The sequence below is a fragment of the Pinus tabuliformis genome, chromosome 2_2, assembly GCF_031772625.1.
Source record: "Pinus tabuliformis cultivar Carrire ecotype Pingquan chromosome 2_2, CPIR1, whole genome shotgun sequence".
Taxonomy (NCBI): domain Eukaryota; kingdom Viridiplantae; phylum Streptophyta; class Pinopsida; order Pinales; family Pinaceae; genus Pinus; species Pinus tabuliformis.
The window spans coordinates 1,010,797,186-1,010,869,274 of record NC_142300.1 but is presented as its reverse complement, the minus strand read 5'-3'; the positions used below and the strand labels follow the sequence as shown (position 1 = coordinate 1,010,869,274).

The window sequence follows — 72,089 nt, the reverse complement described above, 5'->3', positions numbered from 1 at the left end:
AAGGATATGAGGTAAAAGGGAAGGAGAAACTAGTGTGCAGGTTGAAGAAGAGCTTGTATGGCTTAAAACAGGCTCCAATGAAGTGGTATCTAAAGTTTGACAAGTTTATGTCTGAACAAGGTTATACTAGATGTCACTCTAATCATTGTGTTTATCTGAAAAAGAAAAATGATGGCAGCTATATTATATTGTTATTGTATGTAGATGAAATGCTTGTTGCAGGGTCTAACATGTAGGAAATAAATGTGCTCAAAAGAAAATTCGAAAATTCATTTGCAATGAAGGATTTGGGAGCTGCAAAACAAATCCTTGGTATGAGAATAACTAGAGACAGGAAAAATCACAAATTAACATTGTCTCAGAATGAGTACATACAAAAGGTGTTGAAAAGATTTAATATGCACAATGAAAAACTAGTTAGTACACCTTTTGCTAGCCATTTCAAACTTAGTAAGGAAATGTGCCCAAAGACCCAAGAAGACATGGATTATATGTCTAAAGTTCCATATGCATCAGCAGTTGGAATCCTAATGTATGCAATGGTCTGCACAAGGCCTAATATTGCACATGCAGTGGGAGTTCTAAGCAGGTACATGAACAATCCAAGAAAAGAACATTGGATGGCAGTGAAATGGATTCTCAGATATTTGAAAGGTACCACAAATCAAGCATTATGCTTTGGTGGTTCAAACATTTCTCTATAGGGATATGTTGAAGCAGACATGGCAGGTGACATAGATAATAGGAGGAGCACTACAGGATATGTATTTACTGTAGGTGGAACAACTGTCAGTTGGGTTTCAAAAAACCAAAGTGTTGTTGCATTTTCAACAACAAAAGTAGATTATGTTGCTGCTACAGAGGCTAGTAAAGAAATGATTTGGTTACAAAGGTTTATGGGTGAATTGGGCAAGGAGCATGATATGGGCACGTTATACAGTGATATCCAAAGTGCCATTCATCTTGCAAAGAACTCAACATTTAATTCTAGGACTAAACACATACAACTCAAGTACCATTTCATACGATTAGTGTTGGAAGATGGAGAGTTGAAGCTGGAAAAGATACACACTAGCCAGAATCCTACAGATATGCTAACAAAAGTTGTAACCGGGGAGAAACTGAGAATATGCTCAGTTTCAATTGGTCTTCAAGGATGACGATGAAGATGAGAAACAGCTAGGTCCAAAGAGGAGTCATTGTCCAGCAAATGAAGCAGCGATGGAGTTGCTACAATCATTCTCCAGGTGGGAGATTGTTTGGTGTGGAGCATGATTGTTCAGAGGTCTTTGTTTCAACTAGATGTATACCCCAGGAAGTTTGTACAACCCTCCACGCGGGGGTTCTTGGGGGGGGCGATCCTCCCCGGCTTGGGGGTCCAGGGCCCAGCAGTACCCCAACAGGGGTTTCAGGGGTAGCGCCCCCGAAGCTAAAAACAGATGTAAATTTTCCTTGTAAAAGTATAGTAATTTCTAGTCAATCTAGGCCATTCATTAGGTGGATGATCTGACAGTAGAACTTATGTTTATTTTAGGGTTTTTTGCCCTAGAAGGCAACCCCTCTCTTTGTATTACGACATTGTATTTGAGGTTGTGTAATAGATGTGTATTCTCTGAGCGAGAAACAGAGAGGTGAGACCGTGAGAGAAAATAGAGGATATTACAGCGAATCTGATGTAGGTAGTGTCTCTTCATTTTGCTGGATAATAGAATGGAAGGACTGGCTGTTCGGGGTGGACGTAGCCCAAACTAGGTGAACCACATATATCTGTGTCTCTCTTGTTTCATGCGATTTCTGTGTTTATATTTGTGCAATATTTTATGTGTTCCATTGCTCCGTAATATATAATTTTCTAACAGGATCACATCCCATTAAACATAAATCATCTCAAGGATGAATTCTATGCTTAAATTTAGAAGAAAAACATTTACATTATATGAAAGGAATGAAATAAAGCATCTATCTTGGATGAATTCAGCACATATAATCTTCATTCAAATAATGAAAAAAAGAAAATGTTTCATGAATAACTTAGAGGAAAACACATAAACACTGAAAGAAGAACACCACCAGTAGCTAATGACGCAAGAATCCTTGAGAAAAGATCTTTGTACTTCTATATTTATCACTTGTATTGAAACTCCACAGTTTACAACATCAAAGGAAAACCAATCTCTCTTTTACTCCACCATCAACCACACTTTCTTACACTTTAAAACTTGAATATATACAAATACTACTCTAAGAGCCAATCCCTAACATTTTGGATCCTAATCTTATCTTCATACTAAAAGTAAATTAAATATGGAACTAATTGCATGATCTCTCGAATTGTTTGAATGTTGCTGATGAAATATCCTTGGATTTTGGGGATATCTGTCATCTTGAGTTTTGGGATTTGAATACTAATAATTCTTGATTTAATGCTTGGAATTTGGATCTGTAACTGCCACTTCTTATCGATCTATACTAGCACCTTTTGTTGATTTCTTATATAGAAAGGTTGGATATGATCTTTAACTTGTTAGTTATGTTCTCTACCAACTAGTATATGCCTTAAAATTTGGTCTTGATCATGATGATTACCTTTAATCTTGATATGCTTACATTTGAAACCTCTACATAGATTTATCATTTATAAGTTCTGATCTTAAGAGTTCATTCTTCTTAGATTTCTACTGATGATGCTCAAGATTGGTCTCAAGTTTTGATTTAGAATAGAATGCATCAAATTCAAAATCCTCTTCATGAGAAGCAACTATGTTGATACTTTATAAATTTTATCAGCCTCAAAAGTTTGTAACCTATTCACAATTTTCTTCTCTCTTCATCAGTTGCAGCATCTCTTCATGTTGTACCATATTCATCCTCCAAGCATGGAACCACTGGATCTCTTGCAAATTCAAGAATTTCATGACCCTTGAAATTGAAATTTGCCACCATTTTCAATGCAAGTTGTACTAGAGGAAAACCACTAACATCCAAAACTTGATGAGGATGATGACAGCCTTAGCAATAAATATACAATCAAGCATGTGACAAGAGACCAATATACAATTAAGCAACCAATCTTGTATTGTTCACAGTAAAGGAACTTGACTAGAAGTTATCTGATCAAGGACTTCCATCTTTACATTTGCCAAATAAAATCCTTGATAGGTTGGTTTCCATTCCAACTTTCCCAATGGTGTCAAGATTGGCTCACAAAAGCTTTCAGAGTCTACAAAATGAATCAATGGTTCCTACTATATTTGAAATCCTCTCTTGGAGATTTGGAAGTCGTCTGACACCAATAAGTGCCGCTCTATGGGCACCTATGATCTCTTCTTACTCCTTTGAACCATGCAAGTTGGTGTTCAATTCTTAAAAAAAAGAACATAAAATACTCTAGGAAGTAAATGAAGTGTCATTACACAACCTCTAGGACCAGCTCCAACAATCACAGCTTTCCCAAGGCTTCCCTAAATCTCAAAGACAACTACCAAAGAAGAAAATACCGAAGCAACTGTCGAATATAAAAAATTTCCAAACAATAACTGCAATAAAGAATTACTGGATGCAATCTTTGAAATAGGTAACTGCTATGAGAGGACCTGCCAAAAATATCTGACAATTTTCATTGGTGTTTACACTTGGGTGATTAGAAATTTATGTATTTTGATATCTTGCATTTACCATGCTAACTTCATAACTCAACATTCGGAGATCCTTTGATATTTCGGATTAGGGTTTCATCACAATATTTGGCACTTCTTTTTAATTAGCATGCTAAATTCCATAGTGAATAAATATTCCTCCTCATAAGTATGATATTGAGAAATAGTTGGTCTCTACTTTTGATTTGGACACCTAGATCATAGATCTGGAGTCATGTGCTTGGATCTTGGATTATATCTAGTGGGAAATATCCTCCATCTATCAGGAAATCAACCCTTTTCACCTCAACACTAGGGTTTGACCCTATTTTGTTTGGCGCATTTTTTTTTATATATTTGCATATTGAGACTTATCCCACACATATTATGGGAAATAATTCATTAGTTTTTATATACACCAGTGTATATATAATACATCGACGACTTGAGCACAATGCGCTCCTCCCTTGTGAACTCCTCAGTGGCTTCTCCTTCGCTTGGCTTTGGCTATAAAAGCAAAATTTGTATATCAAGCTTTTAAATACTTGCTCCAAAACCTAAAAACCTCAACTATGAAGAACAATGAACATAATCCCAAAATCTTGGCCAAATTGCAATATTTTACAAAAAATTATCTAGTGTCAACAACCCTATCACATTACAAAATACAAATTATGAAAAGGGAAATAAAATATTGAGAATTTAAAGAGTAAAGGTTCATGATAAAAGGGTTATTGATCAAGAAGAAATGGATGTTGAAGTGTCTAGGTTTGGTGCTACAAGGCTCATCAAATTGCATCAATCTACTAGTGATGTGCTTGCACATTATATTATACAATAAGAAGCAGAAAACTTGAGACTGAGAGCAAGAATCAAATAGCTAGAATATGCCCTAAATATGGGTCCTTTTTTAATGACTCCACTAGAAATACACACACCACCATTGGAAATTTATACCCCTAGTACACCCCATAAAATTGATAAACTCATCAACCTCCTTAATGCAATGAAATCATATATTACCAGTAATATATCTGAAGGATTGCAAATTATTGAATATGCATGGCAAGAAGATTCATATCTACGACGTTTAGTCCAAAGAATTAAGTCATTTTTTGAGGGGGTTAAAACTGATCTCAAGGGAGACATGGAATTTGTAGATAATGACTTAGTTGTTTTTAGTCAGAAACTTGAATTACTACGAAGAGTACTCTACCTTAATTTTACAACTACAAGAAGAATCTAGGGAAATTGAGGAGGCTATATTCAATGAACATGTCAAATGGGATATTATTATCCCTCTGATGAAATATTTCATTAGAGTCAATTTAAAGGAATTCCTTCAATAAATCATGAGTACGAAAGACTACTAGCATACAAACAATCACAGTCTATGCTTTCGCATATTGTAAATGTTTTTAAATCTTGGGAACATTCGTTTTTTTGTTTATAGTATTTAGTTATTCAAGTTTCTTGGATATCTTATCATGAACTAACATAATTATTGGATGCAGTTTCTTGTTTTTTGTTCCATGTACCTTTTTGACATTACAGTTCATAGGAGCCCAATCTCAGTCCCCATTTGGGCGAATGTATTTATTTTTGTGATTTAAATATCAAGATTTGGATAAGTGCTTTACATGACAAATATTATTCTTTGTACCATGACTTTGCATTCAATCCTCATTCCAATTCTAATTACTATATTTTCAAATGTTGAGTTTGTTTACTAATTCTATAAAGAATTCTGAGATAATGTTAGATGAGATGTTGTATAGGTCTGAATTTTATGACGTTTTGCAAAAACATTAATTGAACATAAGTTTTCGAGAATTTTCTTTGAGATATTATATATTACCTAATGTTTTGTAATTAATAATAAAGAAAATTATGATTCATGGGAAGCCAATACGAGTCCCCATTACAATGAATGCATTTACTCTTGTGATTTAAGTATCAAGAAAAATTATGTAAAGAATTCTAAGATAATATTTTAGATGAGATGTTGTATAGGTCATAATTTTGTGACGTTGTGCAAAAACATTAATTTAACATATGTTTTCGATAATTTTCTTTGGGATTTTATATGTTACCTAATGTTCTATAATTGATCATAACGAAAACATATTTTTAACTATTTTGTTCTAATACTAAGACTATTTACCAATTTTGTGAAGAATTCTCATATAATGTTTTGCATATGAACTTGTATAGCTCTGGATTTTGTAGCATTGTCCAAAAACATTAAGTGAACATAAGTTTACAATCATATGCTTTTGATACTTTATATTGTAACTAATGTTCTATAATTGATCACAATGATAATGAATGTTCAATAACAATTTTGGATCTCAGATATTTGTTCCATTTGTAGTATTTATTTTAATCATAGCTATGGTGATTGACATTTAAATATGAATATACTTCTTATTGTTGTAAATATGTTGGTTATTGTTCAAGTATTCTCAAGCAAAAATAGTGATTACTTAGTTCCAGTTTTGAGTCAGTTTACTAGTTTTGTGAAGAACTATGAGACAATGTTTTTGCATAAGTTTTCGACGATATATTTTGGGCTTTTATATTATATCTAATGTTCTTTTATATCTACAGAATGATTACTCTATTCTAATTTTGAATCTTTTCACCATTCTTGTGAAGGGTTTTGAGATAATGTATTGCATAAGTTTTCAAGGATATGCTTTGAGCTTTTGTAAAAAAATTAATGCTATGTTATCAATCAAATTTATATTATTTTTGTAAATAAGTAATAAATCTCAATTTAAACTAAATTTACTAGTTTCAGATCTATGTTTGTGTTGCATGCATCAATTAGGTGTAAGTATAAATTCCTCTATGCTTGTGCAATTACATAAGGGGTCAAATGATAGTTATTCCCTTAAGTCGGTAGATGCTTTATTTGTGTACATTTTTTATTTTCACATAGACTTTATCTTGTCACATGACTTTCATCCATATAGTAATTGGCTTCACAGATTCTTATGCAGAACTACTCTTTCCCTACTCACTACTATGTATCCGCACACATTTTCCTCTCCATACACTTTTTCAGAACACCTATATCCATCGAAATCTAATCTAAGTTGAAATAGTATGTTTTGCAGTTACACTAAATAATTGTACTTTAATAGAGGTTTCTTCATGTTAAACCAATTACCATTTTATTTTTTGATAATGGAATAAGTTTTCAAAAATATACTTTTTTTATTATTATTTGCATTTTAATGGTACAATTTATATGTTTCCTTGTCAAAGTTCAAAGTTCAAAGGTTTTAAGTGTGAGGAATAAAAGATGTGTGGAAGAAGGGTATGTGCAAGAGAGGCTTTATGCCCCACTTCCACATTTCTATACACATTACCCCTTCGCACACTTCTTCATAAACTGGGATCAGTGGTATGAGAGTGACTTGTTTTTTCGCTTTATTTTCTGTGCATGCCCCCAAAGTGGAAATTGTTGATTTGCATAGCTTGGGAGGTACTCCCACAACCCCTGGGGTACTAGGTTTTTGAGGAGTTGACCCACAAAATCAGCTTTGTGGGCAATGTACCCAAGTAGTGGGCTTTACACCCAAAGTTGTGGGAAAAGACACAAGTGGAATATTACTTGTTTATTCATTGTTTGCATGAGGACACACATAATGGACCAAAGAGGACCTAAGGCGATGATGAGGTGTCTTTATCAAATGAAATAAATCTATTTTCTTGAGTTAGTTGGGTTTTTCCAAAGAAATTCAAGTCAACATGGGCTTGAGTGATGCCCCTTGGGGGTTAAAGGTTACTCCCACAGTCACGATACTAAGAAGAGAGACAATTTTATTTTATCCAACCATCCAAGAGAATTTTGATCAAGAGAAGAAGACAAATTGATGTAGCCATGGACATAGGGATCCTAGGTGGAGTTGAAGAGGAGGACGATTTAGGTATCCTTTCTTGTGAGTAGTTCTAGGTCGAGTAGGAGAGTTGTTGATCGAGTTCTTAAGGAATAATTTTGGGCTAGTTTTCACTCATTTTCTATGGTGGAGACTGTGACTAGACCGAATTATTACATGCTGGAGAAATAGGGTTGACTCCTTTGTGATGGGTAGGAAAGAAGGTCACGTTTAGGCCAAGTTCATCCCAAGAGAAGAGAGGTGATCTTAGTGGATAATGAAGGGAGTAATCATAGCTAAATGAGTTTGTAATATACTTGAGATGACAACATTTGACCAATTTGTAGTGGATTGTCATAGGGTCGAGAATCTTAGCATGAAAGTTGTTAAAGCCTAGATTTGCCTCAGGCTGAAAAGGCAAGGTTCTAGGTCCACATCAAACCACGCTCAGCTCTCTCCGGGTCAATCTCAGTGAAAGATAATCGATGGGGCTTGAGATGACTAAAATAACAAACTAATTTTAGGCTAGGTATGAAGTGCAAAGATTTGATTTGAGTTTTTTGGGAGTTTTGTTAGAAAAAGAGAAAGGCAAATTTGGGTCCGGGAATGAGGCCATATTTTTACAGAGTTCAGGTAGGGGCAAGATAGGAAGTAGTTTTGATGCTTTGGATTGAATGAATGGGTGGATCAGATTGGTGAGGAGCCAAGGAGGGAAAGAGGGTCTCAAGGGTCCTCCTCAAATAGATGAAAACATGAAAAATTAAACAAAATTACAAGGCAGAGCAGAGCAGTCCAATGAATTCTACCTCAATCACTCATTTGCTTAATTTCAGAAGAAAAGAGAAGGGAAAATGATACACATAAACATCAGTGAACTTACAATTACTTAGAGAAAAAAACCATCAAAACACAGAGCCACATGGATCCCAATAAGTGCTGCAAAACCCTGGTCTTTCCTTTCCCAAACTTGCAGAAATGAAATGTATAATAGGGTGCCAAGCAATCCCAAGTATCCAACCATGAAAATGACTTAGAAATTACATAATATAGATAAGCCAAACCCATTCCCTTGCCTCTAGGGGTCGAGCTCATCATTCTAGGAGCTATTTCAACCAATTCTAAATAAGGAACTGAAATCTAGGCAATCAAAAAGCTTGCCTCTATATGCTAGGAAACTGATTCATTCATTTAATTTTCACTTTTTAGTGAATGAATCCTCTAGAACAAGTAAAAATGTGCCAATATTACATCATAATCATCAAGTTACATCAAGATAGATCAATAATTACATCAAAAAGTAAAACTAGTCAAAACTAGGCGAATTTCTGACCTGCTGAGTGAAAAATAGGCAAAAATCCTCTATGCGACGTGACCAGAATCTCTATGCGTAGCACAACTTTGGAGCTGAATTTGAGGCCCTTCCTGAAGTCCAAAATGAGTTCATGATAGATAGTTGGAAAGCCCTGCCTGTCTACTTTCCAACCCAAGTGGAATTTCTGGATTTGGATGTCATTTGCCCCTCCAAAACTTCAATCTCCCAAGACTGGTTCCTGTGTGTGCAAAAGGTGGCAGAAAGGCCATTTTCAAGGTGTTTTTGACCCTTTAGGTCACCCAGAACTTGATGAAATCCTTAGGTAATTCATGAGCATGCATAAATTTTCATAAAAAATCCAAAAATGTAAAGTTTCCCTCCATAAGATCTCTCAAACGAAAGCGCGCGCAAGGTGGCGCTACGCGTTGGGCAGGGAAATCTGTTTTGAAGCCAAAAAAATTCAAAATTGACAAAATGTTCTCCAAATTCCTTGAAATTTGGACTGAAGGTCTCTCATCAAGTATCATGCTCAACCAAAGAGGCTTTGGCCAAGATTCGGAGTCTATCCTACCTTTTGCGCCTCCTCAGTACCCTCCTGGTGCATGCAGTTTAGTGGTGGAATAACTGTCTTGTTCATATGATGTGTCTGTGTCCGCCGCCTCCATGGTGCTGTAATATGTATAACAGGTGTTTGTTTTTAAAATGAGAAATAGGTGCTTTGTTTCCTCTACCAAATGGAAGTGAGGGATTGTGAGGAATATGGGACAGTAGGAAAGTGGGCTGTCAAGTGAGATTAAAATGAAATAACCAACACTTGACTATGTTTAGGGATGTGGGGTTTGGGAATTTGCTACAAATGATATGGGAGAGGGAGAATGATTAGGGAATAGTAGGTTTAAAGATAGGGAAAATGGGAAACAGGGATATGGGTAGTTTGGGATCATAAGGGAATAGGGGTTGGAAATGATAGTATGATTATAGGGAAACAGGGGATAAATGATTTTGGCACCAAAATCACATTTCAAAACTTAACTTCAAGGCCGTTTTCATAAGAAGATAGGGTTTGAATTTCAACATTCAAATTCTCCAAGTCAAATTCCAAAACCACACCAAACAATATTCAAGAGCAATTGTAGGGTCAATTGGACTTACTCGAGGCAAATTGGCGCGAAGACAAATGATAAAACTGGCTGTTGGCTCTATGCGCCACGCACAAACCCAGTGCGCCGCGCCTCCTAGATGCACCGTGACAGTGTAATTTAACACCGTGGAATTTCGCCCAATGCATCGTGTGGCCTATGTGCACCGCGCCTTCCTCCAATGCGCCGCGCAGCTGGTTTTGACACACAGTTTGGCTTCAAAACTTCATTTTTTCACTTCCTTGTTTTATCTTGGCTTTTTCTGATGTCTTTGGCGTGCATATGGATCATCGAATGTGAAAATAACTCATGTGTACAAAGGACTTTGATTCTTTCTTTTGACAAACCCATTTCTGCACTATTTTTAACTTTGACACTTTACACCTTTAATACATACTCTGTTCTTTGTTTCCACTGATTTTTGAGCTGATGATGAATCTTGTCAACTTTTGCAGGGGTGGTGGCATTAGATTTCGGAAAAAAATGACCAGAGGCTGCATTTGAACATTTTCAACCGAAAAACCTTGAAAATATACATGGCAATTATTTCAAAAGACGGAAAGACGACTTTTTCTTCAAAATGGGGTTTTGAAGAAAAGTCATGATCAATCAGTATGACAATGAAATTTTTGAAATGAAAACTTATTTTGAAACTCCCTCTGGCCTGCTGGCATTATTGGACACTTTGAAGACACAATTTGTGAAACTCTAGACCTAGTGGCTGAAATGACTCTATTGATCTAGTCATCAAACATGACTGTAAATGACCTTAAAATTGATTCGACAAATAGGCCTAAACCAGCAGGATAAGGCATGAGGGGAATGAGTAGAAAGGCCCTTCCATTAGATCATGGCATGCCCCTAGCTGAATGCAACGGAGTGAATCGAGTGAGACACCTAAAAATGAAATGCAAAAAGAGTTTGGTCTCTGACGGAGGGATATAAATACCGACTCTAACATTGGCTCCAATGGGGATGGTAGCTCCCTGGAGGTGCCAAGAATGGTAGATCTCTGGGAGAGCAGACAGTGCCTTTAGCCATTGGGCAATGGAGTCAAAACACGAAAACTGACATTATGCAGACTGACTCTGACTCAAGACTAAAACTGAAAACCATAATAAGACCACACATGACTACAACATAACTAACAAATCTACTCTAAGTGTTCTTTTCACCACTCGATCAAGTGAAATGGAACAGCCAATGCAACCATGTAAGCATCCTGGCTGCTATTTGAATTCTCCGCAAGTGCTCGCTTAGGAACAACAAGAGAGAAATGTTGAAAGGCAACTCCCATGAAAACTTGGGATCAAGTTGACTGCTGATAAACTTACAAAGCATGAATGGACTGGATGACTTCAAGAATACTGCGAAAGGATCTTCATAAACATTGCTATTGATTTCCATTAACACATTACTACTCTGGTCCAAGTTATCTTCATATCTGGATATTAAGATTTTCCTCACATCTGTGCTATCTTTCTTTGGTGACAGTAGCAGGCTGTCAAAAGGGTCCTGAATTTCATGAATAACCAAACTCTGTTGCTGATTCTAAACAGAACACAGGTCTCCTTTATCAATCTCCTCGTATGACTACAAACCTTGGTATGGGCTATGCAATGAACAATCTGTTAAACAAGACAATGAAGGTGACTTTTGGATAAGATTATTATGAACATCCTTTTCTGGCACATCGTTAGCCAATGGGAAAGAACTTTTACATCAAACATCATCCAACACACGAGCAATAGGATCATCAAAAATTTGAGAAGACTGTTTCGATGTATCCATTAAAACTGTATGACATCCTACTGGTTGTTCATCTTTTTCTTTAGAGATATTACGAAGATCCTGCCTTATAAACTGAAATGTTTCGAAACAAAAGGGTACAAAATCCTCTTGCATCATTAAATCATGGATTTCAGCTGCCACACCTTCATCTATAATCTAACCTTCATTCTCAACATTAAAACTGAGAGATTGTTGATTTCCTACAGGCTGCTCATTCAAAGATCTACCGTGCAATTTACCCTTCAAAAACTGAAATGATTCAAAACAGAAATGTAGGGAGTCATCCTATATCGTTTGATCATATGTGCCAACTTCCATGTCTTCATGTGCAACTTTACAATCAATGGCATTTGGGGGCTAGAAATCTTAATAAGAGAAGTCTTGAACAAGGTTTTCATTGCCCTCAAGATGGTCCAAATCAAGACTTGTTGACAGTTGATTTCTGATTGCATGGAAGTTGCCTCTGATGAACTGAAACAAAGCAAAATAAAAGGGAAAAGATCCTTCACTTACTTCAAAATTTGCTGCACTTTCCTCATCATTTTCATAGCTGATATGCATCGGTTGATCACTGTACTCGAACTGCTAAAAGTGGACTTCTTCCTCCCACAAACTAGCTGCTGATTTGTCTGCAAGATTAGCTTCTATTTGGAGAACATAATCATCATCATCATACTGATCAAACTGAGGCAAATCATCAGTATAAAACACATCATCAAGCATACATGTCATATCAATTGATCTCTCTTCTCCAAGATGATCTACAAAACAATCATAATCAGATCTATGACAACTAGGATAAGAAAGAAGATGTTTTGGATTAGTGACTTGTTCTTCTTCAATCAGCGAGCCATGGGCTTGAACATCATAATCATTACTTGCGGTGATCTTTTGCATCATCTCTTCTACTGCACTTACCAAAATGTCAAGCTTTACTTCTAGAGATGTCGATTTCTTCGGATCTATGTTTTTCATCTCTTCTTCCTTCAACTTTGCCCTTCGAATCAGCAAATGAGCCTCTACATTTACTGCACTATTTTGCATCTCTTCAAGTGTTGCAATATTCCTTTCTCTCAGCTGAAACTCCATTTCCAGATCAAAGGAAGCTGGATAGTGCAAGAGAGCGGATCTAGGAGGAGGCCTTATATCAACTAGCATCGAATAATAAACTTGGTTAAATCTGGCAGAAAACTGTTGTACTATCTCCCCTGGCAGTCTTTTCAGTTGGTTATACTCTTCTATAATCAAGAAAAGGTTCTGTCTGATCATCCACCTTTTGAGGAAAGCTTTGACGAACTGCTGGAAATCTGAGATGCTCGCATCAGGCAGGGTTTTGAACCAACTCTTGAATTTTCCTTGCAAAGAAAGAGCAAAAAGCCTAATACTGACATCTTCTTCATCAACTTCAAAAAGGTCTAGAAAAGTCTCAACATTCTGCACATGTTTCTCAGCGTTGAAATTCTTACATTCACTGTCAAATCTCAGCAAATATAGGTAATAATTTGCAGGGAAAGCATGGAGAAGGTAAAAGAAGAGGATTATACCTATCCAGGACTATAAAAGGTGTAGGAGTATCTATAAGAGCTACGGGATCAATTTTGTTTTCTTTAGGCTCATCACGCTGAAGAGAGTCATCATGAGATGTGGGAAAAGTAAGGAGGCCAGGATCAAAGGGAAACTCAGTATTTACACTTTTTGAATAGATCGAGTGAAGATTTTGATCACCTTTATCATACAACAAATTCTGAAAAACTTTCAGGACAGCTTCAAGAACAGCAAAGAAGTAATTTACAAGAAAGTAGAGTAGATCTTGAATACCATTCCACTTTGGATACCCGAACTTTGTGTAAGATCCTTCCATTTTCTCAGTGAAAGAGTTAGTCCTCCAGTGGAGTCTTTACAGGAGTCACCAGGTGAATGATTTCAGCCTTCTTATGTCTGATCGTTGTCCACCATCAACCATCAGATCTGAACTTGATACATGTACTGGGGTGATCGTTTAGATCAGATGTTCAGCTTATAAGACTAGACCGGAGATTGACTGAAGCAACTTTTATCTACTTGCGCTAATGCAAAGCAAAAGCATTTCGAAGGCTACCTGGCTGACTTCAGGCTCCGTCTGTAGTCTACAAAGCCAAACAATGAAAATAAACTTTCTTCCCCAGTATGGTCGCCACTATGTTAGAGCCTAGATTTGCCTCAGGCTGAAAAGGCAAGGTTCTAGGTCCACATCAAACCACGCTCAGCCTCGTAGTCAGCCCTACGAGGACAGGAGAGGGCTCTCTCTGGGTCAATCTTAGTGAAAGATAATCAATGGGGCTTTAGATGACTGAAATAACAAACTAATTTTAGGCTAGGTATGAAGTGCAAAGATTTGATTTGAGTTTTTTGGGAGTTTTGTTGGAAAAAGGGAAAGGCAAATTTGGGTCCGGGGATGAGGCCAGATTTTTGCAGAGTTCGGGTAGGGAAAAGATAGGCAGTAGTTTTGATGCTTTGGATTGAATGAATGGGTGGATCAGACTGGTGAGGAGCCAAGGAGGGCAAGAGGGTCTCAAGAGTCCTCCTTAAACAGATGAAAACATGAAAAATTAAACAAAATTACAAGGCAGAGCAAAGCAGTCCAATGAATTCTACCTCAATCACTCATTTGCTTAATTTCAAAAGAAAAGAGAAGGGAAAATGATACACATAAACATAAGTGAACTTAAAATTACTTAGAGAAAAAAACCATCAAAACACAGAGCCACATGGATCCCAATAAGTGTTGCAAAACCCTGGTCTTTCCTTTACCAAACTTGCAGAAATGAAATGTATAATAGGGTGTCAAGCAATCCCAAGTATCCAACCATGAAAATGACTTAGAAATTACATAATATAGACAAGCCAAACCCATTCCCTTGCCTCTAGGGGTCGAGCTCATCATTCTAGGAGCTATTTCAACCAATTCTAAATAAGGAACTGAAATCTAGGCAATCAAAAAACTTGCCTATATATGCTAGGAAACTGATTCATTCATTTAATTTTCACTTTTTAGTGAATGAATCCTCTAGAACAAGTAAAAATGTGCCAATATTACATCATAGTCATCAAGTTACATCAAGATAGATCAATAATTACATCAAAAAGTAAAACTAGTCAAAACTAGGCGAATTTCTGACCTTCCGAGTGAAAAATAGACAAAAATCCTCTATGCGACGCGACCAGAATCTCTATGCGTAGCACAACTTTGGAGCTGAATTTGAGGCCCTTCCTGAAGTCCAAATTGAGATCACGATAGCTAGTTAGAAATCCCTGCCTGTCTACTTTCCAACCCAAGTGGAATTTCTGGATTTGGATGTCATTTGCCCCTCCAAAACTTCAATCTCCCAAGACTGGTTCCTGTGTGTGCAAAAGGTGGCAAAAAGGCCATTTTCAAGGTGTTTTTGACCCTTTAGGTCACCCAGAACTTCATGAAATCCTTAGGTAATTCATGAGCATGCATAAATTTTCATAAGAAATCCAAAAATGTAAAGTTTCCCTCCATAAGATCTCTCAAACGAAAGCGCGCGCAAGGTGGCGCTACGCGTTGGGCAGGAAAATCTGTTTTGAAGCCAAAAAATCAAAATTGACAAAATTTTCTCCAAATTCCTTGAAATTTGGACTGAAGGTCTCTCATCAAGTATCATGCTCAACCAAAGAGGCTTCGGCCAAGATTCGGAGTCTATCCTGCCTTTTGCGCCTCCTCAGTACCCTCCTGGTGCATGCAGTTCAGTGGCAGAATAACTGTCTTGTTCATATGATGTGTCTGTGTTTGCCGCCTCCATGGTGCTGCAATATGTATAACAGGTGTATGTTTTGAAAATGAGAAATAGGTGCTTTGTTTCCTCTGCCAAAGGGAAATGAGGGATTGTGAGGAATATGGGACAGTAGGAAAGTGGGCTATCAAGTGAGATTAAAGTGAAATAACCAACACTTGACAATGTTTAGGGATGTGGGGTTTGGGAATTTGCTACAAATGATATGGGAGAGGGAGAATGATTAGGGAATAGTAGGTTTAAAGATAGGGAAAGTGGGAAATAGGGATATGGGTAGTTTGAGATCATAACGGAATAGGGGTTGGAAATGATAGTATGATTATAGGGAAACAGGGGATAAATGATTTTGGCACCAAAATCACATTTCAAAACTTAACTTCAAGGCTGCTTTCATAAGAAGATAGGGTTTTAATTTCAATATTCAAATTCTCCAAGTCAAATTCCAAAACCACACCAAACAGTATTCAAGAGCAATTGCAGGGTCAATCGGACTTACTCAAGGCAAATTGGCGCGAAGACAAATGATAAAACTAGTTGTTGGCTCTATGCACCACACACAAACCCAGTGTGCCACGCCTCTTGGATGCGTCGCGACAGTGTAATTTAACACTGTGGAATTTCGCCCAATGCGCCGCGCGGCCTATGTGCACCGTGCCTTCCTCCAATGCACCGCACATTTGGTTTTGACACACAATTTGGCTTCAAAACTTCAATTTTTCACTTCCTTGTTTTATCTTGGCTTTTGTTGATGTCTTTGGTGTGCATATGGATCATCGAATGTGAAAATAACTCATGTGTACAAAGGACTTTGATTCTTTCTTTTGAGAAACCCATTTCTGCACTATTTTTAACTTTGACACTTTACACCTTTAATACATACTCTGTTCTTTGTTTCCACTGATTTTTGAGTTGATGATGAATCTTGTCAGCTTTTGCACGGGTGGTGGCATTGGATTTCAGAAAAAAAATTACCAGAGGTTGCATTTGAACATTTTCAACTGAAAATCCTTGAAAATATACATGGCAATTATTTCAAAAGATGAAAAGACGAATTTTTATTCAAAACAGGGTTTTGAAGAAAAGTCATGATCAATCAGTATGACAATGAAATTTTCAAAATGAAAACTTATTTTGAAACTCCCTCTGGCCTGCTGGCATCATTGGACACTTTGAAGACACAATTTGTGAAACCCTAGACCTACTAACTGAAATGACTCTGCTGATCTAGTCATCAAACAGGACTCTAAATGACCTTAAAATTGATTCGACAAGCATGCCTAAACCAGCAGGATAAGGCATGAGGGGAATGAGTAACAAGGCCCTTTCGTCAGATCATGGCATGCCCCTAGTGGAATGCAATGGAGTGAATCAAGCGAGACACCTAAAAATGAAATGCAAAAAGAGTTTGGTCTCTGACGGAGGGATATAAATACCGACTCTTACAAAAGTGTCCAAAACCAAGCTATGGTGACTTGTTTCCTTATGTTCATTGGTTTCTAGGTGATGGTGTGTTAGAATTTCTTCATAGGTGTTGAAAAACAACATTTGAAATCCCTAAGAATAGATTTTTATAACGGGTTAAAGGATTGTTAGAGGGATGATTGGTGTTCCCTAAGGATTGATCTTTTGGAGTAGCAACAAAATGTTCAAGAGTATTGTTTATGTGATGCCCTAGTTCAGACTTTTGGAGAAACAAATAGGTATGTAAATGGGAATCCTTGAATCCTTATGTCTTGTCTTCTTTGGAGAAGCAGAGACATAGGAAGAGAGTGGATTTGAAGACCCTAAGAGTTGTCTATATTGGATGGATAAGAGAGAAGTTAGAGGGAAAATTGTCAAAGCTATGTTTATTCGCTCTTGGAGTAGTAGGAGGATTGAAAGAGGCAGATCAGTGAGCTGGAGATGCAAGCATTCTAGATTTCTAGAAGTCTTTTGAGTAGTAAAAGAGGTGCAAAGGACCTACCAAAAGTGTTCAAGGTACGTGGACTGAAAGGGTTGTGGAAGTGTTATTTTAGTAAGTCAAGTGTACCTTGTTCAGGGTATATTTGTATTCATAAGTTGTTGACTCCAAGCCCTAGTTGTTATTGTATCAGGGTTAACTATAAGGGCCATTATCCCTAGTAAGGGAGCCCTATGTTTATTGCATTAAAATTTTTAATGTAACAAGTTTTGGGTTAAAAATTGCCTTATGTACTAAGTTGATTCACTCTTGTACAATTTTCAATGTGTAAAGTGCTTGTGTTGTGGTATTTCAGTGTGTTTGTGATCATAATCTTAGACATAAACTTGACTCTAAAGTGTCAAGGAAAAATCAACATCAATTCCCATGGTATTTGGAATACGCCAAATGACCCATAAACTTAAACAATATTCTGCGGTATGAACTCACATTTATTAAAAATTTAATTAAGTCTTAATTGACACATAATCAAGGCATCGTTCAAGTGCTCAATATCATTTATTCTGACGAATTGTGTTATCATCATTGTAATATTTCATTGTGTGGAGTGCAGAAGAAGATGATATATAATATTGTTGAGTGTTTACCTTGGTTCCATTTAATCAAACTGCTTAATATGAATTTCATTGTGTATAATGCGAAGGTGCAACTTGTGGAAATGATTATGCGTCGATGTAAAGAAATTATGACATTAACTCACGAGTAATCTTTGCAGAGAGACAAACACGTCTAGGATTGATTGAATTTTGAATCTATGGATTCTAAGGATGGTGAAATGCATTTAGTGTTAGACAAACTACATGAAAATTGCTACACCAAAGTACAAATTAACTCAACAATAGGAACATTGAGGTACAAAATTACAAATTAGCATCATGTATGATGGTAGAAGCTTTCATTATTCAATGGACGACATTGCATACAAAACACAATGAAATCTTCCTATGTACCTCTACACTTCACACAATGAAATTAACTCAATTAAAAATAAAACATTAAAACATATAACTTAAGTTCCCACAAATTTAAGTCTCCACAAAATTAATACATCAAATTCATTCTAAGGTGCAGGCGAAGCTTTCATTATGTGAGGTGAAAAGGTGCAGATGTGTGGAAGAAGCACAATGAAAGCTTCCTTTGCACCTCTACACTTCGAGGAAATATATTATGTATTACTTGTGAAATATATTTTATAGAATCCTAACAAAAGTTAACAAATATGTGTAAATATCAACATGGAATATAAAATATGGATATTTTTCAATAGATGTATAGGGATTCATTTATCCGATTTCTTTGCAAATGGTCTTTAATTGCTATATGTACATCGGGAAAAACAGATAACAATATCATGGATTATGTTCATCCATGGCAAAAGTATTTTAATATTTCTAAAAGATGTAGTCAAAATATAGTTAAGCTAGAGTGTTTTAGTTGACATGGTTAAGGAGGTGCAAAGGAAGCTTACATTGTAAGGAGTGAGAAAGAAGCACAATGCAAATGGACATTCTAGGTCACTGAAAATAAATCATGTTATTGACTTTTGAGTAATATTTGCAGAGAACCAGATAGGTCTAGGATTGGGTTCCTTAATGTGATAATATCTGCGAGATAACCCGTCTACACTTTTTAAGTCAAAAAGTTAATTTTGAACCTACGGATTCTAGGGTTGGTGAAAGCCACTCAGCATTAGACAAACTACATGAAAAATTTTGGACCAAAGTAAAAACTAACCAAGCAATAGGAACATTGACATACAAAATTTCAAATTAGGATCATGTATGATGGAAGAAGCTTTCATTGTGCAGAGTACATGAGTGTGAAGGAAGCATAATGAAATATTCCTCTACATTAACATCTTACACACAATGAAATTAACTCAATACTAAACATATAACATATTTCGAGCTTTAAAGGATTAAAACATATATCATATTTCGACATTTATGGTAAAAAAATGCCTCACCATTAGCAAATGTAAGACGTTTCAACATTTTTTTAATGAATTAGTGAATCGACAGGTAGTTAGGAACGGTAAATGTTGCCACATACAAAAGGTTTTATTTTATCAAATAGATCCAAATAACATCGACATAGTAGTGGGTACCAGCGCAACCATCCACTCAATTCGTACTAGAGATAGTTGCCCACGTCTCCGCATAATATTTCTTTACGGTTATTCTTGCACGTCTGTCAACTAAGAGTGATCATTGACAACTTGTAAGCTAGATGTCATTATCATAGAGAATTTTCATTTAATTTATTTTGTAAATTTTTTACACTTAGATTACATATATCGATGATATGAAACCATGAGAAAAGTGTGAAGTGAAAGGAGGAGATAGTTTTGGAATTTCGAGATTTATTTCCACTACTTCCCATAAGCGTCTGCTTTGGGATCTTGAATTGATTTTTATTGAGAGTGTCATGTATAATTTATGTCACATGCTAAATAATAATAGGTGGTGATTATTTAGTGTATCAATAAATATGCAATTAACTGACATTGAAAACATTATTGATTGAGAGAATATTTTTAAAGTACAAAGAAGAAATGGCTAGAAAAGGATGGAAAGAAGTTATTTTCACCGATATGATTAGCTCACTATCCCTTGTTGATGACAACTTTCAGTGGTTGGATGTGTATGCACAATATGTAAACCCATAAATGGAAGAGAAGAATAACAATAAGATTTAGTCTAGCGGATTGGTAAGTGCTGCATGTGTTCCAAAAGTCCTTGATTTCAAAGAAATCATTTATTTGTGCACAAAAATTTTCATTCAAACACAAGAACAATTATGTTAGCAGAAAAGAAGACCCCAATTCCTCTCACTCCCAAGGCATTCAGATAGATATTCAAAATACCAAAACTAGATATGTGCTTAAAATTTTCAAAAGAAAATAGTTTTCTGGAGTCATAAGTAGATGGTATGAACATTATTCGAGAATTTATTTCCCGGACTTCCCACATTCCTTCTGATCTTTTTGTTCTAAATATTTCTTTGTTTAGGAATCCATTTAAAGACTTTTGTTAACTTTGTTCCCATATCGTAGGCCGAGAAACTAAATCCAATGTGCCAAAATCTATTCTCTATCTGGTCTATTACTCATAATAAAAGGATTGTTTATTCAACTAGGTTGACCTTATTTTATATGAATTAGCTTTTTAGTTAGTCAATTTTTCCAAGAGCAATAGATTCTTTATGATAGTGCCCCTGATTACAACCCTTGTCTTGAGCCATGTCTTTGATTACTTACCCTGTAAACCTAGTTTCAATTCCAACAAAGAACTGATGCAGTTCTACTATACCATACAATGGACGTAGGAAGTTGCTTTGAATTTTTGTCTAATCCAAGATGTCTTTGTAAAGTGTATTAATTACATGATAACTCGACAAGAGCCCCATTGAATATATACACAAGCCTCAATTCTCTTAATGGGTACATGAAGAGAGAGAAAATAATACGATTATTTGAATTTATGGGTTTAAAATTAAACCATTGTTGTTGCCAAAAATTATTATAGATAGGTATTTTTTTGTCGAAGTCTACGAGCAATATTGTCATTGGGTACTTATATTTAAATAGAAAAAAGAAAAGAAAAAACAATTTATTTCCTTGCCATTTATTGTTGGACAAGTCACTATGAAGAATGTGGCTCATGTTGTAGAGCTTGTAGAGTCATTCAATTTTTTTAACTTAAGAGAAGTTGAAGCCCATCGAGGCTTTGATCTAGAAGGCCTATCTACCAAACACCTAGGTGTTATTAGATATAGGAACTTATTTACAATAGTTATAGAGGAAGGTGAGAAGAGTTCCAGTGCTCCAAGAAAAAGATGGAGAATTGATGATGGATACTGAAGAAATCACTGAAGAAGCCAACACCAGAACATAAACAAAATACAAGAAAAGAGGCAAAAATCCTACTTAGCAATCTACACCTTGCACATCCAGTATTGGTTCGACTTCATCCTCCAGTCAAATAAAGAGAAAGGATACTACAAGTGCAAAATTGGTTCACAGTTAGTTATCAGGTGGCGAGGATGATAAAGAACCTCCTTGGATATTCATTATAGAAAGAACACACATGGTTGGATCTGCTAAATCCTAAAGTCCCCTAAAAACAAGAAGCATTGAACAAGTTAACGAATGTGGAACTTTACAATGCTATGCTACCACATTGGCTAGTACTGGTTTAGCATAAAATCAGAAAACAATGGAGCAAATTGTTAAAGAAGACACTATTTTCGATGACTGCGTTGTCATTTTGCAATAAGAAAACTATAAAAAGGGCAATAAAAAATTGAGAATCGAAAAATTAAAGGTACATAATACAAATGCTGATGTGTTTAGGGTTGCAGCCACCAAAATTATGAAATTACATCAAACTACCAGTAACACACTTGAAGATTCTATTAGCCAACAAGAAGCAGAGAACCTGATACCGAAAGAAAGAATAAAAGAGATAGAAGAAGATGATCTAAATCTAGGTCCTTTTCTAATGACTCCATTGGTAATACGAGCACCACCATCAGCAATTTATACTCCCAACATATCTCATGGATCTAATAAAGCTTTAAAACTCCTTAATGCAGTGAAACCTTATATTATTAAACATGCATGGCAAGAAGATGTTAGAATCAATGGAAACCATGATACTACTGAGAGGGCAGTGAATCAATAGTGTGGCCGAATTATATAATTTTCATAAACTATACTTTTCCATCACTTTTGCAAATTATTGATGGATCAAAAACACACCATAACATCACCGTCAAGCACATGACCAACATATACATAGGACACCAATCTTCAATTTATCACAAGATTCAACTTGATTACAACATTTCCCACAAGCTACTACTTGTAAGTTTATTAGCTACTACTGAAAGGAAATTCTATCCTTGCTTGTTTATCAGTATTCATTGAAAGGGACTGCTACCCCTACTCATTTATCGGACTTCACTAAAAGGAATTGTTTCCCCTACGTGTTTATCCACCTCTATTGAAAGGGACTCTTTCCCCTGCTCGTTTATCAACTACCACTAAAAGGAGTTGCTACCCCTAATCTGCAAGCTACCGCTTACTGGCCCTCTTCATTAATCTTTCATCCATATTCAAACTAGAACCAATAGACCTCTTACCTCATTAACAAATAAATTTACTCATTGCAACCGCTCACCATAACCACCATACACCTTCAAAAATCTCTAATTACTGATAAAACACCATGAAAATCACCTTCAACAATTCCTCATTACTTAATAATCACCAAACTATATGCACGAACACCAATCACCAATTCATCATTCACCTCTCAGATATCAAATCTGAAATGTGAATCACCCTTGATGCACAATGCATCTAGTTGCACTAAATAACTCTCATCCACACACAATTATGTTGTTCGAATTATGCTTTTAAATAATTCTTGACTGATATTTTTGGATTGAAGCTTTAGTTAATTTATTCTTTGATCTTTGCATGGATTTCTTATTTTTTCCTTTGTCCTTTTCAATTTAGTCTTCTAATTCTGATCTTCAAGCCTTCCTTTACTCCTCACCTATTACTTCAAGAAATTATGAGTTAAACTATAATTTGTTTTCCTCAATTCTGGTGAGTTATAGGTTTTAGTGGTGCTTTTCTATTTTAAGCGAGCATCTAGAGTTTTCAAAACTACTAACTTTGCCACTTAAATGTTACCAATTTGTTTATGCATTGACTACTCTACTATTGTGCTTGCCTTACCTTCCAAAACAACCACTAATCTATCACATGTTGCCTAGTCATTCCATCCATAAGGCCCAAAGGCTTTGCTAAAAATTAGCTGCCAAAATAGTTGTCAACTCATTGTTCATGCATGTGCCCTCGGCACATTGCTATAGCCCCAAAATCACTTTTAATGAACATGACAAACTCAATCTTATGACTCGTTCATGTCCCTAAATCACTTAACATAGCCCTAAATCCTTTTAAATATAACGTTGTTTCCAAATATAAACTCCACGCACCAAATATTGCCAATTCCGCTGAATTAGCCTTGAGCTCCTTTCGCTTGGCTTCTTTTCCTCTGTGTCTCATTGCCTTTTCTCACAGTACTTCTTTTAACTACACAAAGAACCTCTTCTAATTAATCTCCTTCGGGCCTCAGTGTCATGTGGGGCCCTCTCAACATATTTTTCATTGGCTACCACTATGTGTTGTCAATCTGACGTGTCCCAGCTCCTGCTACCCGGTGCTTCTGTTATGCATTCTCTTAAAAATTATGGGTTCATATTGTTGTGTCGACGTCATGTTGACATCACTAGGGACACCTTGCACCTCCGGAGTGGTGCCACGTGTCACCTGGAAACAACCCACTTGGGTACCTGAAAACTTCCAATTGACATAACAAGTGTCTGCCTTTGATTAGCCTTGTGTTAACATCCTGCTTCACCATTAATAAGATGCCACCTATCCTTTTGTCAGAGAGGAGACAAAGGGTCCCAAGGGTCGATTTTTTAGCATATTCCCTTTATAAAAAAATTATAGGGTTCCCAGCTATTTCCTTTGTATTACATTAAATTTCCTTCAAGCCAACTATCCTTCATTGTCTGCTTTGAAATTCTTCAGGCCAACTTTAGTGGGTTGAGCTGTTAACATGGGGATCTCCCACTTAACCTTTTGCCAATCAATATGATTCCCACTGCACTATTGCACGTTCCAACGTTTCCCAGCATCTGTCGCTCATAACTTCCTCTCTATGCACATAAAAAAATTCTATTTTTTCATTATTGGCCTTATACCATCGAGATGGCATCATCCCTCTCACTCTTATTTGAGTGCTATATCAAATCCGCTAAGGTATCTCCGCCAGCTAAGCTCCACCAAGATAGGTTATAGTGTGGTCCCTACCTGCGTCTAATAGGAAACCTTTCTTCTACCTTGTTGTCATGCCAAATCATCTCGGTTCTCTTTTGGCCACTCCTCGACCATTTCCATTGGGTTTGGTTGTTCTTCCAAACTTGGTTATACGCCAAAAGGGGTTTCCTAAAAAAAATTTCCGTTTAGGGCCTCAAAACGGATCCAGAAGTTCAGGACCCGAAAAACTACCAAAAATAGTAAATTGTGCTACAATTACGGAAACTGAAAGAAATAATTGTATAATGGTGGGGGTCCAAGTGGAATAGGCAGGTGGCTACTAATATCCACCTGGGTCAAAAATTAAGTAAAATCATACTTCTAGTGGGGCCAACCAAATTCCTTTATTCCTGCAAATATATATATATATATATATATCAAGAATTAGTAATGGAAATAGAATTATAACTAAATTATTAAAAGAAAAATTTAGCTTAATCTATACATTAACTTTTAATAAGTTTAGGAAAATAAATTTATGTGCAGGAAACCTCTTGAAATGAATTTTCCAACCATATTTCAATCGAATAAAAAAACTTGGGTGAATCTATACTAATGATTGAAGTGAATTCGAAAGAAGAGAGTGTAACATGAAAGCTCTAATGATGTATCTTTAAATGTTAATGTTTTTGAAAAAGTGTTATTACTTTACATGAGGTAAACTATTAGCAACCTTCTATGGGATAGAATTTTCCAAACAACTTTCAAATGGATTAATAAAGTGCAGATGGAAATTCAATGAATATTTCAGAAAAAATTAAATAGATTAGATTGTTGACCAAATTGTAAAGATGAACTCTAAAGTGTTGGAGCTCGTGAAAAAATCGTTTGAAAAGAAGGCATGAATTGGTATGAGATGAACATCAAATAAAATTTAAATTTTATAGGTTTTTTATGCTCATGATTAAGGCCTTGAAAACTATTTACATGTTGGCCCATTAATGCACTTGATGAGTGTTCAGTACCTGAGTGCTCAAAAAAACAACATAGATAAAAGCTATGAAAATGACGAAATATAAAAGGTGAATAAAAATTAGAAATAAAGCAAGAAGAAAGTACAATTACATGGTTATTTACACTAATGTTACAAAGAATGTTACAAGATAGCTGGGATTTATTTTTTAAGAATTCCTTCTCACAAGTGTCAACCAAAATAATGCAATTGAAACCATTGTTGGCATCTACTTGTGGAAAAATAAAGAGGTTTAAAATCATGAATAGGAATGATAACTTGATCATCATAAGAACCATAAATTGGGATGGATTCTTGAAATCTGAAATCATTAAAATGATTAGAATTTTGAAAATGAGAATCTTTTGGAACAATTTCTGAATTGGAGTTTCCCTCATTTTCTACTATGGAATGACTTTGAACACAAGGATTTGATGAAGGGTAAGATAAATCAATATCCTCTATGTCTAATTTATCCTAAATGACTTCACATTTAGCATCAACATTCTCTCCCTTTTCATTAAGTAATTTAAAACAAGAAAAATGATTAAATCCCTAAGTATGGCAATTTTCAGGTTGATTGAAGATATGATCATTTAAAAATTCTTATTCCTGATCAATAATTGGTAATTCATTATTTTTTGGAGATATTGCAACCCATATATTTTCTAAAATGTAATTTTTTTACAGAGAAATCGCAGAATGATTAGCAAATGAATCACTATCATTAAAAAGATTAGGATAGAGGGAGAAATGATTAGTTGAAGACATGTACATGAAAATTTCTCTACTTGAAGATTCTTGCTCATTTTCCAGAATGAAAATTTTGGATCTTTCATTAGGTATTTGGTTGAACATACTTTCTTGAATATCAATGCTTGGTTACTCCATACTTTGTGACTGATAATTAATTTTAGCGAGAGAAAGTTCAAAATTATTGAAATTTTCAATTTCCATATTTTCTTGTTGATTGATACTTGCTGAGTTTATTTCTTGTTGATTTTTATATTCAGCAAAAATAGGATGATTTTGAAGAAAAAAATTATTTTGATGAAGAACAACTAATTTGTTAGTAGCAACACTTTCAAGATCAATGTTACGTATTGCAGCAACATTTACTCCTTCCAAAAATGGTTCATTAGTGGTTGCTGCATTTTTTGTTTGAAGTGGATCAACATTTCCATTTTGAGCAATTGATTCTTCGGTAGTAGTAAATATGCTTTAAAATGTCATATTTTATGGTTCTTCACAGTTATTAGAAATATAGGGAAGAGAAACTAAATGTTTAAACCATCATATTAACTGAAACTTGGGAGGTAAATATTCATATTGAATTTGTAAACAAATTAATTTAAATCTAATAAGAAAATCATCCAAAGGCTCATTGTGATGCAGGAAAGTGTTCCCTCTGTGAACAAGGCAACCCCTCTAGCCCTAGAGTGGGTCTAGTCACAAACAAGGACAAATCAACAATAGCTTTCCTTAAACAGTCATAGTTGGAGGCCTACCTCAACCGGTGGTCGATGGAGTTCCATTGCGCTGCTCCAGCTTCCGCTTCCTTCTCCTAATGAGTAATCAACCTGAAACAATGCAAAGGAAATACAACAAAGCACGTAACCGGAACAACAAATGATCTATTTACTCACAAAGTCAAGAAGTCATGAGCTATCAAGTACATTACATACAAGACATAGGAAAACATCATTGATTGCATTAATTATGAAATAAGAGTAAGCTTACAACCAAAGTCTTGACGTCACAAGCCTTCTCAGAGGGATCCAGCCAGCATGTTCCTCAAGCATTCACTCTTGAAGATGGATCTCCAAACACACAAGTCTCTCTCACTCACAAGTTTTACACAAGATTAAGGGCACTTCACAACCTTCCTCAAGCTATCAACAATCCCACACTTGTCACACTCACACCAGCTATCTAGCAAAATCACAAGCACTAACAGCACTATCAGCAACCATTCCCCAAAACTAAGAGCTCCAAAACTAGCAGCACATAGCAATGGTGAGAGTTTAAATAGGAGAAGGAGTCTCCATGAAAGGTGGGAGGGTGAGCTTATCTCCAAGGAAGGTAGCACAAATGACGGAACAGCCACACCAGAGAAAGGAGGGCGACATAAACTAGGCCAACAACCAGGTCTGGAGTCATCTGGAAGGCCGACTGTTGGAACAAATTCGCCCATTCTGGATCATCGCTGGCACATAACTAGTCTGTCATGCTGACATCACTATTGAATAATGTATCTAGTCAGGTCATCACTCAGGATTACAAGTGACAGTCGCGCTGGCACATAAAATCCGACCATCACGGGAATCAGGTGTACTTCCATGATGGCAACGCTTCTGGGCTGTTTTGGAGCGCTCTTCAGTGCGTTTAATTAGCCAAAAGACACGATGAGGCAGAAACCTTTGGAAAAGTGGGTCATTTGGTAGCATAAGAGAGAATTTGTCTAACATGAGCATGTACAACTTGGAAACATGACACAGTAGGAAGATTGGAGTGAAGACAGTGAAACATTACTGTGTAACAGATGCCCCCTAAAGTATGAAGCTTGAGAGAGAGGGAGGGGTGAAATGCTTTACAAAACTAACTGAACTGGAACACCATCTGGAAGAACCTACACACAAGTACAACTGATATCTCTGATGATGAATTACATGTAGTCTAGGCATGGGCGCAACCATCCAAAAGACATATGAAATAGGTCTGTGGTATGGACACAGCCATCCAGCAAATAAGACCATGATGATGATAAAGGTATGGTCGCAGCCATCCATCAATGAGTCATGTAATCATAAAACCAAATCCACGCAGACCGAACATGTGTAATCTGAGTTCGGGGTCTTGAACCCATCCGATCATAGTACAAATCCTAACATGCGAATAGATGTGTTGAGGTCGAGCATGATAGAACATCGCTTGATTAGCGGTCAATGATGAAAACCATTAACCAGCGCGAGAGAAACCACCAATAATGCCAATGGCTCTCAAGGTACTGTCCAGCAAAATCCACGAAGTGTGAAAAAGGAGTTGAAGTCGGACACTCGTGGAATCACCCAATCAACGACCAATGATGAAAGTTGATCGTTAGGTGCGAAGAACTTTCCATTGAGGCATGCAAGCTCTAAGGTACCAAAGGGGATCTCTAGGTCAATCTCCTGGATAATGAGCTGATGTCGACAGGAGACGACTCGTCACAGGAGGGCCATAATGTTTCCCCCATCAACGACACGAGACAAGGAACAAGTGGCATATGGTGAAATAGAGTTTCAGAGGAGAAGGCGAGGGTGTAAACTGTAGAAGGATTATACTCTTGAACATGTCGGCGACACGACTCCGGAGGGGGGTGGCAGCATTCAGGCACAAAGGGATCAAAGGCTCGATGGAGATGGCATGAATTGAATGGAATGAGGCTAGAATGATAGCCCAAATCCACGGAAGGCCAAATGACGACGTATGGATGTCCCAACCCGACAAGAAGCAAAAGTGTCGATGTTCAAGAGTGACTAGCTGCCATAAACAATCAATGATAAACCTGTGGTTGAGTCCAACCTAGTAATGCTTTAACGAGCCCTAGGAAGGAGAAGCTCGATTCTCATCATGGTGACAAGTCCAATGTCATCGGGGTTTAACGAGTTCGACATAGTTAAAACTCGGAGTCTTTTTCATGTTTAGAGAGTTTGAAAAAGACACAGAAAAGAAAACTCCAGGGGGGTCCTTTTTCATAAATTTGTGTCTCTCGAGCCCGAAAAAGTATAAAATGATACTCGAAAGAACCGCCCGACCATTACGATCAAGGAGTACTTTTCGTAACTAGTGACTTCGACCCAAAAAAGTAGAAAAGTGGTTAGAATCATGTCATTTCGTAACCAATAACGAGCCTGAAATGACAAAAGCCCAGCAATCTTTTTGTGTTTAAACGGTCGAAAAAGATCTTAAAGGCGACCGCCTCTCGTTTCTTTTAACGAGTCAAGAGGAAAACTTGGCTATCTTTTCGTATTTTATGAGTCAGAAAAGGGCTTAAAGGTGACTCATCCTAGAGTAAAGAGTCGTATAAAGGGTAGCAACTGGTTCCGGCAATGGTGGAACTGCTCAAAACATGTAATGGTCAAGAGGCTGGCTAATAAAACCACTCATCGCTATGGTTCCTCAGGAAAGGAAAAAACAACCAAGTGAAAGCATATGATTGGCCAAAGAGATGGTGGAAATGGAATGAAACAACCAAGGCTCATCTAGCAGAATTTAGCGGATAAAAACAACAATCACGAGATGTAAATCGGCTATGGGTTCATTTTTACACAAGCTTGAAATGAAAAACTATGCTTGTTATAAGTTCGCAACCCCCAGCATAATGACGCAAATCGAGGTACATGCCCCCCAAGCTTCATTACATTCAACGAGGTGGATGGAATGAAGGTTCGCTTTCGATATCTTGGAAAGACTCGACTTGGATTTTACAAGATCTTAATCAAAGACTTGATTTGGACAGGGAGTTGCTTCATTTTTTAATGAGGTTGACACAGTGAAAAAGAACTATCCTCATAACCCTTGTTTCATTTTGTAACGAGCTTGACACAAGAGAAGGAACTATGCTCTAGACTCCTTGTTTCATTTTTTAACAAGGTTGACATAAGAGAAGAACCGTCCTCAGACACCTTGTTTCATTTTTTAACGAGGTCGACACAAGATCAGAACTATCATCGGAACGCATGTTCATGGGCCATCCGAGAACATGGCTCCCAAGAGGTCTTCACGGGAGGGAAGAAACGCACTCTGGGAGGAATACATGTCATGATGCACCAATGACAGATCAAGTTCCAATGCCCCCAGTACATGATGTACGAGACCATCTGCATGATCAGCAGCAGATGCAGAGATGGAACGGGTAGCCACATAATTGACCTGTGGCAAGGAAGGTACTGCTTGCGAGCAAGAACCGAGAGGGGATGATGGGTGCGCAGGACGCATTGGGGGACTAATGAACGATAATTGATCTATGGTCACCATTCTTCCATTGTGTGGAAAACAAGCCACATGGAAAAGTGAAGAGACGAGGGCCCCCATGGCATAAATATAGTCACGGCCAAGGAGAAGACTAAAATTCACACCTTGGACAACCATGACGTCTATATAGACAGTTTTGCCACCAAAGTAATAGGAAAATTTGGGAGGATCCCTACAGGTTGACAGGGTTCTCCATCCAACGCCAACGGATTCTTTGTAACTGGCACAAGCGGTGTGGAGCCCAAAGCTTTCCAAGTAGTGGAAGGCATAATATTGACATACGCACCCTCGTCCAAGACAGTGTCAGGTACTGCCTTATCGGAGGCGTGTACTGTAATCTCGAAAGGCACATAGGAAGGAAGGCGGAAAGCAGTCAAGTGACTCCAGTCGAAAGTAACAGCCAAACTACTTGGTGGGGGAATCATATGATTTCCCCCATGCTCTACAGGAACCGAAGAAGGACTCCCTAGATCAGCTGGGAGAAGAGAGTCGTTTTCGGACTGTGGAGAATCTGATGAGACGAGAAGAACATGAGCATGGTGCTCTTTCGAAACAGAGTGATCAACAGGTGGTGAACCCAAGTTGACACTCTCACCAACCAATGGTTGGTCTGGAACAGGCTTAGCATAGCCAGGTTCGGAAGGAGGAGAACGGACAAGAGAAGAATCTAAGTCATCCTCTTTGTCGATGGGGGGAGGGTCTGAAGAGAGCTTCTGATAACCAACGGGGAGATGGGGTGAAGAAGCTGTAAGACTTTCCAAAATGGCGGAAGCTTTATCCATGAGCGGACAAAGGTGAAGGGGATGGTTGCCTTCACATAGTCTACAGGGGAATCGAATCTTCCCTTCCTTCTTACGGTTGCCAGTTGTTAGGATAGCATCGCCTTGAGCTTCAGAGGACGATGAGGGATGAGCCGGGTCGTGAGACCATACTTCTAAGATCCTAGGAATACCAGGACAATCACGAAGAAGATGGTCACCCTTGCACAATTTACAAGGAAACTTAACCTTTCGCGAAGGAGCAGAAGGTGTTCCGAATTGAGATGTACTTGGAGCAGTAGCTACACAAGTGGCCTTGGATTTATCGGACTTCTTCTTCCTCTTCGTCTTCTTCTTCTTCTACTTAGTCTCCTGGTTACTAGATGTGAAACTTTCACTAGGCGAAGGAGGAGAGGAGGAGGAAGAAACAGGGGAAGAAGGCGTAAGCTCAACCTTGGAATCAACATGTCATGGTTCAGACGAAGGAGATGGTGGAATAGGAGTTATGAATCTTGGGACCACCGAGGTTGAAAATAACCATACGGGCAAACCAATGGTTAACCCAGGCAAAGACAATGTTGCCATATACAGAGCACCGCCATTTCCAAAAGAAGGAAATGGACCAGGGTTCCCATCTGGGGGAAAACCTTGGCCGGGAGACTCGGGGAATGTTGCCATAGAGAATGAGAAAGAACCCTACTCAAGCTAACGCAAACAAGATCTAACAGGGTAAATGTGAATCATGGCCGAATAAATTTTAAGACACAGGAATAAAACTTGACCTTTTCATCTTTAAAGAGTCGATAAAAGGACAAAAGATGACTCTAGTCACCTTCGAATATTTAATGAGCCTGAAGTGACAAGTGATCAGATGGACCTTTTCTTTTAGGGAGTCCGAAAAGGAACGAAAGTGACTACTCTAGAGAACTAGGCAAAACGTTTACCAGACAAATCCATAAAACTGCATATACACCTTGGCATTCATATGAAAACCAAGGACTTTCCGTACAACAGTCAATCTTCCCGAATGTTGTGTTCGGTGTGTTACGGCTTGTAAGGCAGCAGACACAACTTCCTATGGATAAAGGATGATAACCTAGTGCGGTCTCCCATCATATACTCAACGGTACATGGGAGCACAATCCGTGCTAGACCACTATTGAGTCACAGAAGGAGGAATTACCCAACCTTGAGTGGAAACAAAAGTGACTAGGTTTAATGACGTCGGAGCACGTCTCTAGCCTAGACCTCTAAATGTGTGTGTTATGTTCCAATGCGTTATTAGATTTATTCAGTTCATTTTAAAGTTGATCTTGGATTATGTTTTAGTTTTCAGGCCTTACCGTATGTATATAACAGAACCTAGGATGTAGCTAGAATGAATGAAATATCCTTTTCCTTCGACGAACACCTACCTATGAGAGGGTAGAGAGATCATTCCAAAACCAAGAAAACCAAGGCAACAAAACAATCACTCAATGCAAACAGACATCAATCGCTAAAATGCACAGATACTACTAATGAGAGATTTAATCATTCGCTTTTCAATATGCAACTTGAAATACAAATTCACTTTCACTTTCGCATGCTAAATGAAATGCAATCTTTTTTATTTTGATGCCTCTAATCTAAAAGAAACCAATAAGCAACAAACAAATGTGGAAAAAATGGTTGATCCAAACAATTGTAATCTATGTCCAGGTAGTGAAGAGAAATCAAATCAATGCCAAGATTTGTCCAATAACAATTACTAAACAATCAACCAAAAGTAAGCAAAGGGGAAGGCTCAATCAAACCAACAGCAAGCAGCAAATGAATCTTTGCAAACAGGCAACCAAGCCAAACTGATCCAAAAGACTTGAAATAATGAAACAAGGTCACAAAGCAAGAAAAAACAAGATTCATTCAACAAAGCTCACAAGAGAGTGCCTCAACCTCTAGACAGCGAAAAACAAGTTATCAAACAAGTGAGAACAGCAAGGGACTACCAAGACTAATGGATTCAGGAGGCAGAATTGAAGAAATCAATTCTACAGCAATCAGCGCGGGTGATACATAAGCAATAAGCACTGATAAAGAGCACACCGCAGCAACAAAGCGATGTCAACGCGGAAGTACACGAATTTTCCGTGATGGTCCGATTTACAGGACCATCGTGACTGTTAAGCATAATTACGCGATGAACAGGATACTACAAAAGGGGTGACGCAATGACAGCGTGACTGTTAAATTGAAAACCGTGATGATGTTCAAAACAGTAACAAGCGAACCAAAAACTCCCAAACCAAAGACAATCAATCTTTAATCAAATAAGGGCATTTCCCAGATTAGGCCAAGAAACTCAGGAGACTGGTACCTAATCCCCAAAACTTCAAAAGAGACCAAACAAAAATCAAGACAAGAGTAAACAAGAAAAGAACAAAGGGTTCCCCAGTGGAGTCGCCAATTTGTGATGCAGGAAAGTGTTCCCTCTGCGAAGAGAGGCAACCCCTCTAGCCCTAGAGTGGGTCTAGTCACAAACAAGGACAAATCAACAATAGCTTTCCTTAGACAGTCATAGTTGGAGGCCTACCTCAATCGGTGGTCGATGGAGTTCCATTGCGCTGCTCCAGCTTCCGCTTCCTTCTCCTAATGAGTAATCAACCTGAAATAGTGCAAAGGAAATAAAACAAAGCACGTAACGAGAACAACAAATGATCTACTTATTCACAACGTCAAGAATTCATGAGCTACCAAGTACATTACATACAAGACATAGGAAAACATCATTGATTGCATTAATTATGAAATAAGAGTAAGCTTATAACCAAAGTCTTGACGTCACAAGCCTTCTCAGAGGGATCAAGCCAGCATGTTCCTCAAGCATTCACTCTTGAAGATGGATCTCCCAACACACAAGTCTCTCTCACTCATAAGTTTTACACAAGATTAAGGGCACTTCACAACCTTCCTCAAGCTATCAACAATCCCACACTTGTCACATTCACACCAGCTATCTAGCAAATTCACAAGCACTAACAGCACTGTCAGCAACCATTCCACAAAACTAAGAACTCCAAAGCTAGCAGCACATAGCAATGGTGAGAGTTTAAATAGGAGAAGGAGTCTCCATGAAAGGTGGGAGGATGAGCTTATCTCCAAGGAAGGTAGCACAAATGATGGAACAACCACACTAGAGAAAGGAGGGCAACATAAACTAGGCCAACAACCAGGTCTGGAGTCATCTGGAAGGCCGACTGTTGGAACAAATTCGCCCAATAGGGATCATCGCTGGCACATAACTGGTCTGCTGCGCTGACATCGCTATTGAATAACGTATCTAGTCAGGTCATCGCTCAAGATTACAAGCGACAGTCACGCTGGCACATAAAATCTGACCATCGCGGGAATTAGGTGTACTTCCATGATGGCAGCGCTTCTGGGCTGTTTTGGAGCGCCCTTCAGCGCGTTTATTTAGCCAACAGACACGATGAGGTAGAAACCTTTGGAAAAGTGGGTCATTTGGCAGCATCAGAGAGCATTTGTCTAACATGAGCATGTACAACTTGGACACATGACACAGTAGGAAGACTGGAGTGAAGACAATGACAAATTACTGTGTAACACTCACCTTCAAATCTACGAAGTGTTTCAAGTTAATCACAAACATTTTCATAATCATAATCCTAAAAAGCACAAAGGAATATATTTTTGTAAACTCATCCTAAGTATGGATAGAGGCAAATGGAAATGATCTACACCAGCCTTTGGCTAAGCCTGTCAAGGTAAGAGTGAACATCCTGCACATCACACATACATCAATATTGTAATTATTACAATTTAAAATAAATTGAAGAAAATGGTCATATAAAAGAACATTATTCTTGTCATTAAACTTTGTTTTTGACGAAATATTTACTACCTTTATTGGAGTGGTGGTGGGTGGAAGTCGAGTGAAGCAACTCCAAATAGGAATTTAGAAGGAGGCATTGTAAACAAATAAAATTAAAAGAATATCTATATATATATATATATATATATATATATATATATATATATATATATATATATATATATATATATATATATACTACTCGTCAATGGCCCTTCTTCTAGCACCAAAATGTTGATGGCCGAAAATGACCTCATCAACATTAGGGAGACCACCTGGTTAGAGCCCGAAAATATACTTTTTTTCATTTGATATAGTGGTTCTAACTAATTTTAATGGGTCCAATTACCTCCTCACTCTCCCTGCTAACTTGTGATGTCTCTAATTAACTATAAACAAGAAGAGAGATATTGAATTTACCCTCTTGCGGATCAATTTGCAAGAAAGAAACCCTTAGGTTGAAATAAGGGCTTAGCCAAGACATAGTAGTGTTTTCTCCTACGTAAGGAGACTTCTAAAAATGCAATGGATTAATTCTAAATGCAAATATATTCTAACATGGAAGCAACAGAAAATAAATCCTAAATCTATCTCAATTGGGAAGATATAGATCTAGCCCCAAACGAGGAAAGATAATGAAGCTTGGAATAACTTTCAATTTAGAACAAAAATGAAGTCAATAAGGCAAGAAAATAATTACACGACTACCTGCTAGTTCAAGCAAGAATATGTATTTAAGTATCTAATGAACAATCATCAAATCTTTATTGCACATACATCTAAGCTCAAATAATATGAATTCAAATTCAGTGACATGACTGCATTAAGGAAATAGTTCTCATAAAACAATCATGATTAAAACTAAGATAAACTTGAAGTCAATTTTTTAAATAGTTAACAATTATGCCATGTCTATCTACTCAAATTTGTTATTCAACCTACTACAAATTAGATCCATCATTAAAAGATAACTTTCCAATGATTTAAGCAAGCATACAATTAACTGAATTTATAATAGTGTAAAACTCAAGAAAAATATACTTATCTAGATCAAGAATTGCCACAAAAATGAATTGAATTGAAGCTAACAATCAATCTTTAACTTTGACAACAGTGTACAAAAATTGCAGATCTAATCAAAGTTTTCTAAGCATATAAATTTCTTTAAAAATTTCATGGTAGCATGAATTTTTTGGAGTTGTAATAAATCTCTTTATATTTGGTCCAAACTAGCTAATTCTCTACAAAATTCTACTCCCTACAATAGTGTAAAAAACCCTATTTTTGCAAAGAAATTCTACTAAAGTTTCATATCTAGAACCCTCTCTCCATTTTCCCAATTCTCATTTATAATTTACAAAAAAAAAAAAATCACAAAGGAGATTTGATGAAAGAACTTTATATCCATCAATTTTGGACTACAAATCCTCCATTTTCTTCTTTGTTGCTTTAATTCTATTGCTCCAAATCTGTTGGGCTTGATCCTCTTCTACCATCTCTGCAAAAAAATCCATCAAAATTATCATTAAAAAGAAATTAAAAATGCATATGAAAGTGGAAATGCAAAATTGTCACAACAAATTCCTCATTTAAAAATTGAAATTAATAAATAAAGTAAAAATGAGATCCATGTTTTGCATTGCCCTCTATGGAGATTTATCTTTCAAAACTAATCATCTCAAACGAATTTGTAGCAGTAAGAGGTTTTGGGCCAATGAAAATTATTCCCAAACAAACTCAGAAAATACGAAAATTATTCCAAAACAAACTCAAAAAATTTATTTTTAGTTGCAAATCCATACCTCCAACTTCTGCTAATTTTTTGGCATAATAAATCTTCATATTTGTTTGGTTTAATGTTTCCTGATTTTAGCTTTCTAACGAGTCTTGAGCCTCATTTTCTTGAGTAAAACTCAAGATAGAGCCTTCCAAAGTGTGAGTTCCAAAATTGCCAAACTACTGAAAAAACCACTGTTGAGTAAAAATCTAGAGATTTTTATTAAATTTCTATTTTTAAATAAATTTTAAAAATGATTATAAATAAAATAATCACAAATCAAATTAAAATATTAAATTACAATATAATAAAGAAATATTTAAATAAATAAAACATTATAAAACAAGTGCTACATAGTAGCTAGTGCTTGCCGCTTAGCTTAAATATAGCTTAATTAAACTAAAAATAATAAACATAAAAATTTCATTACAAAAATAAAACAACTAATAAAATATTGTATTGTTGAATGTCATCACCAAAAGCTAAGAAATATGATTAACAAATATAAATTATTTCACTTGACACTTCCAGGGAGTCGGGCAGGGATGGCGTAATATATATTTTATTTTTATTTTTATAAAATATAAATTATGTTATATTATTTTTACAATAGAGTTTTTAATGTATTGTTTCAATATATAATTTTTATATTTATACAAGCTCTCGCGGTGATTTTGTAGAATAATTAAATAATAAAATAATATTATTTACAAATTAATAATTAATTATAATTAATTAAACTAATTAATTAAATAATTATATTTATTTACTTTAAATAAATTTAACTTATAAAAAAAGTAAAATACATTTTTTACATATTTAAGCCTAAGCAGTGAAAATCGATCAAACTTTGAACACACACTATTTTCAAACTGTATGTCCAAATTCAATGAAATTTGAGTCATTGGGAAGCTAGCGAGAGACCACACACAATGAAGTGATGAAAGTGGGAAACCAAGAAAAAAAATCTCGTAAAATAAATAAAATTAAGCATTGAAGGGGTGATTTTTCCAAAATTTATATGGAGGGCCCCATATCATTTGTAAAAAATTATGGGGGTATTGTCGTCACAACACAACCCTTAGCAGATTAGGTTTCCAACATTCGACACTCATCTTTCTTTCTTGAAATACCCTCCTCTGGTTAGTCATTCCTTGGTATTTAAGGAGAGATGGGCATTGTCCTACCCGTCACTGCTCCTATCTAATCCCATAACTCTTGCCACATGGCAGTAGCTCGATTGGATCATAACCAACTCCAGTCATAACTCCCAAGGAAATTTCATGTCTTTTCAAACAAGCAAGTTCCCTCTTCCCTCAGAACCATGGATATGTTCCATCCTCTTTTTATCCAATCATTTAAGTTTACATTTATTTCTTGAATTTACAATTTAGTTGCTCAATCCAACCATGATTGTTATGTTGGTGGTACATGGTTGCGTACATAAAACATAAGGATAACAAAAAGGGTTGTTACATAGGGTTTAAGAATTGGATTTGATTTGGCACTCTCCCACCTTGACCTCATAACAAAAAAATATGGTAAATTTCATGGTCCAAATCATCTCAATAGGGTTGACATCATCAACCCTGTCTCAATAGAGTTGACATCATCAACCCTAGGAAATTCTAGGTCTTATTAAACCATAATTCTACATAAAAGCTTCGATTTAGGGCTATTTGAAGTTTTTTTACTCTATCGATTGATCATATCTTGTAATCAAACCTTTTCCCTTTGCGTGTATGCCTAGATGTGCCATTATTGAGCTACACCTTGAAACCCTAGGCTACATGCCTTATTTCATAGGATTCTTCATAGGTACATTATTCCTTATTACAAAGAATTAGGCCTTGTTCCAAGTTATTAGTACCTTGATCCAACCTCCTAAAGAATCACCTTTAGCCTACCAACCTAGAATATTTTTAGGTGATCTATACTGGGAAGACTCCCATGTGGTGAAATTCCACTAGAGTGTTGGTATTTTGAGCCCGTAATTAATTAAACAAGAAAGAAAAATATGCACCAAAAAAATAATATAAATGTATACACATAGACATAGAATTTATCTGGTAAAACACTAACAATGTGTCAAGGAAACCTCCATGGGGAAAGGGATTGCAATTCTTATTATTCAAGTTCAAAAATGACTCTCCAACAATACAACAAGCCTCTTGGGAAGCCACATTTAAATAGGAATATATCATTACATAACTTCTTATTGTTCTGCAAGTGTTTGAACAATAAAACAAGACTTAAATTAAATTTACAAAAGCCTTTTAATTGTTTTCATTACTATAAATCTCCTCCTTGACAACAATTTTCCTAATAAATAATGGTTTTGTGAACATGTCTACACAATTCTCTTGTGTGTGGACCTTCTTGAGAGCTACTCCACCACCGTCAATTACCTGCTTTACAAAATGGTATTTTTCATCAATATGTTTAGCCATATTGTGATAATTTGGATTATTATCCAAATGGATAGACTCTGACTATCACATAATACATTCATTTTCTCATGCATCCTTCCAAGCTCACCCAGAATACCCTTCAACCAGATTTTCTCTTTTCACACATGTGAAGCAGCTATATATTCTACCTTAGTAGTGGATAAAGCAACTATTTCCTTAAGATTCGACATCCAGCTAATTGCTCCACCTGCAAGAGTAAAGACATATCCTATAGCAGATATCCTCTTGTCTAAGTCACCAACATAATATGAATCAACATATCCGCGGACTAAATCACTAAAACCATTAAAGACGATATTATGGTCACTTATGACTCTCAAATATTGAAGCACCCATTTAATTTCTCACAAATGCTCATTTCCTAGATTTACCATGAACCTATTGACAACTTCAACTCCATGTGAAATGTCAAGTCTTGTAGGTCCTCATTTAGGGCCAAAAAAAGGTCGTTTAGGACCTCAAAATGACTCCAGAAGTTCAAAAAAATAAGTAAAATCATACTTACAGTGAAGCCAATCAAATTCTTTTATTCTTGCAAATATATACATATCAAGAATTAGTAATGGAAATAGAATTATAACTAAATTATTAAAAGAAAATTTCATCTTAATCTATACATTAACTTTTAATAAGTTTAGGAAAATAAATGTATGTACAAGAAACCTCTTGAAATGAATTCTCCAACCATATTTCAATCAAATAAAAAAAACTGGGTGAATCCATATTAATGATTGAAGCGAGTTCGAAAGAAGAGAGTGTAACATAAAAGCTCTAATGATGTATCTTTAAATGTTTATGCTTGTGAAAACGTGTTAGTACTTTGTGCATGAGCTAAACTATTAGCAATATTCTGTTGAATAGAATTTTCCAAACAACTTTCAAATGGATCAACAAAGTGTAGATGGAAATTCAATGAATATTTCAGAATATTTTTGAATAGATTAGATCGTTGACCAGCAAGCATGAGTTGGCATGAGATGAACATCAAACAAAATTGAAAAATTAAAGGTTTTTTATGTTCATGATTAAGGCCTTGAAATCGATTAGCATGTTGGCCCATTAATGCACTTGATGAGTGTTTAGTACCTGAGTGCTCAAAATACCAACATAGATAAAAACTATGAAAATGACGAAATATAAAAGTTGAATAAAAACTAGAAATAAACGAAGATGAAAGTACAATTACATGGTTATTTACACTAATGTTACAAAGAATGTTACAAGATAACTGAGATTATTTAAAAAAAAATGCTTCTCAGAAGTCTAAGCCAAAATAATGCAATTGAAACCATTGTTGGCATCTACTTGTGGAAATGGAAGAGGTTCAAAATCATGAATAGGAATGAAAACTTGACCATCATAAGAATCATAATATGAGATATATTCTTGAAAATTGAAATCATCAAAATGATTAGAATTTTGCAAATGAGAATCCTCTGGAACAATTTCTAAATTGGGGTTTCCCTCATTTTCTACTATGGATTGACTTTGAACATGAGGATTTGATGAAGGGTAAGATAAATCAATATCCCCTATGTATAATTTATCATAAATGACTTCACATTTAACATTAGCATTCTCTTCCTTTTCATTAAGTTTTAATGTATGTTCAACACACTTTTTTAATATATCTTCATTTTTTTATCAATCTGGGTCTTCTCAAAAGCATGCATAATGGGTACTTGTTGGATATGGAATTTAATTGGCATCCAATGAGTTTCTACACTTGAAATTTGAGTAAACATATAAGGTGATAAGCCAAAAATACATTAAAAAATATAGTTTTCTTCCTTTCCCTTAGAAATTCATAACTCTTATTTTATTATTTTAACTATTATTTAATTATTTCTCCTTATGAAGCGACTTCTAGGCTGAAATTTCCTCTAATGCAACCTAATGGTACAAATATATTGGGCATCCAAGTCCTCCCATTCCAAATCTATCCTGCCAATAAGTTTCTTTCTTACCCCATCTAATTTTTTGTGCAACCCTTATTGCACTTATAAATCTCGTACCTTTAGTTTCCACAATGTAAAATTGTTTTTACTAGTGAATTTCTCCTCCTCAAACTTAGCATTAGTCACTTTTTCCATTTTCCTCCTACACATGTCTCTTAAAAAGATTACTAGGTTCTATCAAAATTTTGGTTAGAATTCTTTAATTACAAAGATTTCCCCCTTTTTGTTAATTTTTTGCTTCCCTAATTTGAATTCTATTTGAAACCTTCTTCCTTTTGGGTTTTCCACTAAGGTTTTTAAATAAAAATAAATTTCTTTTTATTTCCTCTTCTTCAAACAAAAAAACCCTACTTCCTCTTTTTAAAGAAACCCAATAGAGAGTTCTAAAATAAACTGTAACAATTCTTCAAAAATATTTGAAATTATTCACAAATATTTTTAAAAACCTGGAATTTCAAAAACCCTAATCCTTTTTTCAACAAACCCAACAAAAAAAAATTAAAAAAATTAGCAAATACTTCAAAAAAAATTCAACGAGTCTCTTTAAGAGTTTTATTTAAAAACTACCTAGTGGTTGATTCAATATTGTATATGTGTATAACAATTTATGCCTGGACCCAGCTTCTTTTAGGCGACAAGGCTTAGACAGGTCTACATTTTCAGAACTCTGTGGTTCCCAATCAACAGTGGTTTCCCATGGCTCTTCTTCACAATGCAACAAGCCTCCAATTTTGTGTTTTCAATGGTTGTCTTCTCTAGTTCATGCTAGCTCTGGATTCCACGCAAGTTCTGAGACTAACGACTCTTCCTTTGACGAATTTACTTCATAACAATGACTCTCCCTATGATGATTCGACTAAAAAAAGCAAAAAAAAAATGCTGGCTAGGGTTTTGGGCAGAACTTTCTCTATTTGTGGATTTCCCTTCATGCGTGCTCAGAGTGAGATGTATTCTTTTTCAATGGCGGGATTTCTCTCTAGCCCTCACAACCACATGAATCTTATAACACTTGTTGGTATTTTGAGCTCATAATTAATTAAACATGAAAGAAAAATATGAACAAGAATAGAAAACTAAATGCATACACATAGACACATAATTTTACGTGGTAAAACCCTAACAGTGTGTCAAGAAAACCTCCATAGGGCAAGGGATTGGAATACTTATTATTCAAGGTTAACAATGACTCTCCAGCAATACAAAAAGCCCCTCTGGAAACCACATTTAAATATGAATACATCGTTACACAACTTCCTATAATTATGTAATTTTCAGAATGGTAAAACAAGACTTAAATTACATTTATAAAAAGTCTTTTAATTGTTGTCATTACTAACAAAGAGTAGGAGGTTGAATGCTGAGGTGATATTGACATCCACCTCATTACTGGGTCTTAGTATGGATTTTTCCTTGTGAGGCCTCTCACAATCCCTGATAGATTTTAAGAAACAATGACAATGGTCTGCAAAAAGGATTCTAAGGAGAATTAATTTGACTAAGATGAGCCCTTTCCAATCCTCTAAAGGAAGGTTTGTCTCTCCCTCTTTTGTTGGTTGCCTCTCTCTTTCTCAAGAAGCTTGCAAATATTTCAATGGTGAAATCTTGCAAGTTAACAATGTGCATGCAATTAAGCTTGGACGTTTGAATGAATTCCAACTAGATTTTGACAACATGACAATGTAATTCTTCTCTTCTTTTAATTGGTTTCCCAAGACTCATTTTTATAAAGTTTTTCCAAGCATTCATGGTGGTTGGCTCATTGAATGGAGATGATTGGTTTCTCACATTTAGAATGCATATGATGGATCCTTGGAAGTTCTAAGTACCTCCTCATAAATGGCCTTAAGCATTTAACCATCCCATTCGCAAGTTATAGTTGCCAGTATCCCGATCATGTGAATTTATCATGTCATTCGATGTGAAAATTTCATGTTTATGGATCCACACAATTGCGGAAAGAACTGTATATTTCGATGAATGAGAGAAAAACCTATTTTATAAAGTTTGCTCAATTACTCTTGGGTTGTTCATAGACTTAAGGAATCTTTGCATTATTGATTAATGACATTTTCTTGTGATCACCTGTAAAACCATGTGAGCGATTTTTAGGTGACAATATGAACAACTAGTATGATTTTGACTTATGAGTCTTTGAGCTAATTAAGAGGTGGTACTCCTTCCTTGAAGCTTAATTCTAGAACATGTTGCAAAGACTCATTTAAAGGTCAAGTTGAGTTAAACTTGCAAACCCTCTTTTTTTGTGACAACCTAGGTTGTTGCCAACCTGCTTATTGGAAGGAAGAAGGATGATCAACCCACAATGGGATGCTCATCACCAGGATTTTGTGAAGCTCAGTCGAACTTGGATGCCCCTTGGGATAGTTTTAGTTGCCCTAAAATGGCTTCCATCTTCAACCCTTCCCCATGACTCTCTTGAGATGGTCATAATATTATCTTCATGCAAGAGACATCATCCTATATAGGATATTAGTAAAACATATACATAATTGTTCAACCTAGGGGGAGATGTTGCAGTGGTTGTAAAATGAAATAAAATAAAAATAAATAAAAATAAAAAATATTATAAATTGCCTCAATTAAAAAAGTAATAAAATATTAAATTGATTTCAATTAGATTAGATTTAATTTAATCCAATTTTTGTTATATTGTAAAAAAAGAATATTAATGAAATTAAAAATATAGTTTTTTAAACAAAAATTATAATATACATATCACATTAATATAAATTTAAATAATAGTTATTCATATTCATAATTATAATATTTCAAAACATATAATTAATAGACATACAAAAACTTAATAAATCTAATTAATAAACATATAGTTAGAAATAAAAATAGATATATTTTTAAGTCAACAATTTTCATTAATTCATAAATCGATTACTTCGTGGCTGGTGCTTTTCCAAAGAAATTGAAGCCTCAATTTGACCGGATTTTTTGGCTAGTAAATACAGGAAAAAAGTTTGAGATGGTAGCAAAAAAAACTAGATAACCATATATCAATGGCCCAAGCACCCAAAACTATGTAGAGAACATAACGTGGCATGTGCTTTTCATCATTACTGATTATTGATAAGAGTCAAATTTGTATTTTCACCCTCACCCTAACAGTGGAAGATCTCATATACATGTGATTCTGTATGCACCATACATCCCTCGAGGCTATCCAGTTTGTCCTGGAGCCTGTTCTGGCTTCTTCTAAGGGAGTCTTGGCGATCCATGATATGCCACTAGTTGTGTTGCAAGTCATTAAGGAAACTTATTACCTCATTTCTATCATTATGTTGTTGTTGAGCTTATTGATCAATTGCTACTTCGATTACTCAAATATGTGCTTCTAGGGAGTCAAATCGAGGTGGGGAATCCACACATCTAGGGACTCCCAGGTTAGTTGATCTACATCACCTTCATCAACTGCTTGAGCAATAGGAGGATAGATACCCTGTGCTTGTGGCCCTCTCCCACGACGTGACCTTCCACGCCGCCTGAGCATTGTAACCTACAAGCTCCCTTTTTTCCCTGAAAAATTGTGAGACACCAACAACCTGACCGACTCTCGCAATCTGACCAAATCCCCCCAACCAGGCTCTGAAGAGTCCTTCAACCATACTACGTAACACTGGTGGCCTATGAAATAAATAATTGGCACAGTACAGAGCTTCTAAATACCTGCAAGAGTTAAATTATGAGCCCCACTACACGATAGGACTTTGCCACCATACTCAATAGACCATTGTGACAAGAAACGGGTGGAACCACAGAGAAACCAGAACAACAACACCAAGGTCCCTTCCACGCACAGACTCCCTTCCCCACCATCCACAGAAGACCAAACAATAAGGAGAGTACAACAACATCCTGCTACGAGAAGAGTTGTGACATATGCGAAGAACGAGCAAAGAGACCAACTAAAATCAACAACCCACAATAGAGAGAGAGTTAGGAACTAGAGGCTCCCTCCACCGGAGAGGAACCTAAGGTAATGCTTGTTAATATTCCCACCTCCCCTAACGAAACAAAGAGGCTAAATTCAGAACTATGGAACAACCAGAGAGGAGAAATTACTTGCAGACGAACCCAATTTGCTATAAAAATGGTTAGAATGTCGTGACACTCCATCTCCAATCCCCATTTCTCCATAATTGTCATCCAAGAGAGCAGAAGTAGCATCGCTTCCTCCCTATTCAGTCTAAGCCCTGGAGGAGGGTCCCAGTAATTGTTGGGCTACAACGTTGTATTCCAGGTTTGCATAAATCGACGAGGGTGTTGTCGGATGGATTCTCTGCCTATCGTAGAGTCGAAAGGGCACATGAGTTTGACAACCCAATAATCTCACACTGCTTGCACCACCAACATTCATCTCCCCTATGCACACGACAGACCATACAGGGACAACTCAAAGCAATATACTCGACATAACCTCGAGAATGTTTTGGTGTGGAACCCTAAGTCCTGCTCACTCGCCACGTCTCATCATCCTGGTTGTCGCATGGAGTTGGCATTAAATCCCATATCTACCCTTGTTTTCCCATTATCCACCTCAACATAAATATATATAAATTAAAATTAATTTTATCATATAAATTAAAATAATAATTCATAATCATAATCATGATATTTTAAATTTCATATTTCAATTTAATTAATAAACATTTAAAGACTTACTATTTTTAATAATATTTTTTTCCTCATTAAATATTTATTTATCTTTATACATATCACATTAAAAATTAAACTTAAAAAATAAAATAAAATATGTTGAAAAAAAATAAAGCTTTTAAGTAAAAATATTTTTATATATAAATATATAAATATTATTAATAACCATTATAAATTTAATTTAAATTTAAATTTATTAAATTAAAAGTAAAAATATTCTTATATAAACATGTAAAATCTATATAATATTATTAAAAAGCAACATAAATTTAGTTTAAGATCACATCTACTAAACTATAAAAAGGATCCAAAGTTTCCCCAAATTTTACATTTAAAAGATTTCATCATTCTGGATTTAAAATCTAATGATGAAAATAACGATAACGGCCTTTACAAGTCAACCAAGTTCACATTGACCATCAAAGAATATTTTGAATCACAGTGTTGAGCAATCAGTCCTAACAAACGCAGAGCTCTGTACTAACTTCCATGCACGCAGGGACGACATGTAGGGTTATATTAACGTCTCCTTAAATTGACATTCAAATTGTCGGACACGATAATCGAAAGAGGGGTTCACCAAATTATGAAGACAGAAGTGGGTGTCATATCAGTTTCAAAAGCCTCCAACCCCAACGGCTCGATGATTTGAAAAATCAAATGATAGGGTGGTAGCATGCCAACAGTTGAATTAGAAACCGAACCCGAAGCATGAGCAGCAGCAACAATGGGGGGGCGAATTCCATGGAAGAAAGAAGAACACCCAGTGGAAGTAATTGGACGCATGAGGCATGCTCATCAGAATGGCGGAATAGGAATTCAAGTAACAGAGAAAGGCGTGAGACTCAGAGCAGACTCAGGATATTGCAGGGACTTTAGTCTCGATGGCATATCTTGGAGTGGAGAGGCCCTGCAGCTGTTTTACCTTAAGTACATTGAAGGGCGGGTGGAAGGAGTGAAGAGCGGGGGCAAATGCACTATCATAATGTATGGAGCAACAGGGTCTGGTAAGAGTTATACCATGTTTGGTACTGCCAAGGAACCTGGAATTGCTTACCGAGCTCTGCACCATATCATGGAAGGAGACGGGGATGAGATTTTGAAGGTTAGGGTTATAGAGATTTACAATGAAGAAGTATACGATCTTCTCGGTGCTAATTCAGCCAAGGCTGCTAGTCCAGGAAGGGTATGATTTGCTTCTAAATTCTCTTTCTTTATGCAGTGAAAAGGCCTTATTTATCGATTGGGACCATGCCATAATGTTTAAAAATGAAATTGTGAAAAAGCCATCTAAACTAGAGTTCGATAAGTACTTAGGGTTTGCGAAGCTAAACGTTACATATCTTCAATTCCAGCCCACAGCATGATTCAATGTACACAATTTTTGTGACTTTGAGGTGTGAATTCTCAAATTTTGCAACCTCCCGGTGCATATCAAACCCCTGCTTAGATGGGTTCTGCTAATTTCCATATTCAGTGTGCACCCAACACACTCTCTAGTTGAAGGCTTGGACACAAAGTGTTGATAGATCCCCTCACATGCTATCGCCGTCCAGGTGTATGTCAAATCCCTGTTTGGATATGTTTGTGCTAATTTCTATATTCAATACACCCAATGCGCTATCTAAATTCAAGGCACTGGCACACAAAGCGTAATAGATTCCCCCTACTCCGCCGTGTTATGTAGAGCACCTAGTTTCTCTCAGTGCAACAATGTTGCTCTGTGATCTAGGATCTCTGTTATTAGATTCCTTTATTCAAACATGTCATCTGTAACCATGTCTTGGGCTTATCTGAGAAGGCAAGGTTCTATACCGTCATTAGAAGTGTTGGACCTGGTCTTACCTGAGCTCTAGGTGCCATTTTTTAGGGTTGAAATGATGCCATTTGTACTATTTCACAAAATGGTGCAAGCACTGCAACAGTTAACCTGCTTTGCCTGATAAATATTTGGATTGGGAAGGTAATGAAGAAAATTGACAGGCTTGGTCAATATTGCTGGTGTATGCTCTATTCTTAAGTTTCTGATTCAGTAAATTGCATATTGTAAGTAATTTTGCAGTGTGAGGTTGCTGTCTGTGGATGTTACTGTAATTAGAACAACCAAAAAACTTACGTCCAGGGGCTACAATGTGTAAGTTTCTCAAAACAGGTGCAGAGGAGTCTAATATCAAAGCAAAATTGCATAGTTCTAAACTGTTCGTTAAATACCCCTTTTAGCCCTTATGTAGAATAGGTTTCCTAAATCATTGAAATTATATGTTGCCACCAATCGCTGCAATGTAAGGTGTCTGTCTTCAGAGAAACTACCATAGTGTAGTCTTCATACCCATTCAATCCCCAGGCTTATGAGAGGATTGTCGTTGTTGTTATTGCTCTGTAATTTGTCTTATGAGATTCGGGGTGAGATTTGTTGTGGCTGCATTGCAGATGAGATTGGAAGTGCGGGGTCGAAAGGTTAAAAATGCATGTTCAGTAAGTGGGAAGAAAGCGGAGGACATTGTTCGGGAAATACAAGTGGTGGAGAAAAAGCGTGCTGTGAAGAGTACCAATTGCAACGAGAGGAGCTCTCGCAGCCATTGCATGGTACCTCACTCTGTCTTACTGCTTTTTCCTTGTAACTGTCTGATTGTTTGGCTGCTTAAAGTTTCTAAACATCTGTAAATCTCTGCTATACTGTACTATAAAATTGATTCTAGATAGCTTTTACACTTGCAGGTCTAGGGAACATAATATTTGTTTTGAGTTTTACTTGTGTATTGGGATCCTCGCCTGGGTTGCGCTACAGTTTTTGCATATTTGTAATTGCTATTTTACATCTTTGTAAGCAGGGTATCTTAAGCTCTGTTCTGATTGCATAATCATGTATGTTCATCCACGGTGTTTTTGGATATTCCCATTTTCTTTTTCAGCCAGAGGCAAATCTCCATGCTAATGGAATTTAAATTGCAGATTATAGTAGATGTCCCATCAGTTGGAGGGAGGTTGGTGCTGGTGGACATGGCTGGCTCAGAAAACATCGAACAGGCTGGGATAGGGGTAGAGGCAAAAATGCAGGTTCTCACTCTTTATCTCTCACTTCTAGACACACATACACGCATTCATGCATCTCATGTAATAGGTATATGGCTAGAAAAAGTAATGTGTAGTTCCATCTTGTTGATCAGACAGGTAAAATAAATCAAGGGAATGGGGCATTGAAAAGGGTTGTTGAGGCTATAGCAAATGGGGATGGTTACATTCCCTACAGGGACAGTAAACTCACCATGCTTCTCCAGGTATGCCTGTCTTCTAGACCAATGCATTTATTCATTTCCAATAGGAGGGTTTTGTAAACTTCTCTTCTTTTTTCAGGATTCTTTCGAAGATGATGAATCTAGGATATTGATGATTCTATGTGCAAGCACTGATCCAAAAGACATTCAAAAAACAATTAGCACCTTGGAGTATGGGGCCAAAGCCAAAGGTATTGTCAAATTACCTAAATCCCACCTTAAAGAGAAAATCAATGCTACTGAGCAAGTAGTCTTGGAGACCAGGATCAAAGTCATGAGTGCCTTGATTGCAAAACTTCAAGCAGATAATAGATTAAAAGATGAGTGCAGAGATGAGATTGCAAAAGAGTTGGATGGAAAAACACAGCAACTGGAGAACCTGAAAAGTAGTGTAGCACATGTGGAAGGGGAGAAACGACAGTTTATGGAGGAAATGCTGAAAATAGATGAAAAGTTGCTAAACTTGATTAACAAAATTGAAAACAGCAGAAAGAAGATATCGGAAACAGAAACCAGGAGGTATACAGAAATGCAGGAACATCAAATGAAGATATGTGAACTTGTTGATAAGGTCCAAGACATAGAAGCTGAGCTGATATTCAAGATGAGAGAACAACAGGGAGGGCTTTCTGAAATTTCTACTGAATCAAGTTTAGCTCACTATTTGTACCATCCAACAGACAAATCCTGTGCAGTTCCACCTTGCCACCCTATAGATAGTAATGGAGCAGACATTCTGTTTTCCTACATAAGTCGAGATGCAGCATTAGGAGCTTCCCATGGGTTGCATGTCCAAGAAGAATCTCATGTTTTAGAACATCCCAACAGTGTCTTCAATGAGGAGAGTCGAGTCCTGGACTGTAATGCTTTAAGAGAAAAGAGTGGCCTTCAAAGTCCCTGTAAAGATGATCCTGGTTCAGTTACTATGCCTGGTGAAGATCAACAAACATGTAAAAACATTACCAGGGATGAAAAGGGCAATAAAATACACAGCTTGAGGGACTGGGACGAGGAAGTCCATTTTACTGTTGTACAGAATGATTCAGAACATCAGGCTGTCATTTGTAGATCTTGTGATCAAATTGATGAGCTATCTTTATCTGATATTGATAGCGAAGTCCCTGGACCTGAAGTGCAGGTGTGCAGTTCAGCAGATCTTGCTATTTTGAATGGTAATAGTTCAATTGCCAATCATAATAATAAAATCGAGTGCCCTGCACCACCTTGTAGAGCCTATGAAAGCCATGGAGATGACATAAAGACAGGTATATGTGGTGAGACAAACACTTTATCAGAAGGAAACACAAACAAAAGCTCCATATGCAGAAGCGTATCTGTCAATTCAACATGGGCGCAACACACTAGAACAAATAAAGATTTTGATGTGGATTGGACAGGTGGAATGTCATTGACAGGGTGGCTGCCTGTCATACCCGAAACTTCTTTTGAAGGTGAAGAAGATTGTGAAACTTGCATTGAGGGATCTAAAGTAGATGAAGAAGGGAATGAGAAAAAGGGAAATGTTGAGAAAGAAGATCTTGTGATGGAAAATATGTCTGAAAATTTAAAAAGTGAAGCCCATGATTTGAAGTCTATAGTGGACAAATTTGATAAAGATCCCAGCAATACAGGTTGTTGCCTACCAAATGAGGGGGTACCTTGTACCTTCATCCTATACTCAGAAACAGACAATGCCTCCAACCCAGACTGCTCTTATATAAGAGATCAAAAAAAAGAAGATAAAGATTATCAATCTCAATATCTGCAAATGGAAGATGGTGATAATTATAGACAAAATCAAACTAAAGAATCCAAACAAGATCCAGAGAGGCTTAAATATGGGAGCATGGCACATACTGAAACACAAACTGTTTGTTTAGAGTCGGGCAATAACCTACTCCTGGGTGTTGATAAAGCTCAAACTTGTCTATGTAAAGGGAAGGAAGGACTTCAAGCTACTGCACAAAATTTGAGAGGGGCTAGTGAGGAGAGCAAATATACAAATGCAATAAAGTCAATTCAAATAACCAAGTTGTTTGATGATGATCCACTGTGCTGCTTTGAATTGGGCTCTAATTATGACACTAGCATCAATCCTGCCATTGGGATTGAACAGCACCCTAAATGTAGTCATGAAGAAACTAAGGTTGTCGAATCACCAAACTTATTGAGCTCAAGGCCTGTGCTGTGTTCAGGGGAGACCGATGTTTCATGCATTCTCTTTTCTGATGATTTAGGCATTTGTTCAAGTAACAATTTGCTGGATGGAGGTTCAATTCACGACATCCATATTGTAGGACAAAGTTGTAATGATGATCAAGAAAGATGTGAAATCGAAAAAGAAATTGGAACAGTGCAGGACTCGGTGCTTAACACCTACTTCGAGGAGGACAGAAATCCTCCCTCTGCCTGCTTCAACACGGGTTCCAATGCTATGGTTGATTCAGATGAAGGTTGTCCACATCAAATTTGTGATATTGTAACCAACTGTGTGGAAAATACTGTATGTGAAGGAGAAAGACAATTGTCAACTCAACAAGATGATGTGTGCAGAAGCCCTGTCTCTGAGTTCACATTCATAACACCACCTCGACAACCACAGCCATCAGCTCTTGAAAATGAAGCGGGATATATAAAGATGCCCTCACTACAACCTCGTAAACTGCTAATTGCAGAAGAGAACTCTCCAGAAACACCATCAAATGTTGATTTTGAGAGGTTAAATTTGGGAATTTTACAGACAGTTCCCACTGAAGGGGATGTTGAAAGCATGAGTCCACAAGTGGAATGTGTAAGTCCAGAATCACCACAGCCACAAATCTTACCACCTCCCATTCCAAAATCAGTCGAGGTGAGATTTTTTTCTCTTTTTTTTTTTCTTTACTTTGTTTGCAATCACAAGTATCCAATGCAAGGACTGCTGTGTGAATATGATGCAAATGTAATAATATCCATTATTTTCAGGTGGGTGATAATGAGGAGAATCTTCAATCGAGGCATTCTAACAGTGTGGTGCAGGCAAATCTTAAATCTCCATTAGAACCAACAAAATCACACTCTAGTAGTATCCATGAATTTTGCAATGTCGATGTGTATGTGAAATGGGGAAACTCCACAGAAGCGTTGGGGAAGCTTATATGCATTGTGCAAATTTCAAAAGCCGCTAACCTTGCCGAGCTACGCAAAGTTATAACTCCTCGCATACCTCATGTGAACAAGCAATTCACTTTTCTGATGTTAGGGGTAAGGTTGATGTTCACTTTCCTCATTTATTTCTGATTGTATTGCTTATTTCAAATATTTTTCTCACTTTCCAATCCACGGATGAGAACGTGGGTGTCTAATAAGCATGGAGTTTATATTTGAATGCTTCTGCAGCTCAAAATAAAACGAAAAGTCTAACATGTTGCCTTTGTTTGCAGGAGACTGGTGGAGGAGACGTTGATCAGGAGATAGAGAGGGAGTTAAGGGTAGGTTCATTGCCAGACTGCCCAGGTCGCAAGGGATGTCGCCTTGCTTGTTTGCGCCCCCCCAGAAGGATTAAACTTTCCTTGCCACCAGACAGGCTCAGTGTTCCTCTGTCCCAGATTGAAAATCAGATTCCCCATGGAGCTCAGACTGGGGAGAAAAAGAAAGGCTCAAAGTCCTCTGGTCCACGTTCTAACTCTTCTGTAAATAGGAGTGGACCAAGCACCATACCCAACAGGAATAGGGGTAAAATTACATTCAAAGACAAAGCCAGAGCTTTATATTGTCAAGACATTGCTTGTAATATCTTGCATGGTGTATAATATACTGCAAAACAGCCATAACACGGTCACCTTCTCACTCATATATGGAGAAGGAAAAATCAAAATCGTTTCTTGGTTTCTATCAGTTCTTACAGTATGTTCATAACAGCCTATCTTCTCCTCCAAGGGAGAGAGAGAATTGTGTCTTGTCAATTCGAGAACTTATCTCCCAGGATTTGATTCAGGGTAACAGTTAGGGGTAGTGAGTTAAATCATCTCAGATTTGACAGAAGAGAACAGAGCGTTCATCATGTTTGCAGCTTTTTGTTTGATTTTTTAATATCTCAATCATTTTACCTTGATAATGGCTATTGTAATATTCAACTGCTTCGTTCCAAACTCTGCCCCGGTGTATATATATGCATGTGTGTCCTTTAAAAGTTAGGATTCTAATTTAGAAGGATGAATTGTCCACGGCTCCTTCGTTAATGTTAAGTTGGGTTTAACTCAGATTCAAATCTTGTAGATACTTCTTACCATGAATTAATACCTTTAGCATCTTAAGGGTAAAATGATAATTCTGGGCTTAACCCAAGTTTATAATCTAATGGGAATAAGTAGAAACAAGTGGCATATTTAATTGCTTCAATGTTAATTTACATGTTGTTCGCTCGTGTAGATTACTCAACTAGGATGCATTAGACACCTTTCAATCACCATGTAAAGAATAAGGGCTTAATCAACTCCCTTAGTTCAATGTTAATGTTATATAATAGAAAATATTATTTTATTACTAAAAAAACCTCTTAAATTTATTCATTCAAAAAAACAAAGTTACATTTTGCATACTTTTTCATTACCATATAGATAATAAGGGCTTAATCAACTCCCTTAGCTCAAGGTTAACGTTACATAATAGAATGTATTATTTTTTCCCTAAAAAAAGAAACTTGTAAATTTATTCTTCCAAAAGAGGAACGGAGTTATATTTTGCATATGTTCAAGGTTAACGTTACATAATAGAATGTATTATTTTTTCCCTAAAAAAAGAAACCTGTAAATTTATTCTTCCAAAAGAGGAACGGAGTTATATTTTGCATATGCTTAAGGCATTTGAGTATTAATGCTTCACAGCAAAACAACAAAGCTGAAAGGCCAAGCAAGAAGTAGGGCACACGGGCCTACCAAGAAACCCAAAAGGGGCAACCAAAAACTAGGAAAACCCTAAAAGGTGCATAAAAACACAGGAGAAAAAACCCGAGCAAAAATGTTGGCCAAATAACTAGCCAATAACCTGGACATAGGCCGCCCAGTAAGCCCAGAGCATGCCTCCATAAGAAATTGAACAAACGAGCGCGACATCTGAAGACCACAACATGTAAGAGGCATGAAATAGGGAAGCTTTTGGCCTGCGACCACAAATAGCCGGCTCCCTCAACTCCACATACAACTGAGCACAAACATACTGACAATGCCACGAAACCCCCAAATCATAACCACAACAAAGAACAAACAACAAGGTGAATGTTGAGCGACGGGCCACCAACGACAACAATAAGTAAAAGGAAATGACAACCCCCATAGAAGAATTGTCGGCAACAACAAGCAAAAGGAAATGATAGCCCCCAGGGAAACACCGTCGAACCAGAGTCCCAGTGGCGGAGAGGAAGAGGGGGTTGTGACAGCTAGGGTTCCACCAGCCAGACCCCCTCATAGACGAAACCTAAAAAAATACCAGGCGATGATGGTTGCAAAAAATCACCAGTGTGTAAAAAACCACCTCGTAATCTCGATGCTATGAACATAACAAAATGTATTATTATTATTAGAGATGTTTAAATGATTGTAAATTTTCTTTAATATTCTAATTTATTACTATTAGTAAAGGAGCTTTAATATCTTAATTGTTAGTTATTCAATTTATATTTTAATATTTTATAGCAATTGTAATGAGATTAAGCTAATGTCATGATTAATCTTTTGTATTTTGTATTTTTGTTGATTTAATAGGAAATAAAAATACCAACTGAATTCTTTCACCATTGTGATATGAAAATAGAATTATTTGAAACCTTTCAATAGTTGTGTATAATAAGGGTTTAATCAACCCCGTCAAGTCAATATAAGAAAAAAGAAAATATTATTAAAAGAAATGTTTAAATCATTTGTAGACTTGCTCTAATTTCCTAATGATTAGTTATTCAAAATTTTCTTCAATGTTCTATAGAGATTATAATGAGACTAAGTTGACTACATGACTAGTCTTTTCTATTTTTGGTGATTCAACATGACATAAACATACTAATTAGATTCTTTAACCACTATTATGTGAAAGCAGAAATACAATAGTGAAGACACACTTATTAGAACATAAAAATTTACTTTGGAAACTCAATACAAAAAAAACATTGAGAAATGAATTAATGTCTATCATCTTCCTAAATTATGGATATTACAATATATATTACAACTTTCCTCAAGCTCTTTGCAAAGCTATGACATACTATGGTCTTCTACAATAATCTATGATATGTTTCTCTCTTTGTTCTTTATCTCCTCCACACTTTCTGCACATACTAGGGAACATCAATCACTATTAGAGAAAGTGATACCACCAATGACATGTCCCAAGTACACTAGGCACTTCCTAGCAAGCCCACACTTATTTTTGTTTGCTAGTAGCTAGTGTTTTTCTATGTCACTAGCACTTTCTTTTGATGTACCACATGCTCCACCCCAATACCACTAAAGATCAAAATGTCATCCATATGTAATATGACAAATGAATATATGAAAGTAAAAAACATACTACTCGTTAAACACATAAAAGTCACTCATGCATTACTCAAATCAAAAGACATTGCCAACTACTCATACATACATTCCTTTTTTTGGAAGGTGGTGTTCCAAGTGTTTTCTTCCTTGATTAGGAATTAATGATAACTATATTTCAAATCCATTTTGGTAAAGTACCTTGCATATTTTTATTAATTTAACAAGTCATTGATCCAAGGAAAGGATATTCATTTTTAAATAATGAGTCCATACAGGTGGAGTGTATTGAAAGAGTGTGGAACGACCTGTTAAAGAGTTTTTAATCCAATGTTTCAGACTTCAAAGTGAGTCCATCATCAGGGGAATGCTTAATATCTTGAGAAGATTTAATGTAAAAAAGCTAATGATTTATATGTATTTACGTTAATAATATTTTGGAAAAAACATAGTCTGCTAAATATTAATTTGAATATTGTATTAATTAATTTAATCTGTAATAATGTGCATAATCATTATTAATTATTCTTTTTAATTTAATATATTTCTTTATTAGTCTATGTAGGAATTTTATTTAATTATATGTAGTGAAAATATTAGTTAAATTTAGTTATCATGATAAATATATTTTTAATAAATAATGAGACCTGTAAATATTTAAATTGTGATTAATTAAAATTAGGAATTATGATTTGAAAAGAAAATCTATTATATTGGTTTGGTATTTATGATTTGAAAAGAGATTATATAGGAAAAAATAATTATTTAGTTATCATTGTATGAGGTTTATATGTTTATCATTTATTAGTTTATGTGTTTAAACATGTAATCATTATTGTAAATATTTAATTATTTAGTTTTTAATCTAATGATTTATGTTAGCTTGTGTAGTTTATTGATGTTTATAAGGTGTAAAGGGATGGATATAATTATAAGGAATGATTTTGTTAGTGTTTATAAGGTGTAATGGGAGTAATATTTAAATTGTGATTTAATTTCAAATTAGGAAATATGATTTGAAGAAAATCTATTGTATTGGTTTGGCATTGATTTGAAAAGAAATTATATAGGATTGGTTAAAGAATATTTATTTAGTTATCATTGTATGAGGTATATTATATGCTTATTATTTATTAGTTTATGTTCATTTTTAAGGGCGATCTTGTTTAGAGCTTTATAGTAAATGCACAATCATTGAGTCCTAGTCTAAAATGGTGTGGAAATTGCATGGTGAGGTACTTGGCCTTACGATTCCTTCCTCTAATAGTTCTTGCATTGTTTCTTCACTTTATTTCTAATATGGGCTATCTATATAGTCCTATTTAAGTATATCTCATGCTGCAGTTCCCTCTTGGATGGAAAAACATTTAAGATCTTGGAAGAATTCTTTGTATGCTTTCAAAAGCTCTAGGCCAAGGGAGTGTCAAAAATTGGTTGTCATTGATGTCAACTCTATTAGAAGCAAGAAGAATCCCTACTTTCCCCACTCTTGTTATGGCCAATGATCATGAAAATTCATTCTACACCATTGTCATCTGATAGTACTTGTCATGTTGTTTCTAATGATAGGTGGCATGCCAAGTGGCTCCTTATGGTTGAGGAGATATGCCCTCTTAAATTTGAAGCCTCGAAATCTTGGTCAAGGTGGCAGCCCTACAATAAATGGTAAAGGAAGCACTATGGTTGATCCCAAAATTTGGCATAAAATTAATGATAATAAATGTTGCTTATGTTGAATTTTGGGTAAATGATATGGGTCTTTGCAGTTGGAAAAAGAGCCTCCCTCTCAACCTTTTCATGCTTAAAATATTGACCAAGTTGGCCCTTAAAAATAGGATTTTACATTTGAAAATGATTTTAAAAAGGATGTTCAGGTTGACATCATAATGGGGTTAATTTTTAAACAAAATTGAAATAATTAGGGCAGGAGGGCAGGTTGGCCCTCATATTATCACCCCCCTTCACATGTATAAAGAGGGCACTCATGAGCCCTCAATGGCATCATTTTTTCTACCACCTATTCATGTAAATTGCTCTAAAATATCTAAGGTTGGGGGAAGCAATGAAAATCTAAAGCAAAGGTCAAGCTAAATTGGCTTTTGGGTTTTAATTATGTTGAAGGTTTATCATAGCTGCTAGGTGAAGTCTCTAAGGTCATTTATGAGGTAGTCTAGACATTGTTATATGGAAAATTTCTATGCTAAGTTTCTAAGGCAAGCAAGGGCCTGATCCGAAGCCATATTTGAGGAAAAATTCAGCCTGATCTAAGGCCATGTTAGAAGTTGTTTCGGCCAAGAAATGGACCAAGCATAATGTGAGAGTGGCGGTGAAATGAAACCAAGGCTTATCGGTAAGCATAAGTAAGGGTTAAAATGTCACAACGATCAAAAGGTATAAAAGGGGTTGAATCCTCCTAGGGTAAGGTGAGAAGGTGACAAAGAAGAGTAAATGAGAATAAAATTCTAAGTCATGGTGGGAAAAAAGGAGGGATTCCAAGAAGAAAAAGAAATGCTACATGGACACCAACATGGAAAGGAGGTGCTAATATAGGGCATCCATGTACAAGTAAGCTCTACTGCCAATTTAAAATGTGTAAAAAGAGACGAGCTAATAACACAACTTGATAGGATTAGACCTAAGGCGCAATGAAGTGGAAATGATGGTCAATAATGCAATAAAGATGGAAGTGAAAGACCTACCCCTACATGCCAAATTCAAGAATAACACACCTGAGGTCCACCAGATGTTGTAATAAAAACACCATCCTATCCTGTAAAAACCATCCAAAAGGACTAGACCATGGTTAAATCACATAATGAAAGAAATAAAACATGGATTAAGTAGAAATGGGACCATATAATTTTTTATTTTTTGGGTTTTATGATTGTTTTTTGGAATTTTTGGCATATATGAGGTGCAAAAAAAGTTCTCACATCACACAATAAACCAAAACTAAAATACATATGTACAAGGTGCAACAAATTCTAATAGGTTACGTAATGTAGTGCCCATAGTTGGGCATAGGCTAAGGATTCCTGTGTATGAACTCATGGGATATTTTGAGTACCATACAGTGCACCATGATGGGGTCATGCCATAGAGAGTTGAATTTCTAAATTCCTAAAGGTTGATGATGTTGGAAACACTGAGAGGGGGGTGAATCAACATTTCCTTTAATTTTCACAAGTAGTTAGTTAATATTTTAAATATCCAGAGCAATAAAACAATCATGGAAGAAGATCACATCACAAGAATCAGTACACACACTATGTTTCTCAACAATCTTTGGTTATCATGTATGATGTACATACAAATTTACTAGTTGAACTGGAAGGAAGTACAAGACTCCCCAAGGGTTTTACCAGTAAGGTTGGAAGGAAGCAAATGCTCCCTGAATGGTTTGGGCTCCTGTACTAAGGATAATGGCCCAACTACAATCTGCCAATTCAAATTCCACTGTTGGTGTTACCACTTTCAACTCTCACTGCCACTGTTTTTGTTGTCACTTCTGTTATCATTGCTCCTACTATCCATTGCTGCCACTACTAATACTACTGCACCTATTTTCCATTGTTATCACTATTGCCCACTACTCTCACAGGTGCTACTCCAACCATTGTTGTCCACTGTTGCTACTATTCATTATTGCTATTGTTCTTGTCCATTATTGTTATTTCCAACTGTTGCCTCTACTACTGCTGCCATTGCTACACTATTGCCTACTACTACCACTGATATCACTACTACACTACTATCCATTATTGCCACTATTTACTATTTCCTTTGATACACCTGTCTACTACTCCATCTGCTACCACTCCCCATTCATCATCACAGAAACAAGTCATATACCAAGGTCATAACCATGCCAATGGTATTGTCATCAAAGGAATTCCATCGTTATCATCACGATCACTACATCAAGGTCAATTTTTTCATTAAGAGAATGTTATTAATATCATCAAGGTTTCATTATCCCTCTCAAAGAGATATTGTCACTATCATCGTTGTTGAGGAACTACTATCACAAATATGATTTCCAATGCTATCACAACACCACATAGCAATATTTTATGTCATATACAAAGAACATCGTCATTGTCAGGTGGATTATTGTCTTGTCTTGAAGATCACTTCCATATGAGATTACTGCCAAGTCCAATGTTATATCATAGATCAACATAAACAATCATGTTCTTGCTGATATAAGCATAGGTATATCAAGTGCACATTACTGTCATGAAGATCTCATGATTATTGTCATATAGGTTATTGTCTCATTGTTATGCTATCACACTATAAGGTTACTATTATACTGACATACAAGCTCACAGTCAGTGTCAATCATCAAGGTCTATCATATAATATTATTGTCAGGTCACTTTTATATCAAGATCAAGGTCATGCAACATAGTCATTGTTACTGTCAAGTATCATCTTTCTCAATACCTTTTTCTCATGAGTTTGTCAACAACACTCTTTAAGGACATAAATTAATGCACTTGTATTATGTCTAATCCTAGATTAAGCAATGTACCAATATGAATTTTTTGACATAATGGCAGTGTACATTCTTAGTACTCAATGCACCCAATTATTAGACTTCATTGTCAAAGAAAATCGGGCTCTGTGGCAAGCTTAGCTGGAAAATTCATGAAACTTAATAGGGATAAGACAAGCTATAGTAATACTTTGAAGGATTCAATACTTTTAATAACATATCTTCCTAAACTTTTGGAAAACTATACTAAGGTCTAAACACATTTATCTGCTTGTAGACAACCTCTCCATGAAGCTGCCATCGATCCTCTAAGAGACATGATATTCTAGGCCACAAGATAATGTCCAGTTCTTGTCCAAAAATTGTTTCACTTCTTTTAGATGAACTTGTTATTTTTGTTCTTTACTAGTTAGGAAACCTTCCACACAGCGTAGAAATATTCAACACTAGGTGGTATCATCGTCATTCCCTACAAGTAGTTACCCGTCCTTCATGTAATCTCCAGATTGCACAGGTAGCATACCAAGTTGTAGTTGTCATTCCACCTTATTGCACAAGAGAAAGTATAAAAGGGTATTATAGTTCAAATTAATGTTACATGCATAATATGAAGAAGATACCTTAGAAATGCATAGTGAGTCCCATTTAGTGTGTAAAATACCTAGCTCCAATGCGCTTCAAGGAAGATGAAGGTATTTTCATAAAAAACCTTGCAAAACAAACTCAATCCCTAATGAAACAATGCCTCAAAATAAAATAAGTGAACCTTGTAAACTTCCTTAAAAAAAATCAACCTAGTTCGAGATCTCAGAGAAATTCATCATAAACTTTCTCTTGTATGATAGTCATCCTCGCTTAGAATTTTTTTAATGCAACAAGTCATGTAAAAATGAAAGAGATCTACGTGTTTCCATAAAAGAATGAGACTGCTTAACAACATAGGGTCGAAATTGCGTTAAACTCATAGGGCCAAAAATATCTTTGACGAGTTCCTAGTGAATATCAGTTTGGAAAATAAAACACTGAATTTTTGCTTCATATTTGTATCTAAATCAAACACACTTTGGATCTGTTATCACTCAGGTTGTTCCCAAAAGTTGTAAGAAAGGGAATACGGCTGAGGTAACCACAGACCAATCTTTTAGACACAGATTCTAGCCAATCTACATCCAGAGAGGGCTCTCTCTTTATAATTTAGCTTTGTTTTGAGGTGTATTAGGCTAGTTATGAAGTGCAAACGTTTGTTTTGAGTTTTGGTTGGAGGGTGGGGAGTCAATAGAACAGTGAGGTGAATCTGAAGCATTTCAATACATTGGGCATGGTGGAGTCAAAGAAATATGGCTTCCTGGGTTAAGTTTATAATCAGAGGATTTATCACAGAGCAAGGTACTCAAATATGGAACAATTTATAGGCTGAAAACTGATGAAATGGAGTCAATGGGTGAAGGGCAATTAAGAATCCTTCATCATGTTGATAGAGGGAAGATGGATGATTATTAGCAAAGAGCAATTAAGAATTCCTTAGCTAATATTCAAGATGAAAGAACCAGGGGAGGCAGGAGAAATTAAGAATTCACTGTTATGCTAATTCTTGAAGAAAACATCAATAATAACAGAGATTGAACACAGAGTGCAAACAAGCAAATTCTGGGTTATTCTTTTTCTCTATTACTTAGATCATGAAACATAGATGATATAGTAAACATAGAAACTATAAAACAGAAGTTAGAAGAGACTTATTGATCCATGAAATGATTTAGGGATTCTGCAACATGGTCCTTAGCATCAAATATTCATCCAATGAACAAAACGAATAGTTCCAACAACCTTTTATTCCAAAAATTGTTCAGTATTACAGTCACAGCTACGAATATCCACCACCAGCCAACCCCAAATACCTTGTCTAGGGGAGTATTTATACAAAAATGCTAAGACATTGTTCAAAATATCTGATAGAAACAAACATCTGTTGACAATTAATGTTTCATTTACACTGATAGAGACAGGCAGTCTTGAAAACAGGGAGCCAGTAAATGATGCAATAAATTCATGCTGCGTTGGTTGATCCGAATTAAAGAGAAGTACTAGAGATAGATGCTGTAAGTTGATCTTCCAGCTGTTTTCCACTGATCTTATGCACTGATTTTCTGCTATGGTTGGGCCTTCTTTAATGCTAATGTGATACGATTTAACTTGCAAGACCGTGGTTCTTTTCTGTTTTGCGCATTTACAACAGATGGTGCACAATTTTGGTTTGACCCATGATAAGTCTACAAGATTTCTAGCATGCTTTGCCACCACTCTGGTCCTGGCATTTGATGTCTCTGTAGCTTCCTTAAAGTCTCATCGGTCTCTGTGTACCTGAAGAAATTAGGTAGGGTGGTGAACAGATGCTTCACCTCATGCTCTATGTAAAAAAGATTTTCCAGGTTGTCATACAGGGACTGGCCAGATGGAAGTGCCTTTTCTGTTGAAGTATTTGAAGATGCACTAGCTTGATTGAAAGAAAATGTATTTAATTTGTGTATATAGTCCTTGTGCTTCATCAAACGATCATTATCTCCCACGGGACTTGGCAAACCCTTTTGATTCAACACTGTAAATTTGTCTGTAAAAGAGTCTATTTCTACCTGCATGTCCTGGCATATTCTCTCCAAGTTTTGCATTAGAGTTCTCATGGTTAGAACTCTCTTGACATCCAAAATGGTACTTGTTCTGTCTCTGATATCTAGTGCTGCCAGTTCTTCACTGGTTTTTTTATTCAAAAAATTGATTAGCCTGTTAGCTTGCTCAGGCATTTTCCCCAATACAGCTCTTGTTTTCTGAACTTCCACTTGGGCTACTTTTATCAAATCAATTTGTTCATAAATGGTCTGAATAGACCTCCATATACCACTAAGTGATTGAATGATGTTGTTCCACAGGATTCCTTTGATTTCTGCCAGAGGCTTATGCAGAGAGAGATCTTTTTCTAAAGATCTTACCTTATTTTCCAATGCTTTGACTTCTCTTATCTTTTCTGCCACAGTCGTTTTAGATTTATCATAGTTCTGCTCAATCTTAACCAGTTTTTCTTTGACTTGATTTAATTTAGATACTTGGAGTTTTAACTCCTCCATGGCTTTGATTAACTGCTCTGTGGTCATGGCTATACTGCTGCCTGGTGCTGTTGCTGTTGATATTTTTGCTGATGTTGCTCCTGTGATGATTTCTGCAGTTGATGCTAGGACAGTGGAGGGCACTGCAGTTGTAACTGTGGGAGGGGCAGTTGTGGCCGTTGGAGTCACTTGAGGTGGATGGGAGGTCGACACTCCCTGCTTTTCTTGTAATGCTTTCTCCAATTCCTGCTCTGTCTTAGTTAATCTTTCATTTAACCTCATGAGCAGGTCCATCATATCCTCCTCGGATTTCTTCTGCACAACATCTGCTGTCTGTGGATGCATAGAAGGAGGCATTTTGAGCTGTTTCCTGAGGGCAGCAATGTCCTCTTCCTTCTTCCTTATTAATGCTTTTATGCCTTTGGCATCTTTGGGATCATGTCCCAGCTCAATGATAATATCTTCCAAGGACTTAATCCTGTTGTCCTTTGCCAGAGAGGAAGCTTTCTCTAACTCTAGTTGAGCAAAGGTGTTCTCCAATGAATTTTGCAATTTATGAGCCAACATTGCCTTGTCAGCTAGTGTAGAATACACCATTTCTCCTGTCTATTTATGCAGCTCAATCTGATCTATTGGGTGAATGTCCTTGGCCAAGACCTCCAGATTTGTCCTTATATAATCAACTGCCGATTGTGGTTGTTGTACTTTGGGTTTGAAGTAGCTCATGATCATTTTGCCCTCCTTTATATCATATGCAGACATCAATCTTTGCTGTTTTGTGGGGGGCATCTTGAGATATTGGTCATAAATTTGCAGCCTTAATGGATCATTTCTAGCCTTAATCTCTGTGAATGTTCTTTTGACATCAGAGGTTTGCTTGATTGGTGGCCTTGTGGATGAAACTTCCACACTATGCTGCCTTTCCAGCTCTTGCTTGTGTGAGCTGGTTGATGTATCAATCAATGGGGAGGTCTGTGGGCTGGTTGCGCTCTCGCTTCTTAGGCTTTCTAATGTTTCTTCAATGATTTCCTCTTCAGATAGAGGATTGAGTCTTTGCCTCTTGGCACCTGCCTATTCTGCAGGTCCACTAATGGGTGTGGCCTCTTTTCTATCCCTTTTCTTGCCTTTCTCCTCATTAAGACGAGTCTGTAGTGATGGTATCTTTGGTGCTTTGGTATGTGCTGGAGGAATGTCCTCCTGCTGATCTGTCATTTCTTGCTGCTCTGTGCCTGCCACCTCCTTGCCCTTTGAAGAACTTGAAATTGGTATGCTGGCCCCTTGTATAGGTTGTTGTGAAGTCCTAGCAGAAGATGCACCACTCCAGCTTGCTGAGGCAGCTTGAAAGATACTTGTCCAAAAGAGTCCAGGTCAAGGGTCTTTCCTAAATATTTCATAGCTTGTTCCATTTTTTGTTGCCCAGTAAGTTCTTCTACTAATGTACCCTCTATCCATTCATCCTGATTGGCATATTGTTCTACCTCAAGGATCCTATGATGATTGTAAGTGGACAGCCAGTTTTTTACTTTTCTTTCACTTATAAAGCCATTTGGGTCATATGGTACCCACCAGAAGCTTTTCTTCAATTTAAGATCTTCCCCTAATATTTTATCAGCATCTTCCCATGCTTCTCTTTTGTTAATAATAAATGGGCCTAATTGGTTTCTTATCCTCAGCTGAGCTTTCTTTTTGACATTACAAAAATGAGTCAAATCTGCATTAATAAGTTGTCAGAAATATTCCAGAGCAAACAGTCTCATAGGCACATATTTGGGCAGCCTATAAGGGCACAACTCACAACCATATATCTTGATCTCAGTGTGATCTTGGTAGAAGTACGAGTCACCTATCATGTAGTTCTTGGAGAGCTGTAGAATCTTCCTTATGTCACCAGAGAGCCTAGGAGGAGGAGCTCCTATTAATAGAGTGGAGGTTGGATGTATGAATAGGTCAACGAATTCACAGTAAGTATAAGGGGATTCAACAATTCTATGGAAGACAAAGGTCCAAAAGATTACAGACCTCCTCTCTCCTTTGGCATCCAATTTTCTGATGGGAAATATAAAAATGTCTGGGTGGTAATACAACAGCAGATGATATATGAAACTTGTGTATTTAAACACTCCTTCTCTTTCCAAATTCATAAATTGACCATGGATTTTGTCAGCAATGAAAGAGGCATAGTCATACTTAATAGCAGGGGGTTGCCTAGGAGTGAAGGTGGACAACAGAACCAGGACCATTTCATCCACAAATTCACTGGACCTGAAACCCAAGATTATTGATATCATGTCAAGAAGAATTCTTCCAGTCTCATTGAAGGAGACATATGAATAAGGAGGTGGGCCTTGGGGCTGGCATTCTGGCTTCATGAATAACTTAGCAATCCTGGCTATTTCTGCACTGGACAATTGAGAGCCTTGCTCCAGCAAATATCCCATGGAGAGAGGAGCAAGAGGCTAAACTGGATGGAATTGTAACATTTCATTGATAGACTCAGCAGTTATGTAGAAAAGAATAGCTTGTGATGGAGAGATGACTGCCTTACTGACAGGGTCATAATTGGCACAACAGTGGCAAACAATATCTGGGAATATATTGACTAAGGGAAGGTAGTACCTGGGGATATTGGATTCCCATATTCCGTAGATATCATAATTATCCAAATGACTGTTTCTGACTAGGTAGGAAGATTGCAGATGATTTTGGCAACCAATTGGGTCTCTTATTTGGAAATCTCTGTTAGCCAAGGGTAAATGATGCTGGTCTGTATGAGGTGCACTGAGAGGAGCAACATTGAGGGCGACCGGGGCTGCCATAGTTCAATTGTCTATGTTTTTTAATTTGGAGTTTGAATTTTTGTAGAAAAAAGGCAACAAAGCAGCTATCGGTGCCTTGGTATAGAAATTGTGGACTGCTTTAGTTTAAATTTGGCTCCTATAGGTACAATTTTGCAACGGAAAACCCAAAAACACACGTTTGGGAGGTGGAAAAGGGTAAATACCTGTGTTTTGGAAGCGCACGTGTGCAATTGGCAGGTCGACCGATGAGTTGAGGCGCAGAACGCTGGAGTTTGCTAGTCAGGGTGGCGGACTGGAGCTCTGGTAGCTGCTGGACGTTAATTTTCATGCACCAATATTGTGAAAACAACAAATAGAAATGAATGAAAATGACGTTTTATGGGTTTTTTAACAAAAAATCGGCTCCACGGGATTTTTGGCGCTTTTGGTTGGATGACATCAGCATGACGGGACAGTTTTGTCGCGACGCGGGGTACGGAAGGGTGACGTGGAGGTGATGTAAGCAGGGGGTCAGCGGGAGCGGTAAGTGGTTTGGGCCTGCACTGCTTATGGGCCGAAGCGGTTTTGGTGGGGAGGGCCGCGAGCATGTCGGGAGGGCATTGCGTGTCCTCTATACAGCGGGAATACCGCCAGCTCCCCAGGCGGTAAAGATAGGTGTGGAGGGGTGCTGCGATATGGTTATGGGCCGTCTGATCACCGGGCCCGGATCTAACGGCTGGCGCTCAACGGAGCTGGCGTAAAGATACGACAAGGGGCCCAATCAATAAACAATGATTTTTAAACATATCGGGGGGTGTGCTATTGGCTATCGGGGGGTTTAAACTATTAATTAACCAGGCCTTGATTAATTTTTTCAATATTTGCGCGGGGAGGGTTATTATATGGTTCCGGGTGAACCATTAATTCCCTTTGTAAACAAAAATATGATCGTAATCGACCAGGGGTGGGATTTATTAAACAGTTTGGGGTTTTTCATAGGTTTACATAATACGGGCAGGGGAACAAACTATATATGGGGGATTATATAATAAGGTTAACAATTAATATGGGTTTGTAACAAAAATGCTAAGTTATAAAGTTTGATAACTTAGGTTGAGGAAACGAAAGGATTTTACACAAGGAATGTGGCTTCTTAGACTGAAGCAAGAATGCTATACTTCTCTGGCCTTTTTTATGAAATGGAGTGATTTAGGAATACTGAGCAGATCTCAATATCCTTGGGGGGAATTAGTGAGTGATTTTGGGAGAAATGTGAGGGAAAGTTAGACATGCATCACTTGATTTGTAACCAAACAATTGCCATTGTACTTTATGATATCAGATGAGATGAACCTCTTCAGAAACAAAAGTTAATCATAAGCATGCTTCTGCAACACCAAAACTACCTACCCAGCCTACTATACCTATCATCTTTTCTTCCTTTCACATGGGTGCACTTGGACTGGCAAACCCTTGCTCTCTTCTTTTCTTTTGACTACAATCCTATCTAAGTCTACCCTTATTCCTTCCAAGGGCTTAGATTTAGCTCTTGAGCTCCTTTGCTTCTCTACCTAACTACTTATCTGCCAAGATTAAGCTGTTTGGATAAATTTTATTTTCTATCTCTAAAACAAGAAATTTAAACATGAACTGGCCAAGATTAAGCTATTTGGCCATCCATCAATTGTGGCAAGAGTCAACTAATTGCACACAAAGAAATTCTTTTACAAAAAAAACAGAATAATAGTGGCATTTTGGACTAGCACACTTTCCTGGTCTTTTCTTTGGGGTTCATTTCTTTTCTTTTTGACCAATTCATTCTTTTTTCCCTTTGATTTTTCTTTTAGGGCATACCCTCTTTACATTTTTTTTAAGCTCTTTGATCTTTTCAAAATATGGAACCTTTGCAGTAGGAAAGGATGAACATATTTGGGATTTTACCAGTCGATCATGAAATATGACAGCTATTGGTATAGGAGCATAACAGGATCAAACAAAACCCATAAAATGATTGCATGATGTCTCAAAAAAAGGATCATAGCCTCATAAATGATTTCTAGAAACCATAACCTAGAGAACAATTCTTCCAAGCTTCTACCTCCAAAAGTTTAACACTAGCGTTGTTCCACAGGATAGAGTTTTGGGTGCAGCATTTAATGATGTTTTAGGCACCCTTTTCCCTATTTTTGGCCATTTCCCTTCACTGAATCCATCAATCCCTTGACATAATGTCACTCTACCTAGTCAAGAAGAAATCTTTTTCTCTTACATATTATTATGCCATTTTCTGTTAAGTATCGAAAGAAATAATGTTTTTTTTTGGAATGACTAACCATGGAAATTATGGAAGAGATATTTTTGATGTTTTTCTTTCAGGTGTTGTGGTAATTATTAAAGATCATGGGTGAACAATTGTTGCTACTATTTTTTGTTATACCACAAGTTGTTGTTACATTGTGAAGTTGTTGCTACACTACAAACTGTTAAAGACCGTGGCCATTATTTTAGAGATAATTGTTGAAGACTGTGAGATGTAACTCTATGCAGAAGGTTGAAAAGATATGAGCAGTTATAATTATAAAAAGTGGCATAACGATAATAGGTCTTTAATTGAAAACTGTTTGTAACAACTTCTATTTTATTTTATTTTTGTTAAATCGATCAGCATGATTCGTTCCCTAATTTTAGGGCTCTGTAAGACTTTATAAAAGGGCTCAGCCCTATGAGAAGGGGAGATAAATATTTGGAACAATACCGACATTTTGATATTGTATCTTTCAACTATTTTAATACAACAAGTATTTGGTGATGATTTTGCAATACCTGTGTTGAATCTTAAGTAGTTTTGTTCCATCCCCACACCCTGCTAGGGAGGAAGGGCCTTCCTCTTTAGAAGGGATCGTAGTATTAGTAGGATATTTATTTTCTTAGATGTGGATGTGAATTTCTTATTTTCGTTGCATATATTATGGAATAGACACACTTCTATTTTCAGAGTTATGGTATGTTGCTACACTGGATTTATGGTATGTTGTTGTATATTTCACTCTAGTTAATAATATATGGCACGCCTATTTATTTTCTGAAACTTATGAAGTGTGAGTTTTTCCTTTGTTGAATGAGTTTCATTCCTGTAGTGTGTTCCTTAATTTCTGTAGTGTGTTCTTTAATTTATGCAAGTGTGAGTTTCATTTATGCAAGAATGTTTTAAGAATTTTGCAAGTGTGTTCAATGACAGTTTTTTGTTACCTGGTTGTTCATGTATCGACACTGCAAACACCTTTGAAATAAAAATACCTACCCTGGTTGATAATTAATGGTTGTGGTTCGACTCTTTTAAGAGTGATAAAGCAACACAAACATTTTGGCGCCATTGTCGGGGAGGGCAGTTGACGATGTAGTCAACCAATTCGTTTTCTTGAATTTTCTTTTTATAAAATGTTTCTAATTGCACAGGTACTAGATAGTAAGACGATAGGTAAGAACTTGTGTGTCACTCTAACAAACATGAGCGGGCTCACCACTGTGATAATTAGAACACTCAGAGCGTGCAAATTTTTGAATTTTTTTCATAGTGTCTTTAGTTTTATAGACGTTGGGCGGTAAGACGAGAGGTAAGAACCTACGCATCACTCTAACATACCTGAGTGGGCTCACTGCTATAGTACTTGAGACACTTAGGGTGTGAAATAATTACACATCAGGTCCATGTGTAGAATGTATGAGTGAAGATGAAGCAAAACATAGGAAATCTAATAAATCTACAGGTAAATCGGGTCATAAAAAGAACGATAAAAACATTGATCAAGGGAGATTTTTTTTTATCCAAGACTTGATCTCAAAGTAGAAAGAGAGAAGTCAAAATCACATAAGGATGTAAGAAAAATAGGTCCATAGAAAGCTGCTAGTTCTACATCAAAATCAGAAATATCTAGGTCCTCTGTTTTAAGACCCCACCTTCGTCAAACTAGTCTACAAACCCCCAAATCTATAGATTCAACTCACGAAAAATAGGGAGAGACTAGTGGCCAGGATTTTGGATTAGAAGGACAAGGGGAAACCTATAGGAGGCACCGAGAACTAGAATCAAAAGAAAATTCTTTTACTTATCAATACCTAGATTCAGGCAGTGCAGTAAAACAACCAACCCCAGAACAACTTGAACAATCATTACAGGAATCCTTATCCATAGTAAAACTATTCTTAAGGTGTTCGCAAGGATTTCCATGGGGGATAAGTATGGCATGTGATGCGTCTTTTAGAATACAAAAATCTGTGAGTGGAGGTGTGACCAGAGCCGAGATCAGAAATATGTTCAAAAATCTCAAGACTAATCTTCTCATTACCTTATCTGGCCAATTGACGACATCACAAGTGAAAAAGGCATAGGATGAAGGTGACAAAGCTTTGGCTGTGTTCTACCCAAAATGTAAAGGGAAACATTCCTTGAAGGAATGTAGAGCCAACAACATCAGCTTGTGCTATATTTGTGACTTAGAGAATTCTATAGGTTACTGTCCAGAGCTTCCCAGACTGAAAGAAACACTCAAGGAATCAAGAGAGGAGGTTTATTCTTCACCGTGGAACCAATGGTCTCCTTATCCACCTTTTTAGTATCCTCAGTCTCAATTGTACCCTTGGCCCTAGAATTGGAGGGGGGACTCTTTAGGCCCAGTCCCTCCTGCGTTACCAGTGTAACAACAATTGCAACTCCCACCTCTCTCATCATATGTTGCTACTGCTCCTATACACCACCAATTACCTGTACAAACTAATCCTAACCCAAACAATAAGACACATCAGAATACGAAAACCCCTACTTCCTTCTAGACTTACTACATTACACCTGTTGAATTTAATGAAATCCAACTTCAATCAGGGAAAATAGTAAACTCAAAAGCATCGCCTATTGTTACTGAGTAAGAATGTGAATCTCCTAGGGGTAATCCTATGGACTTTGATGATGTTGCTACGCCTATAACAACTGATTTGAATAATGTTGATACACCTGTAACAACCAATCCAATTATCACGGAGATTAAGAATCCTCCCTATCCTCAGAGATTATCTGAAACAAGGATAATTTCACAACATGAATTTGATTTCCTCAAGGGGTTGAAGAATCTACACATAAGGATTCCCTTGTTGCAAGCTATTAAGGATGTTCCCATCTATGCAAAAACAGTAAGAGACCTATGTGTTAGAAAACCTGGAAGGAAGCCTAAAGACCCAGTAACCATTCATGTGATGCGAAAATTTTCAGAACTAATGACTGACCAACCTCCTCTGGCTAAATAAAATGACCTAGGAAATCCCACAGTCACTGTTTATATTTATGAGAAGCCCATCCCTAATACATTAATTGATTTAGGAGAAACAATCAATGCAATTATAAAAGAAAGTTTTATCACCTTAGGATTGCGTGGATTGATACAAACAACTATAGTCCTCGAATTGGCAGACAAGTCATGAGTTAAACCTGAAGGAGTGGTAGAGGATGTAGTTATCACAGTAGACTCCTAGAGGTATCCAACAGATTTTCTCATTTTGGAAACCAAATCAAATCTGGGGGGGCATCCCCTGATATTGGGAAGGCCTTGGTTGGCCACTGCAAATGCATTCATAGGTTGTAGGTCGGGATTCATGACAATTTCAAATGGACAAACTTTAAAGAACCTCAACCTCTATCCTCCTGCAAGACCAAGAAGGAATTTGGAAAATACTTTATGGGATGAGTTCGAGCCTGAATCAAATCATACCCAGCCACTTCTCACTCTTGGTAAAGCCCAATACTTTAAAAATGAAATAGAGGATGACATTATCAATGGCTTTATTAGTAATTCCCTTACAGTTTCTTCTATTGATGATGTAGGGGTAGAAGATACTATGGAGGACTTAAGTCTAGAACATATGAAAACTACCCCTAATCTCAAAAGTAGCCCAGTGGAAATAGAGCCAGGAAAAAGTTTAAATATCAATCCTAATTTGACTCCTGAATAGAACCAGAAGTTGTTACAGCTGTTACAGAAA

The 72,089-nt window shown here is 36.6% G+C and overlaps 1 protein-coding gene across 1 annotated transcript; it reads left to right on the top strand.

The window, feature by feature from the left end:
• The first annotated feature begins 46,357 nt into the window (after positions 1-46,357).
• On the top strand, positions 46,358-53,348 carry LOC149196796 (uncharacterized). Its single transcript, XM_089405642.1, has 7 exons — positions 46,358-47,091; positions 48,336-48,491; positions 48,858-48,962; positions 49,073-49,183; positions 49,260-52,031; positions 52,145-52,423; positions 52,603-53,348. Exons 1-7 carry the CDS (start codon positions 46,633-46,635, stop codon positions 52,969-52,971), a joined length of 4,251 nt encoding a protein of 1,416 aa, XP_089261768.1. The 5' UTR covers positions 46,358-46,632; the 3' UTR covers positions 52,972-53,348.
• Positions 53,349-72,089: the final 18,741 nt, after the last annotated feature.

What these genes read in the sequence shown, in the direction of transcription:
- LOC149196796 (XM_089405642.1), top strand. Translation starts at nt 46,633, where the DNA reads ATGGGGGGGCGAATTCCATGGAAGAAAGAAGAACACCCAGTGGAAGTA. An exon ending in GCTCTCGCAGCCATTGCATG is followed by an intron (nt 48,492 to 48,857) that starts GTACCTCACTCT and finishes TTTAAATTGCAG; the next exon opens with ATTATAGTAGATGTCCCATC. An exon ending in CCATTCCAAAATCAGTCGAG is followed by an intron (nt 52,032 to 52,144) that starts GTGAGATTTTTT and finishes CATTATTTTCAG; the next exon opens with GTGGGTGATAATGAGGAGAA.